Source organism: Watersipora subatra, chromosome 6, assembly GCF_963576615.1.
Source record: "Watersipora subatra chromosome 6, tzWatSuba1.1, whole genome shotgun sequence".
Lineage (NCBI taxonomy): Eukaryota > Metazoa > Bryozoa > Gymnolaemata > Cheilostomatida > Watersiporidae > Watersipora > Watersipora subatra.
Genome location: NC_088713.1, coordinates 42,483,817 through 42,555,905, shown reverse-complemented (window position 1 = coordinate 42,555,905; position 72,089 = coordinate 42,483,817). Strand labels below are relative to the sequence as shown.

Here is a 72,089-nt window from a genome sequence, read left to right as displayed (position 1 = left end):
GTTATCTGACCTTGCAAATAAAAACTCGCAAAATCGCCCACTCTCGGTCGAAACTCAGCGTAGTAAGAACAAACAAAAAATCTGCCCAATGGTGCTCCTAAAATCATTAATTGATCTGTCGCAAAAACTCAGTTTGCAATTCGACCGGTGTGAATGCAGCTTTACAATGATTTGTAGTTAGTGGAAATAGTTGTAATCAATTGTTGAGGCCGGACCTGAACAATTGATTATAATACACATCTAGCCATCACGCGTGCAAATGGAATAAATGAGGATAAACATGTATGTAAATATTGAAAATATAATATAAAATTGAATATGTATTGTATTGTTTATACCAGTCCATACCAATAGAATTCCTAAGTCCATTTTTAGTGAAAGTTGATTTTGTCGATTGGGTGAATTGAATTGAGCTGATTCATTGAAGTTAGGCTAACTAAAAAGTTTAATATAATTAATTTTTTCATTTAATTCTATCTAATTTAGTGAAAAAATTTAAAACATTTTTTAAAATAAAAAGTTTGCTTAAAAATTAAGTTGAATTTTTAAGCAGTCTATGATAAAAAAGAATTTAACATCGAGTTGTCAATTTCTTTATGAAAATACAATTTACTGAAAAAAAAACGTTTAAAATGAACTTGCGCAAAATTTAAAGAAATTCTATCGGAAAGTATCAGTCACTTTTTATCATTTGCAAGTGTTTTTGACGTTTGAGGTGATCTGACTGCCAGGATGTTTCAAGACTAAAATTGAAAAAACTTCATCGCGATTCAAATGCTCTGGTTCAAACGAAAATGCAGTTATGACGTTTTGCATAAAAAACTGACAGAATAGAGTCACCTAAAGCCTGGTTTCCATATGACAGCGCAATGATCGCGCGCGGCCCAGTGATCTTGCGCAATGCATTTCTGGGGCCGCGGAGGCAGTGTTTCCATATCGCGCGTAAGCTCCATGCTTGCATTGGACAGAGTGAATATTTTCCTTAGTCTTTCGTAGGAGAGACATATTTCTTCGGAAAACAGACCTCCGTTGCGAAATTACGCTGTCATATAAAAATCAGGCTTACTCTTTCGTACGGGAGACCGATTTCTTCGGAACAAAGCCTATCGCTGGAATTGTGGGATAAGTTGAAAAGGTCTAGCGGTGCATTGTGGGATACATAATCGCACGCACCCATCGCAAGGATCCATTCTGTTGGATACTTGCGATCAGCGTAAGCGTGACGCGCGACCGTCGTGCATTGAGGTTTCCATATCACAACTGGCCTACGCACGATGTCGTGCGCCTTGTTGCGCGCCTTGTGCTGTCATATGGAAGCCAGGCTTTACATTTCAACTTGGGCGGTCACGCTTTGGCTAGAACGCTCAGAGATCATGATGGTGTGAAGCTATATTTTTCCTAATGCCGGTTTAATGTATAATAACGGTTCTTATTATAGTAAAGATTTTGACTAGTTTGAGCTACTCAAATCCATTTGATAAAGCAACTTAGCCAGTCTCAACTAAACTCACCAGCTAATGCTAAATTTTTTTAATTGCTTTAGCGGCTCAAATTAATTTGGTAAAACCCTTCATCCAAACTTCTGGAAACTTGAGAAATTTTTCTTTGCAAAAAAATTTATTATTTGCTAACTGCCGGGCATTCGTCTAAATCATAGTATAATACAAATAGTTTAGAGGTTTTATGACTGTAAGTGATTAATAATACAATACGAATTAAATATTAAAGGTTGACTGGCAACAAAATTCACATTACAGTTATTTGGTATCAAAAGATTCCCCATGTCTTACTCTGTTGTGTTGTTGGTGCCAAATGTGTGGAAAAGTGATTACAAGCTCTTAAAAGCTCAAAAGCGAAAATCCGCCATAAATTGGAATCTTTTTATTTCTCTGACGTAGCCATGAAATTTATTTATTGTCTTGTCACGAATGTTCTCACGTGAATTGAAAGGCCAATAAAAAGCTCAATATAAAACTTATCGTAGCACTAGTTTATGACAAACACTTCGGGTTTTACCGAAGGCCCTGTATCAAATATAGACGCTCGCTACTTAACAGTTTTGTTTCAGTTTGGTCTAGTCGGCAAGTCGTAATCTGATCATGTGACCCAATACTTCGCAAATAATTTTTGCAGCATTTTTCGATTATCACAGGTGACCAACAGGCCTGTCATGATTATTAGACAATGATATGTACTCCTTCGAGGTAAGGCTAAAAGATTAAATGAATTTTTACGATAAGTTATAAGATATCACTGCTAAAAGTGTCAGCATTTACAATGACAATATAATAGACGCGTGAGAACAATAGACATGGTTTTATTGAATGCGTGAAGTATATTTGTGAAAATATTTCGACGAATAAGGTTGCATGAAAGTGTAAACAGAAACCATCTCTCACAGCTATGTCACATTTGAGCCGTTTTGGAAAGAGAATCCAAACTACGGCGGTCTCTTGTGGCTGCGATTAACTGTTTTTTTTTTCACTTTTAAGAGCTTGTAATCACATTCCCACATATTTGGCGCCTACAACACAACAGAGTATAAGACATGGTGAATCTTTTGATATCCAATAACTGTAATGTGAATTTTGTTGCAAGTCAACCTTTAAATATTAATTTGTAACCAATATTGTAACAAGTAGAGGGGAAATGCAAGCGTGTTGTTTTTTATTCTGGTGTCCGGGAAAAAAACTCTGATATTTCCATGTAAATAATTTAAAAAAGATTTAAAACTTCATAAAGTTCTTTGGCGCGTTCTTAGCGTGAGGTCCACTGCTATATGTGGCCTACTCAAATAAAGACTGGGGTCTACCAATTGACCAATGTTTGTCACTACATGAAATAAATGATTTATCACGTTCGAAATATATAATACACTATATAATAGTATATACTACATACTACATTACATGTATACTGTATAACTGTATACAATATAATTATATTACAACCTATATAAAATATATTATTGTAAACTGCGTATATATTATATACTATATAGTATATTATGTACAGTATAATCCCACGACCACACGAGCGGAGCGGAAGTGTGGGAGTTTTTATGATAAATGCATGTGCACACAACTTACGAAAATTATTCATCAACAAATCAAGAAATTTCATCAACAAATTTAAGCATCGGAATGTAAAGTCGTTAAAGTATAATAACGATACAAAACACATTTAAACCTATTTAAATATTCCCACGAGCAAACGAGCGGAGCGATGTGTGGGAGTTTTTATGATAAATGCATGTGCACACAACTTACAAAAATTATTCATCAACAATGAGACGAACCCTTGGCTAGAAATTTCATCAAGAAATTTAAGCATCGGAATGTAAAGTCGTTAAAGTATAATAACGATACAAAACACATTTAAACCTATTTAAATATGTTACCAAGTATTTGTAAACCGTCGGTATTATCTTAAAACTTACCCATCTGATCGGATTATACACAAATAGACAGATTAATTTGAACGAAAATTGCCACAAAAAGGTTGAAAAGCTCGGTTTAATAAAAGTTAAGACCGAAAATTGAAACGCCAATAAAGCCGTGCGACTGATTGTAGAACTATTTAGTAGTGCGTATTTCACGAGAAAACCGTGTTCATTTTACCAGTCTATGGTGCTGTTTACTTGTAATCGAATTTATTCGAAGGTTTTTGTAACAAGCGTAGACCGTTTGAGGCGTAGACCGATTTACAGGTACGAAATTGTGGTACACCGTTTATCAGCCTATGTTTTTTGTCCAATCACCAAAGGTTTCATTATTTAAAACGTTAGCCAAAATTCTTTACAACTTACGTACAAGCTAGGGCCAAACTACAACGCCCCTTCATGACGAGAACATTTTTTATTTTGCTACATTTTTATACGAGTGAATGCTCCTACCCGCTTTCTGTTAAAGATCGCCTATCAAAACCATTCTACGTTCAACGCAACCAACTTTCAAACTGTGTATAGTACACAGTAGCTTGCCATTTTACTTCTAATTATGCATTTCAGAGTTATAATAAACATATTTCTTTATTGTTGTTGAATTACATACATTACAGTAAATTAGGCCCTCAGCTTTATAACACTTTTATAACAGCTTTTATTTTGCTGCAGTTTGCAGAAATCTTCGAGACGCATTAACGCTCATAGGTTTTCTATTATTGCTGTATTACTATATTAACAATATTGGTTATTTTAATAATATCAGTGCATTTTACTTATAATATTGGCCAACATTGCATTTCTCCTATTGCAAGGGAGAGATATAAACGTAATATTTTCCTTTCATTGTTGTTGTTTGTCATGACCGAACACTTTTTAAATAAATTTTCTAAAAACCTATATAAATACCACAACTTCTCGATATTGCTACCTATGACGTTTTGAAATGTAAACAAAATTGTGTATTGGTTTTCTATTATTACTATATTAATAAAATTGATTATTCTAAGAATATCAGTGCATTTTACTTCTAATATTGGCCAATATTGCATTTCTCCTGTTGCAGGGGGAAAATATAAACATATTTTCCATTCATTATTGCTTATTGTTGTATATAATAACACCCAGTACATTACAGCTACCATTGCAGTTATTCTATTGCACTGCAGAGCCATTTGATTGCTAATATTGCATTTCTCAACCATTAGTACCCTTTATTTTTTTGCCAATATCTCTGGCCATCTCTTTGGTCGTGGGCTGTATGACAGTGGAATTTCTAGGTTACCAAGTCTTTGTAAACCTTCGATAATATCTTAAAACTTACCCATCTGATCGGATTATACACAAATAGACAGATTAATTTGAACGAAAATAGCCACAAAAAGCTTAAAAAGCTCGGTTTAATAAAAGTTAAGACCGAAAATTGAAACGCCAATAAAGCCGTGCGACCGATTGTAGAACTATTTAGTAGTGCGTATTTCACGAGAAAACCGTGCTCATTTCACCAGTCTATGGTGTTGTTTACTTGTAATCGAATTTATTCGAAGGTTTTTGTAATAAACGTAGACCGTTTGAGGCGTAGACCGATTTACAGGTACGAAATTGTGGTACACCGTTTATCAGCCTATGTTTTTTGTCCAATCACCGAAGGTTTCATTATTTAAAACGTTAGCCGAAATTCTTTACAACTTACGTACCAGCTAGGGCCGAACTACAACGCCCGTTTATGATGATAACATTTTTTTTATTTTGCTGCAGTTTGCAGAAAACTTTCAGAAGTGTGAACGCTCATACTTGCTTTCTGTTAAAGATCGCTATCAAAACCATTCTACATTCAATGCAACCAACTTTCAAACTGTGTATAGTACACAGTAGCTTGTCATTTTACTTTTAATTTTGCATTTCAGAGTTACATGTATAATAAACAAATTTTTTTATTGTTGTTGTTAAATTACATACAATACAGTAGATTAGGCCTACAGCTTTATAACACTTTTATAACAGCTTTCATTTTGTTGCAGTTTGCAGAAAACTTGCAGACGCGTCAAAGCTCATACTTGCTTTCTGTTAAAGATCGCTATCAGTACCATTCTACGTTCAACACAACCAACTTTCAAACTGTGTATAGTACACAGTAGCTTGCCATTTTACTTCTAATTTTGCATTTCAGAGTTACATGTATAATAAACATATTTCCTTATTGCTAATTGTTGTTAAGTTACATTATTAAACTAGAAATTCCATTAACATTATTAAATTAATTATTAAATTACGTTATTGTTAAGTTACTTATTGTTAAATTACAGTAGGTTAGGCCTACAGCTTTAATTAATATTTTTTAGTGTTGTGAAACAGGTTTGCGATAGTAGTAGATTAGGTTTGATTTATTGTTTATTTTTATCACTTTGGTCGTGGGCTGTATGACAGTGGAATTTCTAGTATACTATAAATATTTGTATAGTATATTATATATATAGCTAGTATATTATACTATATATAATATACTAATTTGTATATTATATATATAGTAACATATACTATATATAATATACAAATTATAAAATATACCGTGTTTAATACTGCATGAGATATTTAACATGTTTGATGCACGAAGTGTGTATTGCTGGAATGTATGAGTTTGATTCCTGTGAGGTGCAATCTTTTTTGTAATGCTGGCATCAAACAGACGAACATGGCTTCTATTTCAGCAAAGATTTTTACTAGCTTAAGTTACTCCAATTTATTGGGAAATTATTTGCTACTGTTTATAAGCTGTGTTAAATCTTAAGCAAATGTGTAGCATAAGAAGCAAGAAGTGTTTTTCAACAATCCGTTTTAGGTATGGCTTGAGCTTTCAAATATTTGAGTTATACATTGACCGGACACACACAGTAATAAACCAAGGCATTCATTTAAAAGTTACTGTAGTATATGTTGATAAAAAATAAATTTTCGGTGCAAAAACTTTTATATTACTCATCGACGCCGGGCACTATGCAAATATATTTGTATAATGGCTCTCCAATCACCTGATCAGCAACTACTTGGGGCACTTATCCATCAGAAATTTTATCTAAATTTTTAGCATTTTTTGAAGTGAATTTCACTATTAAATAATAACTACTAAAAAGGTTTCAAGATTTGACAAAACTTCATTGCGGCTAAAATGCTCAGCTCATCCAGAGAAGTTTTAGTCCGATTATAAGTACTCTCATCGTAGATTATGAGGCCTACAGTTGCAAAGGGACTGACAGAATAGAAATGCATAATGATACAACTTGAATACAATAACCGATATCAACTATTACAACGGTAGCTACTAGTGATGTCATTTTGCATGTATTTTTCTTCTGAGCGTTTTAATGTTGTTTAAGTTTTGTCGATTTTAATCTTGAAACATCCTGGCAGTCAGATCACCTCAAATATCACAACAATCACAAATAATAAAAAATATTGATACTTTCTGCAAAAATCTACTAAAAGTTTTGTGTAAGTTTATCTTGAACGACATTTGAATGCATTAGTACGTTTATCTGAACACAAAATCAGTGATATCTAAACAATAACATTTATTTTTCTTACACATAATTTAAATTCAAAATTACACATCAGGAAATCTAGACTAAATGAGGCGTTTGATTTGTTCAAAACTTGAGAAGTTAGGGAAGCCTTGGTAGTCTGCGTAAAAAAGAAAACACCTCAAAGCGAAAGAGAAAATTATGGCCTTCCAGTAGGCGTCCCAATTTCCTTGAAATTTGACTGCAGCTTTGTTCTTCGGTTCGCTTAGAAGGATCTTGGCGAACATGTAGTGTTCTCCGAATCCCCGGCTAAATGTAATCATTGCATTACCAGATGCATCATTCACCCGCTTTCCTTCTAGAATTTCAGTATAAAGGTACTCTCGTCGTAGTTTTAGTCCGTGAATTATTTTGCCGACTACAATATTTCCACAGAAAACTGGTGAGTCTCTTGAATTGGAACTTTCCAGATAAGAAAAAGTTACCTCTGGTGTGTTTGGTTTTTGAAAATAGATTCTAGGAAACCCATTTTCGGAGCAATTTACAGCTAAATAATTGACTGATTTGGTTCTACTATCTCTCAAGACAAAGAAATATTTGTTGCTAATGAAGCCGGTTCCCAGCACTTCAATGAGAGCATCATCCGTAAGATCCAAAATGTTCTGAGGAGTTTGTGGTGGACCGAAAGCCGTAGGTAACGGCTGTCCTGTAGGAAATGGTTGTCCTGTAGGAAATGGCGGTACTGTAGGATATGGCTGTGCTGTAGGAAATGGCTGTGCTTTAGGAAATGGTTGTCCTGTAGGAAATGGCTGTGTTGTAGGAAATGGCCGTGGTATACGTAAAGGTGGTGGTGCTGTAGGAAATTGTTGTGGTCTATATACTGGCTGTGCTGTAGGAAACGGCTGTGCTGCAGGTAGGGGTTGCGGATACAGAGGTCGCATTCCTTGCAGAGCGTTCATTCCAATTGAGAGCTGGCCAGTTGAAGGGGAATAGTGTAACAATGCAGGAACAGTCACAGTGTCTGGTGGCATCATTCCTTGCATAGGCTGTCCGGCAGCATTTGCTGCAAGAAATGGATTCCACGCATAAGACATGACCTTTTTGATGGATGGTGTGCAGTTGAGGTTTTTCTTCAGATTCGTGATGTCATAAACAAATGTTGTCTACTTTCTTTACATATTTTAGACAAATAGTTGAAATAGCAATGAAATAGCTTGACTATGCCAGGTACCAATTATATGCAATGTATATAAATGAATATGTACTGGCTAGTTACATGGACCTTAGCAAATGTACATAAGTAGTGCACAGTACATATTTCTTTTATTTAAATCTTAAAGGTTGATTTGCAACAGAATTCTCATTACAGTTATTTGGTATCAAAAGATTCACCGTGTCTTACTTACTCTGTTGTGTTGTAGGTGCCAAATATGTGGAAATGTGATTACAAGCTCTTAAAAGCTCAAAAACGAACAGTTAATCGCAGCCACACGAGACCGCCGTAGTTTGGATTCTCTTTCCAAAGCCAATCTTTTGATATGTGAATTTTGTTGCAAGTCAACCTTTAAAGTCATGTCGGTGTATATTCAGTTGCACTGATTAGATTCTAGCAATAAAAAATTTGCATAACTCAGATATTGAACTCAGAGCTAGAGGCCCCAGAAGTGTAGAAGACTGCAGGCAAACCCAATAAAGATATGGTTGCATCAAAAAGGTCGATTTGATGAAATTAAAACCCATTAGAGGCTAAAACATCAGCTACAATTTGATGCCATTTTTGTCTTTGTAGACCAACCCTGTCTAGAAAAATATGCGTTTGAATGACGCCCTCTTTTAAAAAGCTCACGTTTCAGCGGGTGCTTCTTTTGTGACGTCACTAGTGGTACATCTGAAAAGGAACCACGATCGATAAATATAAGGTCGCTTCATTAGCCAATCATCAGCGCAAAATTTTTATATAGGTCGTAATAAATGTTATCACTCGTAAACCGCGTTGTCTGTGATCTCAAATTTAGGGATTTTACTCTATTATTAAATCGCATGGACATCGATATTTACTAAATTAATTAACATCGTTACTTTAATGAATTACTCGATCGACACATTTTATTGGCGAACAACATAATTGTAAAAATTGCTGTGAAGTTACTGCGAAGGTGACTCCGAGTTTTCTGGGCAGTGGTTAAAGGGCTATGGAGGAAGATCGGAAAATGGAGGTAAATTTATCTTTTACCTTGAGTCCCCTATAGATATACTGTTGAGTTTACATTCAGATTATATTTCTCTGTTCGAGGCTAAAATGTAATTTGCTGCGCGTGCGAGATACGTATGTACAGTGAGTTCTTGACAGCTTTTTTTTAATCTATAGCATCTAGCAATACAATGGCTTAGATTGATGAATATACTAAAGGTAATATTTTAGTACTCATTAATACATGTACTAATTAATAAAATTATAACTTTTTGCTAACACTAATCATCGTTTTATAATTTTTTGTGGCAGTTTTATCTAGTAAATTAGATTTATGATTTGACTTTAGATGTTCACTTCTCACTAGTAGAAAATGAAGAAAATTGATTGATCAATGCAAATCTTTAACTTTCAGAATCAAAGCTTCGAATCGTTAGCTTGGCGTACTTATGCATTCTATCAAACTCCCAATTTGAAAACTTTCAGTAGATACACGTTAGAATGACATATCTATGAATGACATATATTTATTGCATTTGTTTTACTGATTACAGGATGTTTATGTGGTCCAACCGCCGAAGCAGCTTTGTCAATGTGGAAACTGCCATAAATGGGAAAGAGAGACTTGAATGTGTGCTGCATAGACCATGATGTTTTGTTTGAGTTTGCTGCAGTAGATGAATTTGTCTTATTGTATCAGCTAAAACTATGTGAGTGGCCATGACTTGATGAATATTTTTAATAAAAGCTTTATGCCAAGATGAAAATTTTTTTGCTTGCAAAAATTATATAATAAAATAATATTGTTGAAGATAATGCAAAACATGATTTGCAGAATATTGTAGTAAATTGGATACAGTACATGGATGTCTGCAGAACTGGAAAATGGGAGTTCAAATCCAGTTTGCAGCAGATTTCTCATTCTTAAAACTCTATCCCTATGTATATTCTTTTCAAAGACACAGCTTGTTTATTTTACTTACGACAGTAAGAAACTAGTTTTCAGTTTGGGCAATGATATACAGCCCCAGGATAGGCGACGGGCATTATGTGGGCGAGGCTTTTGAGAGGCTATATACCGTTAGTGTGGGTAGCGACAGAACTGGGCCGATACAAAGACCTTATTCTACATAGTTTGCTTGACAGAATTACCGTAGATCGGTAGAATTGGTAGTCGATACTCAAATGTTTACACAGCATTTTGAGAAAGTGAGTAAGACAAATTTTTAATTTTCGTTATTTGTGGCCTTTAAAACATTCATAATAATGTATTTGTTGCTGGATTGAAAATTTTATTCTAGCCAACATGAGCAAATACAAAATAAAATATATGACAATAGAGCCGCGTAGGACTAGACTTTTATCGCAAATAGCCAATGTGAATACGAGATATATTGACAGATATATAAAGCGTGACATCATTTTGGGCAAGTGTGCGCATGTTTTTTTGGCCTGAGCATTTTTACCGCGATCAGATTTTTTTGATTTTAATCTTCAAATATCTTGGCAATGAGATTGCCTAACAACAAACAACATCTCAACTGATGGATAAAAAAAAACTTTTTTTCAAGATCAACTCAAATTTGACGCAACCACATCTTTAAGCCAAACAAGCTGCTAGCAATAGAATAGATTAATTGGGCAGATATTCATTGGCTTGGTTAAACTAGTTGTTCACACGGCTTTAATTATAATTTAATAGTTATACTAACTTACTCAAATTACCCAATCACAATCAAACATGGATAACTCGAATTTCACAGGACCGAGCGAAAGTGTTCGAATTATCCGAGCGTTCAAGTTATCAGAGCACTGTCACAAGTCCATGTACTTACTTATTTATTAGTAGATACATGTACATATACAAACTATAATATAAATCAAAAGCATAAATGGCTTGTTTCAAATTAAATGCTTCTAATGTAAAGTTTAAAACGTTTTTATCAAAAGTATAGAGATTTTTCTATCACTTGAGATTGGTTTGTTGTTTGAGGTGATGTTATTGCCAGGACGTTTTTTAGATTGACATTGGCAAAACTTGATCGTTGTTGAAATGCTCAAAAAAAAGACATTTTTTTCTTTTGGAGTTTTACCCACGATCAATTTTGCCATTTTTTCTTGAAGTTTATGCAAAGATTACCTCACTTTACCTTGCTTCCGAAGGGCAATCGCTAAGCGAATGTTTAGAATAAATCAAATTTCACCAAACCATTAGAAAAGTCGTTGACAAAAATATTTTGCCGATGATGGTAATAACGACGCTTATGAATTACGAAAAGTTGAGGTTTACCTCTATGGCTTGGAATAAAGTAATTTTCTAAAGCGATAACAACCATTTCGGCAGCCGTTGGGCATAAAACAGTTCGAGTTAACAGTGTTGAGTTCGAGTTATCTATAGCAATTTATCATTACGTGGGAACGGACCAAAGAAACCGTTCGAACTAACCGTGTGTTTGAGCTATCTGTGGGCGAGTTATCCATGTTTCACTGCATGTACAAAAATAAAATATTTCTTAACATTTTATCATTCCTTTTTGAAGTATGCACTTACAAGACTTGCTTGATTTGCTTTATTGTTTATTATTTTGTCATTTGAGGAATTGAATTTCACAGAGTATTAGAATCGACAGAAAATGCATAAAAATTCTAACTGTACCCGTTTGTTTGCAAGTACCTTTTGCTCTAATCTGTAAAAAAGATTTGTGGTTTGTTTAAAACTGCATCATACATGATCTTAAAGGGATATATATATAAATTTATATATAAATTTATTATATAAATTTCAGTGTCTGTCATTCATTTACTTATAATGGTAAAATTGTAAAAAGGCAAAATCTGCTTTGCACTGGATTTAACCCAGAACCTCCAGTTTTGCAAACAGGCACGCTATCCATTACACTACACGTCTCACTGACCCTGCAATACACTAACTGCAGAAACTGTGCAACTGTACAAAGTATGACCTTCCAAGATTCTTTGATAATCTGTCCATCTCATCGGATGACCATTTAGGGGAAAAATTGTCCATAATCTGTTCATAGCATCTATCAATGATTTAGCTATCTGTTGGCAGGTGGGTCAGCTATAGTAATCTGTGTTTACCCAGGATAATGGGATAGTCAATAACATAGTAAATACTAGTTATCCATTCGAGCAGTTTTTCGATGCGCCTAGTTAAATGAACTATACCTTGACATACAAGTTTCCCAACATGTGAGAAATTTGAAATATGGACAAAATTTCGGACACAAGTGTTTGCCTTGAGATACAAGACAAATGTGAGATATGAGTGTTTGCTTTGAGATACAAAACAAATGTGAAATATGAGTGTTTGCCTTGAGATACAAAACAAATGTGAGATATGAGTGTTTGACTTGAGATACAAAACAAATGTGAGATATGAGTGTTTGCCTTGAGATACAAAACAAATGTGAGATATGAGTGTTTGACTTGAGATACAAAACAAATGTGAGATATGAGTGTTTGCCTTGAGATACAAAACAAATGTGAGATATGAGTGTTTGCCTTGAGATACAAAACAAATGTGAGATATGAGTGTTTGCCTTGAGATACAAAACAAATGTGAGATATGAGTGTTTGCCTTGAGGTACAAGACAAATGTGAGATATGAGTGTTTGCCTTGAGATACAAAACAAATGTGAGATATGAGTGTTTGCCTTGAGATACAAGACAAATGTGAGATATGAGCGGGTGAGACGTTACGAGCATCACTCGGACTTTCTTGTCAATCGGTTAGAAAATGTGTAAGAAAGACTAGGTAAAAGTGAAGGTAAAAGCCCGTCAAAATGTGAGGCCAAAAGAGCCAATCGAGAAGGAAAATAAAAATAATTAAAATCAAAAAATTTTTCTTTAAAGTTAAAACTTATTTTTAAGTGTGTGTATAACTTGCTAAGTTTTTAAAACCAAATTTAAAGTTCATGTTACATAGTGTCACAAAAAATGTAATATACCAAATGTGTTGCTGTCCCGTCTCTCTCACACCGCCGTTAGGCGCTACGCCTGTCTCAAAAATAACAACTCCATACAGTACTATACATAATAATGTTACATTTTATATCACATCATAACCATTAGATAGGGATTTGTGTGACCTTGGTAGTGAATCAGAAGAACTAAAACATGTTTTCACTGTCATATCTTATTTTAGGTGGTTTTTGCAGACAATGAGAACAGATTAATTTTTAGCTAGTTGTTCTATATAAAAATAACTGGTTTGAGATACAAGAGAATTGACATACATGCTCGGTCCCGGAACACACTGAGCTCGTGCGCCGAGGTACTGTATTTACATTACCACTTTACTTCATCTAGAAGAGTAATAGAGGTATGTAAGTTGAGCAAACACATGACCAAGAACCTTGCTATGGTATATAAGCTTTTGATATTAGGACTATTGAATACATCTATTGAAAAGCAATAAAGCTGATAATTACCTTCAGGCAAAATGTTTTAATGCACCCCAGCATTATCTACCTAGTTTCTGCCATATATTCCATAGAGCTGCATGCAAATGTATGGAATTGGACTTCTCATAATGGAGAGCAACAAATCCAAAATGGCTACCAAGTCACATGACTTCAAGTAGCCAATCAAAACTCCATCATTTGCATGTGTTGGTGACATAATAGAGGGAGTATAGTGACAAAAGGCTTTGCCTCAATGCACACATCCATTGCTTGAAAGCTTCCAGAATGTTCTGTGACATATACTTCACTATGGGCTCTGCAAAGTGAAGTGATTTTTGGTTTTCGCTGGACCAGAGTCACTCTTCTGACAGAAAGGAGATAGTATCCAGCAGGTTATAACAGCCAGTAGGAACAGTTCGAGTCCTAAAAATTTCATCCTTTTGCAGTTGCTTCTGATGGATAGGTTTTTTATTCTTGCCCTCTAGATGCCGCCACAGTGCATCACTGGAATAGCATAATGCTTTTAGAGATATTTTTTTGGTTCTGTAAGGGTGCCCATTTCATCCCTCCCCGTTTGTATGGAAGTTGCCGGTTTAGTCGCCATCGGCACAGCCAATGTACATGTACACTAGGTAGATACCACATATACACATACAAGTGGTATCTACCTAGTATTGTAGTATTATTATTACATTCTTTAATTCATATATATTATTATATTATTAATATACGATTCTATATATATATGTTACTGTGATTTTTAGATATCATATATAGTATTATATAATATGTTATTATATATAGAATATATTATAATATATAATGTCAATGTAATATACAGTTACTATATATTACATATAGCATTATAAATGGCAATGTATTATATATTATAAATATTATAATATATATTATAATTATATATATAATTATAACTATATATATAATTGTATAAAATAGATATTATAATTTTATTATATATTTTATTTATATTATATATAATTATAACTATATATATAATTGTATAAAATAGATATTATAATATTATTATATATAATATTTATATTATATGTATTGTATATGTCATTTTGAAGAGATTGAGTTGAAAAAGAAAATTTTAAACTTTGCGAGTTGATTATATTAAAATCAGATTATTTTTGACTAAAATTTCAACAACTTTGTTTTGAAGCTCTTGAAGCTAGTCAGAGTTGCAGCCTGACGAGTGCAAAACAACTTAGTGGCTGCCACAAATAATTTTTAGTCAAAAGTTGTCTAATTTTCATTTATTTATTTATAGTATAATGTATGGAGAGTACTAAGCAGTTAGTTCATCCCTACAGGCTTGTTTTAAGCAGACCGTTGTCCAAATCCAGCAAGCTCAAAGTTGCAAGTTCAAATCTATTGCGGAGCAGAATTTGTTTTATCCCTATATAGTTGGATAAATGTACACCCGACAGACCCTGAAATTTTAAATTCTAAATTTCTTTTCTATTGAATGCAATGCTTTTACAAATAAAATATGATACTTTCTTGTCTATTTTATACATTTCAGAACAGTCTCAACAAGGATGGCTAAATCAATTCCAAAATGAATTATACTCACAGTTTTCAATGTTTTGTTTCGAGTCACAACAATTATATTGATTAGTACTTGAACATTACAAAGATAAATACTATATATGAATATCAATAATTCTTATATTGACATACAATTTTTTATATATTTAGAATAGATAGATTATAGTCTCGTCAAAGTAAAACCTCATAAATATTGTTAATGGAAAGTGAAGTATTAATTATTATATACATCTTTGCTAAATAATCTAAAAGGCCCTCTGAATGTACTTCACCGATTATGAACAAGAGACTGAGTTGAACTTGTATCCGCCTGTTCTTTCTTAGATGTTTCTAGATCATATCTCCATGAAGTTTTCATCAAAGCAGCATAGTTGCTTGTATGTTGCTCCACTTGCTTCACTCCTAGGATATAGTCAGTAAAGGCTCTACTTCAAGCTATCTTTTTAGTGTCTTTGAAAGTCTTATAGCGCCCTTTTTAACATGTTTTTTTGCCCTTTAGAAATTTGGATTTTTAAATTAACAAAGTTCTTTTAGTTCCCTGTAGAATTTTTATTTTAAAGGTTTTTTAGTTTCTTCTTAACATTCGTTAACTTTATTCCAATATATAGCAGTTTTGTGATGGCTGCGATTAACTGTTTGTTTTTGAGCTTTTAAGAGCTTGTTATCACATTTCCACATATTTTGCACCTACAACACAGCAGAGTAAGACATGGCAAATCTTTTGATACCAGATAACTGTAATGTAAATTTTGTTGCAAGTCAACCTCTAAAAATGAACTCACACAAAATATTATTAAATTTTATCAAAAAGTATCAATATATTTTATCAGTCGCAATTGTTTTTAATGTTTGAGGTGATGTGACTGCCAGGATGTTTATAGATTAAAATTGACAAAACTAGATAGCGATCAAAATACTCAGAAAAAATATGAGCTAAATGATGTCACTAGTTGCTATAGTTGACATCAGTTAGTGCGTTCATGTTGCATCACAATGCGTCTCTGATCGGTTGGTTTCTTTGCAATTATAGACGTCATAATCACACTTTCGCTTGTATGGAGCATTTAACTGCAATCAAGTTTTGTCCATTTATTATTGAAACATCCTGGCAGTCAGATTGCTTCAAACAGCATAACAATCGCAAATGATGGGAAAATAATATACTTTTTGATAGAATCTACAACAATTTTGAGTAAGTTCATGTATAATGAGCTGCAACTCCGTGATATGCTGACATCCTGACAAATAATGATAGCCTGTACCAGGGCTGGAATCCCTTACATGCTACTTGGTAGTCCGGAGTGTTCACCAATACACCACAGGACTATTAAGAAACTAATGGTTTTCAGTATAGATTCTCATTTGAATTTTTCATACCCACATCATAAATCGGTGTCAAAAATGACCAATGTGTCAAACTTCTAATCTTTACTATAATAAGAGCCATGTTTTTCCGTTTGTCTGAAGACACGCTAAGATCCAGTGATGTAGTGCTAACCTTTTTTTAACCATGACTGTATTTTGAGATAAGTGGATGTAGGCGACCAAGAGTCGCAACGCGACTCCACTGCCACGTAGTGGCGGTTGGAACAGCTGGGGGCCTGGGGGCGCTGTAAGCCCCCAGTGGGATCCGGCAAATCCCTGGCACCAATGCCTACAGGGCTTTAAAATCATGTATATGATATGAGAAATGAGCCCATCTGTAGTAAAAAATAAGTTGAGAAAACAATAAAAATCAATGCCTTTGTCCTTTAGTACAAATGCTGACTGCCATTTGCCTGCTGTAATCTGATCTTAGCCTTTGTTGTAGACAACCAATTAGGATCACAGTCTTGTCATGTTACATGAACATTACATCACTGTATTGTACTGTATGCAGCTTTTATATTGAATGGCCATTGAATGTTGATTATAATGACATTAGTGTACTTGAATCAATGAAATAATGAAATAGAGCTATAATATACCTTGAGAATTGGCAAAGTCTAAAAATTTTTAACCTTAACTATAGTTATACTGAAAAAACACACAAATTTTCTAACCATAACTTAGTTAGGGACTGTTAGGGTAGCACTACATCACTGCTAAGAGCGTTACGAAAAAAACTGCATCATACCGAAATTAAACTTGGGTGTTCACATTTCACAGCCAAGGGAACTATCAACCGCATCACCGGACCAATTTTTTACATCAAAGAATAATTGTGTACATACTTATTACACGAAGTAAATACTACTAGTACTAGTAACTAGTATAAGGAAAATTATTGATTGCATCAGCAATATTGATTAGGCTGATTCACACTATCAATACATTCCCATGACGCGCACGTCCGCTTCTACTCCCAAGTCATCCTCAACACGGAAATGACAAAAATTTGTCATTTCAAAGAAAAATTCAGTCCGAAAGAGACCCACATCTTGGAAACTGCAAAAATTCACAAGTGAAGCGAGTTTTGTTACTAGCAAATCTTTTTCGAATGTTTCACGCTTGCGAATGATGGAAACTGCACTGGCGAGTCATGCGAAAAAAGATGCCGCGCATGCTATTCTATTCTAAATATTTTTACAGTTCCGTCGTTTTTATTTCGATTTGAGCAGTTCCAAATGCGTTAATGTTCCGAATGCTTCCAAGCGTGGCAAAACTGCATTGCGAATTATCGACCAATGAGTCAATGAATGGCGATACAGTTTTTTGCTTTCTTACGGTTTTTACAAAGCGCCAGCATTAATCAGCATCATGCAAATGTCCGTTGAAACACTTAAGGGTTGTGACCCAATTCTATGCAAATAATTTCTGCAGCACTTTTCGATTATCACAGGTGACCAGCAGGCTCATCATGATTATCAGACAATGATATGTACTCCTTCGAGCTAAGGTTAAAAAATTAAAAAAATTTTTACGGTAAGTTATTAAATATCTGCTGAAAGTGACAGCATTATATTACTGCTGAAAGTGACAGCATTGCAATGACGATAAAACAGATGCATAAGAACAATAGACATGGTTTTATTGAATGCGTGAAGTATATTTGTGAAAATATTTCGACGAATCAGGTTGTGTGAAAGTGTAAACAGAAACCATATTGTACAACTACGTACCATTTGAGCCGTTTTGGAAAGAGATTCTAATCTACGGCAGTCTCGTGATGGCGGCGATTAACTGTTTGTTTTTGAGCTTTTAAGAGCTTGTAATCACATTTCCACATATTTTGCACCTACAACACAGCAGAGTAAGACATGGTGAATCTTTTGATACCAAATATCTGTAATGTGAATTTTGTTGCAAGTCGACCTTTAGCGGATGGCAACTCAACGTGTGCACAACTCCAAATACGCATCATGTGCTTCTCGGAATCATAGTGAATATCGCCGTAGCCCTCTCAGAAATTCCTCGTCAATTATGTGCACAGTACACCAATGGCATCGTTGAGGCAAAACGGATATGTCAGTAAAGACTACAGATGTCAACCTTTCCCTCTAGTTAGATGAGCATCCATGACAGCCAGTGTAATGTGTCCTATTTCGACAATGGTGATTGGCCTATTTCGACAATGGTGATTGGCCTATTTCGACGATGGTGATTGGCCGATGTGGAAAGCTTCATCTATATGTTCTTCCATGACAGTTGCTGTGGGAGTAGTATTTCAGCATTTCTGCGACTGTATATTGTATAATGTAAATGCTATGCCATGAACAATTTGATGATGTAAACGCTGTTGAGGTTGCGATAGCTTGAACATTGTTATCATATAGAATCAGCAAAGTATTGTATGATTAACACGTGCATACTTTGATATAGTGTGGACTAGCCTTTACTTAGAACTAACTTCAAAACCTCCTGGTATATGTTTATTAGAAAATCCGTTTGTGTCGTTTTTAAAACTATCACGAACTGCAAAAAATGAGATTAAAACCCATGATGCGGAATTTGGCTAGTAGCCAAATAATCACTACTCTCCTTAAAGATAAGCTGTCTCTGTGAAGTATTGGTTAAACATGCATGTCATAAAGATATCATATTTAGTTGTAATAACTATAGATATTTTTTCAAAAAAATGGTCGAGGGTTGCAGGTGTCAGCATGTCGGTCTGCCAAGCTGGAGGTCACAAGTTCGAATCCTGTACAATGCAATCTTTTTTCCAAACAATCAACCATGTTTTCGAACAGATGAATGGGAACGACTTGTATTATACTAAAGACTACTTGAATGCCTGGCGTTGCACAGGTAATAATGAATTTGAGTAACTTACCCGGTAAAGCTAGTAACTTACTATAATAAGAGCCGTGTCTTTTGTCTAAAGCCAGCTTGTTTTACGTTACGATAACAATCTCTAATTTTTCTAAATCTCAGTTTTTTCAAATGAAGTATAAGTATATGCCCTATTATTCCATAGTATGGCAAGGACAGCCTAATGTAGTGGATTAGCTTGCCAGTCTGCAGACCTGGAGGTTTGAAGCTCAAATCCAGTGTGAATTGGATTTATCTACACTACTTTAAATCTATAACTGGATGACAAACAAACATGCATTTACATAGATTACTACCCTGGAAGTCTGATGCACTGTGAGAGATCATTAGCTGTAATAACTAATATATAACTGTATGTAATAACTACATGTATAATGTAATAACTAATATAACTGCATAGTTATTACAAATAGCAGAAAGGGGCAGTGTGGTACAGGTGATAGAGTGCCTGGCTGCTAAGCTGTATGTTGGAGTTCGAATCCTATGCGATGGAATCTTTTTTCGCATCTAACCTTGGCTTTGGACAGACAGATGGGCATGGCTCTTACTGAAGTAAAAACTAAAGATCAATTGTTCAAGAAAGCAATGTACCATGACCTTACACCGACCTTCTAAAGAAAAAGACATTCAAACTGACTAAAAACAGTCGAAACTGAGAAAATCTTTAAGTTCTTTGTAGATTTTCTGCAAGTAGGAGTGCTAATAGTAGCTATAACTATTTATATTAGCAAATATTATTCTTGTCACTGTGTCTGTCTGTTATAGTTCATAAATGCTATGTGCTTCCACATTTTTAGGTGATTCCATGAACTTCACATATGTATGCTTCATGCCTTGCGCCAGGCTGCTAAGATATTTATATAATCCCACGAACAAACGATAAAAGTAGTATGCGAAGCGAAGTATGAGAATTTTTATGATAAATGCATGTGCACACAGCTTACGAAAATTAATCATCAACAACGAGACGAACCCTTGTCTAGAAATTTCATCAACAAATTTCACCATTGTTTTGTAGAGTCGTTAAAGTATAATAACGATACAAAACACATTTAAGCCTATTTAAATATGTTACCAAGTCTTTGTAAACCGTCGGCATTATCTTAAAACTTACCCATCTGATCGGATTATACACAAATAGACAGATTAATTTGGATGAAAATCGCCACAAAACGCTTGAACAGCTTGGTTTAATAAAAGTTAAGACCGGAAATTGAAACGCCGAGCGACAGAGAATAGAACGATAAAGTCATGCGCATTTCACAAAAAAATAACGTGCACATTTCACCAGTCTATAGCATTGTCGAAGGTTTCTGTAATTAATGTAGGAGTACTGAAATCGTTTCATTTTTGCCGATTTCAAAGTAACTGACATTTTAGACTCTTGAGTACATCGGTATTCTAACTGATGTACAATGCAGTGTTAGTAAAGGAAATGACGATGATATTTTTTTGAAACGATTCTTATGAGATTTTAAGATTATGAAATTGTACTTATGAGATTATAAAAATTATGACATTTTTAAATGTAAACAAAATTGTTTATTGGTTTTATATTATTACTATATTAACAATATTGGTTATTCTAATAATATCAGTGCATTTTACTTCTAATATTGGCCAATATTGTATTTCTCCTATTGCAGGGGGAGAGATATAAACATATAATCTTTTCCTTTCATTATTGCTATTTGTTGTATATAATAACACCCACACCCAGTACATTACAGCTACCATTGCAGTTATCCTATTTGAATGCTAATATTGCATTTCTCAACCATCAGTACCCTTTCTTTTTTTCCAATATCTCTTTGGTCGTGGGCTGTATGACAGTGGAATTTCTAGTATAGATATAAAATAGATATATAATAGATATAAAATATTTGGTTTCAAAACTCTGTCTAATTGGTGAGAAGCAGCATCTTAAACACCCACATGTAGACTATCTGCTTAAAAATGAAAGGAATCTCAGGCTTACTGCAAGTTATTACTAACAAGTACACTGTAAGTTCCATGTGATGGGAGAGATCATCATGTGTAATACGCATGTCCTTGAATTATTCCAATTTTTTCAAGGGGCCTTAGTTGTGCAGTGGTTAGTGTATAGGTACACTAAGTGGGACCTCTGAGTTCGATTCCCATTAAATGCAGTCATTTTTCTAATGCTTTTAGTGTGGCTTCAGACCAACAGGGCTCTTATTATAGCAAATACTAGATGAATGCCCGGTGTTGCATGGGTAACAAAAAAGTTTTGCATAGATAATATTTTTTATTAACATGTACAACATTTACCATTTTAACTTGTAAATGAAGGTGTTTGTTTGTTTCTGTGTGTGTATGGCTAATGCCAATAATTCAAATATTTGAGTAATAACTAAAACGGATTGTTGAAAAAGATTTCTCACTTCTTATGCTGCACATTCGCTCAAGATGTAAAACAGCTTATAACCAGTGGCGGGTAGTGTAGTTGCTGGTGGCTAAGTTTCTTTACTTAATGAATTTGAGTAACTTAAGCTAGTAACTTAAGCTACTCAAATTCTTAAGTATATTTTAACTATTTTAATCTTCACTATAATAAGAGCTGCTTCTGTCCGAAGTCAGCTAAGAGCGTTAGGAAAAAAAATTGCACCTCACAGAAATTAAACCAGTACATTCAGTTGCACGAATGTAAAACTAAGCACACTCCCACTAGGCCAGACAGGGATCTAACCATGCTACGGCATAACTGTACATGTAATCATTGCACGTTATGATCTTTCACAGCCCACGCAAGCATTCAAGAGTGTGCGAATTTTAAAGGTTGACTTGGAACAAAATTCACATTACAGTTATTTGGTATCAAAAGATTTACTATGTCTTACTTTGTTGTGTTGGAGGTGCAAAATATGTGGAATTGTGATTACAAGCTCTTAAAAGCTCAAAAACAAACAGTTAATCGCAGCCATCACGAAAACGTCGTAGGCTGGAATCCCTTTCAAAAACGGCTCAAATGGGATGTAGTTGAACACGATTGCTTCTGTTTACACTTTCATGCAACCTCAATCGTTGAAATTTTTTCGCAAATATACTTCATGCATTCAATAAAACCATATCTATTGTACTTACGGGTCTATTCCATCATCATTGTAATGATGTAATTTTGAGCACTGATATCTCAAAACCTATCGTAAAAAATTCCTCAGTTTTTAAACTTAGCTCAAAGGAGGGCATATTATCCTCTGATAAAAATGACGAGCCTTTTGATCACCTGTGATAGTCAAAAATGCTTCCGAAATTGTTCGCCCTATTTGGCAGGAAGTATGGGTCAAATGATCAGATTACGACTAGATAATTAGACCAAACTGAAGCGAAACTGTAAAATAGCGAGCATCTATATTTGATAAGGGCTTTTTAGTAAAACCCGATGCGTTTGTCATAAACTAGTGCTACGAAACCTTTCATATTGAGCCTTTTATTGGCCTTTCATTTCATGTGATGACATCACGTGTCACAAGAATAACCACGTGGAGTTGAGTACGCCATCGAAATAAAGGAATTCAAAACTATGGCGTTTTCGTGATGGCTGCTATTAATTGTTCCATTTTTAGCTTTTAAGAGCTCGTAATCACATTTCCACATATTTTGAACCTACAACACAGCAGAGTAATACATGGTAACCCTTTTGATAACAAATAACTGTAATGTGAATTTTGTTTCAAGTCAATCTTTAACCAAGCGGTAGTAACTGGACGAACGCTTGATCTTATCTGCATAGATTATTATGACTAATGATGATAGTTTAGTGTTAACTAGTGTTATCCCTTTGAAGCTTTTACTCAAGCTAATTCGGGGAGTTGTTTTCCCACATGATCCTACACCTGCGTAAATTTGATAGAGTAATTTCGCTTCTTTTCCATTTTTCTAGTGGGCCTCTAGTTTATGTAGAATTATATGTACTAATTTTTTGTCAGTTTGTTTGTAATAAGTTTTCAGTAGAATGTAAAAGTTTAAAGTTGATTTAAAAATGCAAGACAAATGGACAACAGACAACAACATGAACTAAAAATTGATAAGTTTCAATTCAACTGGATTAGAAATCAATGAAATATCGTTAAATATCCAAAGCACATCTAACAGACTGAAAAATCAAAGGCTGCAGAACATTAGTTTCCTATAGTAGCTAATTCTAATTGTTTGAACGCAGTCAGAGTTAGACAATTACTAGTTTTCATTTGAATGCAGTCAGGGTCAGATAATTACTAGCTTTCAATTTAATGCTGTCAGGGTTAGACAATAAGTAACATTCATTTGAACGCTGTCAGGGTTAGACAATTACTAATTTACACAAGAATAGGCATCAAAGTGTTAAAACTTGGGGTTTACTGGATACCCATTCTAAAGTAACCTCGTGCAGTTTTTTATCAATTTGTTGTAAATAATGTTGTTGAGGTAACAATTGCTATCTTTATTTAACTGCGATCTGGATCAAACAATTACTTTCATTTGATTGCTGTCAGGGTTGGACAATTACTGACTTTCAATTTAATGCTGTCAGAGTTAGATAATTGCTAGCTTTCATTTTAATGCTGTCAGCGTTAGACAATTACTAACTTTCATTTTAACGCTGTCAGGGTCAGATAATTACCAGCTTTCATTTTAACGCTGTCAGGGTTAGACAATTACTAACTTTCTTTTTAATGCTGTAGGAGTCAGACAATTACTAACTTTCATTTCAATGCTGTAGGAGCCAGACAACTTTGAGCTGTATTAATTATAGGAAAATGTAGCTCTGCCATAAATAATTAATTTAATTTCGGTCATTGTTCACATTTCCTCAATAATAAAGGAGTGTTTGACAGTCAATTACTCATATTTGCCTCAAAGAGTACGTTGACATTCAATCGCTGGTAGTATCCTGTTAGAATTGAACCAGGCTTCAACATGTTTTCATGTTTAATCTTGCACTGTAATCTTTGCCTGATATGCCCACTTTCCTTTCCTCTATCATGTATTTTCTAATTTTTATTTATGAAGTTACTCAAACAAGACTAATATCTTTACTGCCTACTATTTGTTGTAAGCTACAACTCAAATGCTACAATTTTGGGATGACTACGCTCGCCAAATCACACATGGACAAAATGTTGTTTTGATAGCTTTTATATTAGATTAGATTGATTGTTGCCCTTTTGTTATTCTTGTGTGACATGATTCAGAAAACCTTTCCGTTTGAAATGAAATTATCGACAATGAAGTAATAAAAAAAGGAGTATTTTTTATGCGAAATGTGAAAGAAAATTATTACAACAAATCACAGGATAAAAATACAGTGTAATATTACTAGCACTAATATTAAATTCAAATACCACACTTCAAAGACTGATATTTGAATACTTGTATATTTCATGAAATTTTTTATTGCAATTAGGCTGATCCAATATGCTATGTCAAACTGTTCATTTGATTTGATTAACTGTTGCCCTTTTTATGATTCTTGTATGGCATAATTTGGAGAATATTTACGCAAAAAATAAAATTATTGCAATAAAGCAATAAAATATACATATAGACAACAGTTAACAGAAATGTTTTGGTGAGGTTTTTTATCAAATTTTGGGTATGATGTCGAGTATGATGCCCGCTTAGCAGAGGCAGTGCATATTTTTAAAGAACGGGTATTGCACAAACAATGCCTTTGTGATCTTGTAGTTATGTGGTAAGCAAACTTCAATGACTGGAGACATGTCCAGTTGCAGCTCAGCAATTAAAATAAATTCTTGCATCAGTGGCCTTTTTTAGGGATCGAACCCCAACCTCCTGCTTGTAGGTCATGCATCTAGACCACCAGACCATGGTTATACTCTTAAGTTTTCCTCTGGTTTTTCTACAACATGCGCTTTCAGACAACCATTTTTTGGGATAACCACTAACAATTTTTCTGTGTTGCTGAATTGACAGAGAGTGCACAGTAAAGTTGGATTTCATTCCTGTCTCCCTCAGCAACCTTATTGAGAATCAAATCCCAACCTGCTGAAGATTAAAATGGCTTCTCACTAACTATTTGATGCTGTTGATACTAATATCTAAATAGGTGTGTTGAGAGAAGTAGAGATAAGGCTGAGTTTGTACAGAATACATTTATTCCAACATCTGGTGTTAACAATATTGTCACAATATTTAGCTTAATAGACGGTGTGTAGCCAATAGAAATAGTTTATGAGCTTTTGTCGGCCAATCTGGGATCTCAATGCATCAGCTATGCAGATACATCTCTATGCGGTTAATCAATTCGATTGGTCAAAAATTTCAGTTTGGTCAACAACTTCGCCAATCGATCATTGTATAAATGGAATAAATACTAATTTGATTTCATCATTCAAGATTATCAATATCACAAGTTGAAAACTCAAGCTTTGTTTCAATATTGACAAATAAATACTTCGAAAGTTTAGATTTGTCAATAATCATTTTATTCAACCAATCGGCTCCTTTGCCTACCGATGATGTCACTACCGACCAAGCAATTCTACCTTACAATTTCAAAGGAGAAATATCTCAAGCCTTGAGGCACTTGACATCTGGTTTACAAAGCAGCTGACTGCTTGAGTATATTAAAGCACGAGCTTAGGGATACCAGCAAATATTCTGCCTTGACATAGCCCTCTAGCAAAGAGATCTTGAACCAGAAAAGCCTTGACCTTCTAGATTGTATACAGCAAAGATTATGTCTATGCATTCGTACAGCTATTCATGTAGTGTAACATTGCAGGAACTCAACCTATATGTACATAGGCGCAGTCATAGTCCCGGCGTTTCTTAAGGTACACAGGCTAGGCTTGGGTCATACAATGTCTATGACCTTTTTGTCGCCAAACCTAGTCTGGGCACCTCAAGATAGCACACATTGAAGGGATCCTAGCTTCGAATGCGTACACATACCCCCTTCCGCACAGTATAAAATATACATAAACTAAACAAATATTAAAAACAAATATACTAAATCCTAAGTTCCTGTGTAAGAAAGAGCATATAAGAAATTCACTTTTAGCACCAACAAATGTAAATAAGTTCACCACCCTTTGCCGAACCTGCTAAAAAAATAAAAACCGCTTCCATAACCAAACGTCTAACTCAAGCCAATATCACATCAATTGTAAAACGAGAGGATAGATATCGGGAAAGAGAAAATTAATCATATCATTAGCACCATCTGTAAGAATTCATCTGCACATTTGCAGAATTTTTTTTGTTTTTGATTTTTGCCAGTTAAAAAGGAAACCGTACGTCGTTCGAAAAAAAGAGCATCCTTTCTATCTTCGCGACGCAACTGGCCCAAGCCCTGTATCATATTATACATGTGAGTAACATTTAGGATAAATACATAAAAAATGTTAGTAGCCAAAACATATAGGTCCCATTTCAAAGCCGAACTTCTGGTTTGGTCGGCCAAAGTCTTTGACAAGGATGTCGACTATAGGGAGCTGCTGGAGCTTGTTGGTTTGAATCTGGAATATGGTGAAACCGCTTGTCGGTCGGTTCTATAAATAACACAAAGCATAATTAGTTTTTTGACAGTTGGGAGAAATTTAGATAGTCAGCTTTCACGGTTAGTAAGAGAGTCCAGCCATCATTTGTACATGTTAATTGGTAGTATGAGACAGTTTGCTACAAGAAGTCGCAGCACTCCCCTGAGCTAAGAAAGCACCAACTTTTCAGGGTCTTTTGGAATACTCCGAATTTTTTGTTTAGTTTATGATATGAATATATATAAATATATGCAAATATATATATAATATATATAGATATCTGTATATATAATATATATTATATTTATATATAAACATATATATATTCACATATATATAGATTGATACATATATATGATATATATATCATATATATATCATATATATATAGACTTATATAAACAAATATTTATTAAATATATATTTAATATATACAGATATATATATACATATAAATATACAAATATTTATTAAATATATATTTAATATATACAGATATATATATATATATAATATATATATATATAGTCATGTAATATATACATTATATATCTAGTACCATTCTGGTGAGCAGGTGAGTATGATGACATGTGATCTACAAATCTCTACACTGATATTTTGAATTATTCAGAACTTGTTAGATTTTTGATTTTGACTAAATATATTACCTTTTAGCTCAGGAATAAAAAAACCAATGACTTTAGGTTGGAGTAAATATAACTAGACTGAGAAGAGATAACTTAAAACTTTTCAGGACAAAAATATTTTATGCAACCATGAAGTAGACGAAACCTACCCATGAAGGTTGTTGCCTATTTTACGCCACACTAGCAATTGTTTCATTTCACCAGCCGAGTGCCACTTCTAACACAGGAAAAAAAAGAATGTTTGCTTTAATTCTGATGAAGCTTCTTGAAAAGAAGCCATTTGAACAAATCTTCATTTATATCTTTTTTCATAAATATGTCATAAATGAATCATTATATTTTCTGCAGCGTGTCGAACATGAATTCACTAGTTTATATTATTTTGAGCTGAAGCTAATTACTCTACCACTTCCTCAGATGTTTATGGAACTAATGCTAGATAAAGGTCTAACCAATCACATTCGAAGGTTTGGAGTTGTCACTACATTGTTCATCGCACTACTGCTCGATCGAGTCTAAAGTTTGGAGTTATCATGCTGCCGCTAGGTAAAATCCCAAAATTTGGAGTTGTCATTACATTGTTTATTATCCTAATGCTATGTAAAATCCCAAAGTTGGTCACTAAATTGCTTATCATACTACTGCTAGGTCACACCCTAAAGTTTAAAGTTGTCACTAGATTGCTTATCATACTACTTGCTGACCAATCAAATCCTACAAATTTGTGTCTCAGTATTTATGATCAGATACCCTGATTGACAGTGCCGATAGCCCTTCACCAAGTCCTTCTATTGACTCCAAATCTCCACCTCTAAGCCACAACTGTTTCTCATCCTGCTAATAGCTTGCTAAACTAAACACCCGATAAGCTTACCGCACATCCATCTAGTAACACATGTTTCTTCCTTAGCGATCTATTTCCAAACTCAAAGTCATTGTGGCCGAGGAGCGTTAATGCCTTGTCATTGTTATCAGCGGCAGCATCTTTGTACGCCACCGAGTTGGAACAGAAATAGGTCATCTTCTGTGACGCCGCTGTGTATATAAGTCGAAGAAAGGATACTTGTGACTCGTCAGCGTATTGAACCTACAAAGGTCATTGAAAGGTCAAACCAAAAAAATTGCATTATATAATTCGTATATTACAAAATTTCTATGTTTCTGTTCATTTATTTTTGCTTTAACTTTTATTTATTTTGTTCATTTATTTTTATTTTTATAACTAAAACAGAATTGAGAGGACTTAGGAAACTTCGGAATAAATTTTTTTGTAACTTCGAAAAAAAAACTGGACCAATCCATGAAGTTTGTGACCCATTTTGCACCCACAGTTTTTTATTTTATCAGCTGGGCATTACCTACTTTTTATAGAGGAAGGGCAACAATGTTTGCTCAGCCTAGATCAGAAATGCCTGTAACCATAACAGTGATGAAGCCAAATTTGACCAAAGTCACCCTAGCAAATCTTCATCAAATAGTGTTCATATTTTCTAACCTGGAATCCACCTTTAAGTTCAGAAAACCAGGCGCTGGAGCTGTCAGACCTCCAGTTTCTTGGCAGAACCATATCATGACCCTTTTTAGGATAGACACATGTTTCTCCTTCAGCTGACATGTTGCACCAGACCTGTATGGCGTCCTTAGTTACCCCAAGATTAGGATCTATCCAGTACCATCCTAGTGACCATAATAAGATGTGATATCAAAATCAAGATGGTAATATTCTGAATTTATCATGTTTAGTCCATGATTTGGATCTACCCAATACTATCCTGACGAACATGATGAGGTGTGAACTCTAAATCTATACGGTAATATTCTAGAACATTCTAATCTTCTTAAGGTGTTTACTTGATAAATAATTGAATTCCAGCTAGCTTAGCTTGCAATATTCCAGAACGTTCTTTTGGCTTTTGTAAGGTCTCAGCATTGTTAATGGCTAAAGCTTTGCTCTACACAATGACGAAAGGTAAAGATTAGCACATTTTAAATATAGAATACAAATATCAACTGTTTCAGGAAAATATGTAAAGTAAGTAAGTTTTTGAAATTCAGCTATTTCTAGAAAACTTAGAATTTGAATGACAGCTAATAATAAATTTTTATAAACAAACAATTCAAAATATATTTTTTGTTTTATTGGCAGAAGCTACCAAATAAGTGACTTGTAGCCAAAACCAATCAGCAGGTAAAAAGCTATTATCTTACCATCCTTAAACTCTGGGTGTGCAAGGTAAAGATCTTTGCATGATCTGGCTGGAGTCTCACGAGCTCCGTTGGGGTACCTGACACTGTCTATCTCTTCCTTGATGTCATCTATTTCTTGGAATATCTTTTCAATAACATGTCCTGAAAAGTTGGAGTTAAGCTAATGAGACTGGTTATGGTTGAACCTTACATCAGTGATGAGCGAGTCATATATGTATAACTTTTGTGAGTCAACGGCCCAAGTGCAAAAGTGTGAATCGCAACCGACTGGATAAGAGCTGCTAAAGATATGTTTGAAATGAGTAACCTTGACCCCAGTTGATGGCCTATGGGAAATTCAGCTGTCCGTCAATAAGCAGAATTAACAGACTAACAGGTGAGATGGGTGGTCCAGTTTAGCCGATTGATATAATGTAGTTTAATCAAAATACCAATATATAGGTCTATATATAAACCTATATATAGACCTACATGTATATGCAGGTCAATATATAGGTCTATGTATAGAGAAAAAATCACATTAATAAAGCCTATACACATCGCACTGTACAATGTACATTATACTATATACACTTGAAAGAATTTAACCAGTAAGAATGAACAAATGTAACCTATGAAAATTTTTCAAGTAGCAACAGATGTTAGACAACTCCTTTAACAGCAAAGTATTTGCAGAAATTTCGATTTACGGTATCAAAGTATTACCACCATTTTTTTCCTGAATATTACAGTAAATAAATAGGCTACTTGTATGAACACATGTTGTGGTTTTTTTGGAGTTGTGCTTTCTAGGGCCAGAGTTGTCTTACCTAAGGTTGGAGTTGGTGGCATATCAAATACAGATTGGGCGGGCTCGTCCGCAACCATTTCCTGTCTGAAGGAGCGTTTTCTTCTCTTCAGAGTTCCATCAACAAATGAGCTAGGAATGGCGCTGTTGAATCCAGCAGGCTCTCCTGGTGAACCCTGCAGCAGGACAACTAACCTTATTTTTTGAATTACATGTTTTTGCTAGAACATTTTAATATTATTGTATATTCAGAAATTAATTGGAAATATTTATAAAGAGTGAGCCTATAGCTTACCGCTGGACCAGGTGCTCCTGGAGGTCCGTCTCTACCTGCATCTCCCTTTGGTCCTGGTGCACCAATTGGTCCGGCAACACCAGCTGGTCCATCGGGCCCTGGAGCGCCTGGTGCTCCGATAGGACCTAGCAACAAAGGATTGTTTACAAGTAACTATCCTTAAAAACTTCAAATATTATTTCTCATTCCTATATAACATATTCACCATTATCAAATAATGATTTATACTTTAGTTTATGAAGCCACCTGCTGAACTTGTCAATGATTATCTTGTCACTAGTAGTTATCCTGTAACTTATCCTACCTGGTGAGCCTTTCACTCCTTCTCTGCCAGGCAGACCAGCAGGTCCACGCTGTCCTTTGCCTCCAAGGTCTCCGGGTGGACCAGGTGGTCCAAGCGAACCGGTATCACCCTTGTCTCCCTTCTCTCCAGTTTGTCCCTTTACTCCTCGTGTACCAGGGTCACCGATGGGACCAGTGTCTCCTGGTTTGCCTGTGAAGTAAAGAAACGGATACAATAGAGCTCTTATTGATGTTTGACAACAATAAGCCACCAAATTTAGATATTAACATTTTCACTATGGAATGCTTTTATAATGGCTTGCCGTACTACCTATACAAAAACATAGATCACAGATCATAGAATAAACAGATCATAGAGTGAACAGATCATAAAGTGAACAGATCATAGAGTAAACAGATCATTGAGTGAAAATATTATAGAGTAAACAGATCATAGAGTGAAAATATCATAGAGTAAACAGAGTATAGAGTAAACATATCACAGAGTGAACCGACCATAAAGTGAACGGATCATAGAGTAAACGAATCATAGAGTACATAGATCATAGAGTAAATGAACCATAATGTAAATGGATCATAGAGTAAACAGATCATAGAGTAAACAGATCATAGAGTAAACAGATCATAGAGTAAACAGATCATAGAGTGAACAGATCAATCCAAAATTTTGCCACAATGAGTTTAAGATCTTGGTTATTACTTTGTCAAAAATTGCCAGTTAATTGTCTGTTCAATCGGAATTCACAGCATAATTTTACGGTTTCCAAATCTCTTCATTTTCGGTTTAGGATAGACAAAAAAAATGTAAACAACGACCTGAACATATTTCTGCTGGTAAAATTTTTTAAAATCAGGCTCAGATTACTCCGATTGCTGTATTTTTATATCAGAGAATGGGAGTCTGCGTTTTGGTCAAACTGCAAAAACGATAGTGTTTCTCTTTACATCTGGTTTCACTAAGCTCAAAAAAATATTAAACAAATATTAGCTCTTGCTTTTCAAATGCGTTGATTCTTGTGCAAAATATTCTGCAAATTCCAATTTTTTTTTTAGATTCAAGCTCTATGACAGAAACTCTGGCATCTACAGCAAAATTGCAGAGTGTGAATCAGCACAAATCTTTCAGCATTAGTTAATTTCGTCAGAACGAGCAAAACATTTCCTTGTGAAAGCGTTGAAAATTGCAAGATGAAATACTTTAACCAAGTCTCAAGTATCTTCATTCCGCTATGAAAGTTGAAATATTTTATTCCCAATCAACAAAGTTTTCAACTAGGTTTTGGAGTGATTTATGTTTTTCAAATGGCACTATAATATTATAGTTTCTTACCAGCCATTCCTTGAGGTCCAGGATCACCTGCAGATCCTGGCTGTCCGGCTGGTCCTTGGACTCCCTTGAGACCGGCATTTCCTGGTCCACCGGGAGGTCCCTGCATACCTTGCAAACCTGAAGCACACAGACTCGTTTTTTCCAGCCAACAGATGAATTGACAACAAAATTCAGTTTTGATTTACTGACACTATTAATATCTGTGTTACAACCGCTATGTAACTGGTATGTATTCATATAGCGAATTCTTATGTAACGCAATGATGTTTATGGGGATGGTGAGACCCTACCAGAGGTCAAGGTCAATAGTGATATCGCCATGATGTAGAAGCTGTCAGATTAACGACTTTATGGTGATGGCATGGCTTTCGGTACTGTTGGTATATAAGTTACGGAGAACCTCGCAGATAGCTTTGTGTTGTATCGGGTAGATAACTTCACGTTGTTCAACAATAACAATTTAAAAATGAAAATTATCAAGTACCAAAGGAAAAATCATGCCAAGAATTTTTAAGTCAAGGTAGCACAAAACAGAACATTCTCATTACCCTTGCATGTTTAAGGTAACACACATTCATACTAATGCATTTTAATATAATTAATAATTTAATATAATTTTGTATCACTATTTTTGATAACAAATGCCTAAGTTTTATGATAAATTTGTTACAACATAAATGTACAGTAACTATAAATTAAATAAAAGTAATCCCACAATATTACAAAATCACAGAAAAAATTTATTATTAAACTCATAGTATTTATTTTGTTTATTTTTAGAAAATTTAGCAACAATATTTTTTCAATATCTGAAATTTAATTTGAGCTAGTTGATTACTGTTTAAAACAAATTGATTCGTTCTATTTATAAATCTATCTTCATAAAAATAATTGTGCACGGAGTTAAGTTAAAAGACCTTACATAAACATTCAGTTTAAGTAATAATGAGATGCTTTCTGCATGATTTCCTTTCCTGTCTTTTAATGCTTCATGTATTAAAAATAAAATTGATTAACTCTTTGGTAACACAATTAATTTTGTTACAGGAACATAATTTAGTATTTGGAAAAATCTAATATTTGACAAAAGGGTATATAAGTTTTCATACATGCTGAACTAAAAAGTTGATTGAAAATATTCTGGTACCAAATTAATAAACATTAAACTGTACACCAGCTGGTGCCATAAAACAACTCTACAGTCTTACAGAATGAGCTTGCACCGAGTTAGAAGAATTATCACTATTACTATGGGTTACGACGTTATTATTATTGTTGTTGAAAATAAAACCATCACCGTTGTTAGTACTATTACTTAATAGATAATCATCAAAAGTCTATCGAACAACAATTAGGGAAACTTCCGTAGCTATAATGCCTCTGCCACTGCTGGTCATTGCTAAGAAGAAATTGCGATAAAACATTAACATTTTAACAAAATGAAACGTAGCTCAGGTTGGGCTGTAAACATGTATTCCATTGGCTCAACATGGCTATCAGATTATTTCCTATCGTTTAAATGCAGACACGATAGACTAATTAATCAACTACTCACTAATCAGAACGTTTTCTAGTAAACCCACAAAATCCACACCCCGCGGCTCTTAGCCAGACGTAAACGCTGTTCTGAGCCAGGCTACGCAGCTCGTTGCACGCATTTTAAGTTAAATAGCTAAAACGAACCTTGAGGTCCTTGTTCTCCAGGTTCTCCAGAGGGTCCAGGTGGTCCAACAATACCGGGGTTACCGTCATTTCCAGGTGTGCCTCTTGGTCCTGGTGCACCAGGCTCACCAATACTTCCTTCTGGTCCCTGAACAAAAGCATCAGTACTTCATTTAACTTATAAAGTTAATTAATCTTTTACATTGGAATATATTCAAATTTTAAACCAAACTAAAATAATTTATTTGGCCATAATTGCATATATTTTCCATGGTATAGCAACTCCAAGTTCAACGGTTTTTCCCTTCCGTGCTTCTTGAGAACTAATGAGAAAAATGTATTTTTTGTAAATTTTCAACAACTGAAGCTGATGTTTAATAATTGATTTTATATTACTGTTTTTAGACGTTTTCATAGCATTCAAGATGAAGTATCATAAAAAATCATAAAACGACAATTTTAAATTAATTTTAAAATATAACAATGATTTTTAAGAACTGAAATAATTCTCTATCAGTTGTCAATCATTGCTGACATCATGTTGTTTGGAGTGAAAATGTATATGCAGTTTATTTTAGTGCTTTTTTCTTTATTTTCGCAAATTTCAACTAATTGAATTTGTTGAAAGGTGCCGCACTTGCTGTCTCTTTTAAGACTGTGGACTTTTTGGAAGTCTGGTTAATAAGGCAATAATAATGCTTTTGAAATTTCAACCTTGGTTTTTTTTAGCTTTTCAGAGCACCAAGAAGTAATTAGTCAATAATTACAGACTGCTGCAACTGCCAATTATTTAATAAAAATTTTACTCTACTCTAAACTTTCTTTTTGCAGTTTAAGAATTTATTGTAAAATTAAAAATTGAAAAAGCTTCGATCTCAGGCTATATGTTAAACGTCAATGTCATTATATCATATTAGGCTAGCCTTGAGGTTTGTTTGTAAAAACTGACCTGAGGTCCTTGTGGTCCGTCTTTTCCATTCTTTCCATCCTTCCCACGTTCTCCCTTGGCTCCCATTAAGCCAGCGGGTCCAGCTTGACCAGGTGCTCCTGTCAGACCAATTGGGCCCTGAAATAGAATTTGAAACTAGCATTCCTTCAATCATTAGGATAACACACATTTATCAGAGTATCACAACACTATTTGGATAACATTAGGGTTAGACTATCAGGATACCACAACATTATTTGGATAACATCAGAAAATCAGTATATCATAACATTATTTGGATAACGCACATTTATCAGAATACCACAACACTATTTGGATAACATTAGACTATCAGAATACCACAACATTATTTGGATAACATCAGACTATCAGGATACTACAACATTATTTGGATAAAATCAGATCATCAGTATATCATAACATTATTTGGATAACATCAGACTATCAGGATATCATAACATTATTTGGATAACATAAGACTTATCAGCATGAAGCCAGGTTATCCTAAAAATACAAGCACTTGGGCCAAAGACTAAGGATAGCTTTAAGCTTCGTCATAAAATACCTTATCTTCATTTTCCAAAAATACTCAGGAAAAAAAGGGAAATTTTTTCGCAATTTCGAAAACTGAGCTGAACTGAAAGTCACCTGGACCAAAAACCAGGAAACAAGACATATTTCATGCCATCAGAATCGGAGCAAAAGTGAAATTGGCACAAGTCAAACTAGTCTTACTCCAATGAATAATACTCTATTATACTGTTGTCATCTGGTACTCTCTAAACCAAAGTTACACATTGTGTTTATTCCAATAAATGAAAAATAGCGAATTGCAAGACTGGTATATGTCTACTGCACAAAATTTTAAATTGGGTGACATTAAATGCAAATGATGAAATATGCACCTTTGGTCCTGGCTCTCCAGGTGCACCCTTGTCTCCAGCAGGTCCGGTAGTGCCAGATGGACCTTGCGGTCCAGGTGGTCCAACTTGAGATCCAGGAGCTCCAGGTTTTCCGGGCTCACCAGCCTCTCCTATAAGCAGATATAGTTTGAGTAATTAGAATGTTTCCAGTTTTTTTGCTCATCACACGATACTATATCATGATAATGACAGCAAAAACGCACATTCCTAGCAATCGGAAATAGACACTTTTTGGTCTTTCAACTTTTTGGTGAAAAATTTTATGTCATAATAATCTATATACAGGCAAACTCGGATAACTCAAACTTCACCGGATCGAGCAAAAGTGTTCGAGTTATCAGAGCATTCAAGTTATCAAAGCACTGTCACAAGTCCATGTATTTATTAGTAGATACACGTACATATACAAACCATAATATAAATCAAAAGCATAGATGGCTTGTTGCAAATTAAAAGGCTTCTAATGTAAAGTTTAAATTTTTTTAATGTAATGGGCCATTCAATCTTTTCTGAGCATATGACCGACGCTTCGACGAGTTGGACGAGGAGTTGTCTCATCAATGTAATGGGCCACTCAATCTTTTCTGAGCATATGACCAACGCTTCGACGGGTTGGTTGGCACATATACTGGAGCCTTCAGTGACAGGTGAAAAAAGGAGATTTGAATGAGTGTACTTACCAGGCTGACCGGCCTCCCCCCTTCTTCCAGCGTATCCTCTTAAACCAGGAGGGCCATCAGGTCCAGGCAAGCCTGGCTCTCCTCGTGGTCCAGTTTGTCCAATAGCACCAGCAGATCCCACTGGTCCTGGAGCTCCAGTTTTACCTGCATTTAAAAAAGGTCTTGCAACAGCTTTATAACTACAATAGGCCAAAGGGTTGTGCTATTTTCATTTCCGGATCAAAAATCTTACATTGTACCAGCAAAGGCTTTATATGACATTTATAAGTAATTTGATAACATTAAAAAAACCTTTCTACATGTTTGCTTTTAAATATACTCTAAGGAAATGGAAATTTGAGTTTTTGGCTACCAGAAAGCATATAAAAACAATTTCAATGTTATGTACATTGTAAAAAGGCAATCATCTTTTTAAAACGCTTGTGAGTTCATCAATAGAATTTACACACCCTTATCACCAGCTTCTCCTTTGGGTCCTGGAGCTCCAGGCATACCCTGTTTGCCCATAATTCCTGGCAGACCAGGTGCGCCAGGTGGTCCTTCGCTTCCCTTAGCTCCATTCATACCTAAAATACACGGCAATAAATTTATGAAACGAAAACAATTTAAAAAAAACAAATTAAATCTTTTGTAGAAATAATATAGCTACCCAACAACAAATAAAAATGTAGCAAAATCTTGTTGTTACCTTGGTCTCCACGCTCGCCTCTCTCTCCAGCGGGTCCCTGAGAACCAGGAGCACCACGTGGTCCCAATGGTCCTCTCAGACCAGGTGGTCCTTGAGAGCCTTCAGCACCTTTGTCACCCTTGGGACCAGCCAATCCTTGAGGTCCAGGAGCACCTTCCTGAAAACAGCATAAGGATTTCTCAGGATAATGTACTTTTATACATAGTTTATTTTGTTTGTAATAGCTATTATAGTTTATTTTGAGGTTTATTTTATTATGTGTTTTGAATGTAGTTAGGATCTTGTTAATATATAAGTCCTACAGCTTTATATAGCCTAATATATCAATAAAACTGTTAAATTTTTTGTATGGTCATTTAAATATTTTCATTTGGAAATAAGTTTTAGCAAGAGAATGTGTTTATTCAAGTTATCTTCTCTTGACAAAAAGATGAAAGCTTCAAGGAAATCAGGGAAACTAAATTTTCAGTGAAACTCAATAAAATTCAATAACTCAGTAAAATTCAGTGAAACTCAGGAACTAAATTTTGGAAGCCTTTATGTGTTCAAATGAACTTCTAAAATTTTCTAAAAATATAAACAAGCCAAAATAATTTAAAATCAATTAAATTGATGAAAATTATCCTTCACGCAGCTATCTCGTAGCATGCTGAAAAATAACAAGTTTTTAAGTAAAAATTCATGAACTTGCTACTCCATAAAAACTTTTCAGCCATATTATAGCGTGAGTTACAAAAGGCAAGAACATTGGAAGTTCTAATTTATGCTTTTTAACGTAAGTAGGTAATCATGACGATGCTAAAACTGTTATAGCAATGCTGCAAACCAATATTAATTACACAGACATTAATTGATTAAACATTTGTAATTGAAATTGTCATGCATAAATTTACTATAAATCATATAATAAAAAGTTTGAACGATTTTGCTATGTTGTTATGTTGAAGTTATGTGGTTTGTTAGCTTACTTCTCCGGGAGGTCCAGATATTCCCTGAGGTCCAGGCATACCATGAGGTCCTTGTGCTCCAGCGGGACCATCTTTACCAGAAGGTCCATCAGAACCACGGGCACCTGAAAAGTTTAAACGATTCAATAATTGCTCTAATAATAGCAGCTGAGAATCAAGAATGTACTATAGAAACTTAAAGTACTTTCTTCTGAAGATCAACCCAACTATTACAGACGTATACCCACAGACACTGTCATATACAGACACTGCTATAAATGAATTCAATACAACGGATTGCCTTAGTTACCGTAAATTTTGACCCAGAAGTCGAGGTCTAAAGTTTGGTTTAAAAATCCTGGTTTTGACATGTACCTGCCGTATAAGTCGACCCCTTCTCTGACTCAAATCGTTTAATCGCTATTAGTTCATCGGCATCAGAGGCGGGTGATGCTTAGCTGAGGAAAAGGCATTCAAAACGTCATCATCAAAAACGCCCATGTTGTTGTCGTCGTCGGCAACGAAATAATTAACAAAAGGACGAGAGAATTACGTTTTAGTGAAGACCACGACGGCACGAAAACAGCATATCACCATCGTATCTCTGATAATATTGCACATATTTAACAGAAATACAATGCCGCCAGTCATATTTTTGTTAAGAATCATGATTCATGTACAGGAAGAAGGTTGGACAATAGTGGATGCGTCAAATGGATTACCAAAGTGTGGGCTTGTAAGCACATACTACAAAAAAACATTAAATTCGAAAAAACATGTTATTACAGAAGAGAATCCTAGCGATTACAATTTGTAGGGTGAAGAATGAGACTTTGTGTTTGATTTATCTCATGTTGAGTAGGATTACTAGTATTGTAGTATTTTATAAATAAATCCCTGTATGACATATCATGTAATTTTGATATGCAATGGTTCTTTGAAGTTGAATTTTAATAGAATTCATGTTATGAAAAATGTTACCGCCGTAGAAGACAAAGAACTGTTTTTAGGTTTGAAATTTGGTATCAAACTTTCGACTTTTTTGCCGGAATATACGGTAGCTGTGTTCATAGAAATTTTCTAATCAAAGAGGAGGCAAATCCTACCATTTAGGTTAAATTCAATTATTTCTCAATATGTGTAAACTTAATATTATTTTGCTGTTTCCATGGCTGTGTATGCTTTACAAACCTTTGGGTCCCATAGCTCCGAGGTTTCCTCGAGGTCCAGGTTGTCCCGGAACACCAACATCTCCGGTTGGACCCATCGGTCCTTGTATTCCACGGAACCCCTAAAACAATATAAAATATAGCAATACATTCATGGTCTAGTCTCAAAAAACAATCTAAATAATTTTTAGTGGCTTGAAGGAAAATTAATGTTTTCGCAAAAAATTATTTCATAAAACTAGCCAAAGTTTTTGCTACAATTAGATAATTGTAATTAAATTAAAGAATTTCACTTAATAGTTAAATTAGAGAAAGTAGAGAGAGCACTATAAACCATAGATTTGTGAATGGCACATCTAGTCTAGTTTCTCTCACTGAACCAGTGATCTAACTATCTAAGGATATTCTTTACAGACTTCTTACTGCATCTGAGCCAAAAGGATTTATCTTTCATGTTAGGTGAAGTTTTGACAAACCAAAATTTTGTTGGCGGTTGTCCTGTCCTCACAATGACCATTACAAACTAGGTTTTCATTGATACTTGCTAAAATTAATTCAAGCTTTGTTTATTCATTATTTTTAGATTATTTTTTACCGTTAAAATCCTACATGTAGTTGCTAAAAATACAGATTTCATTTGTTAGACAAACAGAAGATGCGCGGAGATCTTATTTAGTTGAATCTGCTCAGAGTGACAAAATGGCGCAAAGTCTCACTGTACAACACTTACTCTTTCTCCTGCAGCTCCACGTCGACCAGCAGGTCCAGGTAATCCATCTTTTCCAGGAGGACCGGCATCTCCCTTACTACCAACAGGTCCAGGAGCACCAGGTACACCCAGTCCTTGCCCTTGAGGTCCCATTGGGCCAGGAGGTCCCTATGGGGCAGCAAAATGATAAAAATGATGTCATACACAGTGTGTACAGATAAAATGCATGAAAAGAAAAAATATCCTGAAGAAAAAATTGAAGAACAATAAAAGAGCCTTGCTTGTATTTTTTTAACTTCCACAATATGATAAATATTGAGAAATGAATGCATAAAGACTAACACTACAGTAGTGCTAAGATGTGTTTTAGCCCAGCATGTTATTGCTGTATATTCTGATTTTAAAAGTGGTTGACAAGGGAGATAAATCTTCAAATGCATTAAGCAAGTTATTTTGGCTCTTTGGCCTTTCCACAAGGCAATAAATATAGCAGATCATCTCTCTAGTAATTTTTCAAATGAATTCAGGTGAAAGCAGTTGCACAGCAGCTGGTTGCATTTGTATTGCTTATTCAATCTCCTCAACTTACAGGGAATCCAGCTCTGCCATCACCGCCGGGGAAACCAGCAGGACCTGGTGGTCCGGGTACTCCAGGATCACCTCTCTCACCAGCTGGTCCGATAGGTCCTGTGGGACCTGCTTGACCGACTACACCAACTGGGCCAGGTTGTCCGGGCTCACCTGGTAATCCCTAACAATTCATAGATAAGCATTCTGTAGGTAGTCCTTAAAATATACAGGGCAACAAAAAGTGTTTGATTCATCGATCAATATATTCAAATCCTTTTTCATCAGTTTGAGTTTGTCAGAAATTTGAAAAAATTTTCAAGTTCAAAATTTTCGAGTTTCGAAAGGTGAAAAAGTAGTGCAAGTCATTTGTTTCGAGTTATGTTAAATTATACAAGTTGTTCGAAATGGTAGAACTGATGTCAAAAAATAGAGCTTTGGCCATGTTATACTCAATTTTGTCAATATGTTGTCTCTATAAGGACCTGTTAAAACTGTATGGCCAAAGCTAGGCAGTACCAAAAAAAATTCATCAGCCAATAGAAGCACTCAATGATAGCTTAAAGAGCTGTGGTGTACTATAAATGATAGGAATCAGTAAATAAAGAAGTCTAATTATTTGCTCTATGAAAATAAACCAATATTTTATAGAAGTTACAATATGCCTTGAATAACAGTCAGGTATACATACAGGGGCACCTCTCTCTCCCATAGCTCCTGGCATGCCATCATTTCCTGAGGATCCCTGTAAATATGCAACAGAAATACTTATGCATATCTTTATAAGGATACAATAAATCTATAAACCTTTAAACAAAAAAACCATTTGTTGAACTTGATCATTATGATACATACAGGTGGACCCATTGGTCCTTGGAATCCGGGCTGTCCTTCGGGTCCAGGGGCTCCTTGGGGTCCTGGTTCACCGCTAGGTCCGGGAGCTCCTTGGTTACCTTGCATTCCGATTGGACCTTGTGGACCAGGGTTGCCTCTCTCGCCACGCTGTCCAAGAGGACCTGTAAGTCAGTTGAACACTGATTATGGTTGGAATATAATAAAATAAACAATAAATATAAAAAGCATTAAAAGACTTTTCCAGACTATCAGTCTTGGAATGAATAAGATTTTTTCTGAAATAACTGGAGATCTATAAAAAATTTTTTATAACAAACTAAAGAAGTCGTGGATCTGTTAAACTGTTTGTTATGCCGCTGATGTTTCTTCAATAGCGTGTTTATATTATTTGTAATGGTGCTATAAAAACTTTGTCGATTTTAATCTTGAAAAATTTTGGCACTCAGACCCCCTCAAACATCAAAAACAATCGCAATTGATAGGAAAATACTAATGCTTTCTGATAAAACCTAATATTTTGTGTAAGTTTATCTTTAAAAGTGTTCCAACCTAAAGGTTAATAAATGGTTAAATTATGACTCACCAGGAGAGCCTCTATCACCCATCTGTCCTCTGGGTCCAGCTGAACCCTTCTCTCCTGGCTTTCCTTTGCGACCAGCCTGTCCTCTGGAGCCCTTCTGACCTGGTGGGCCAGGATATCCTGAAAATCCAGGCATGCCCATTGGACCCTTCAAAAAAGAAAGCAATAAGTGCTTTTGTTAGGTAGGAAGAACTTGTACAATATTAGCAAATTTTATGGTCGAAGGTAATAGAAATTATTTGAATTTTTGAACCGGATGTGGATTTAGATACCGAAATATGAACTGCGACTAACACTGGGGAATGAATTTCATAGTCTGTGTAATCTCTCGAAGATCAAATGTGACTGAATAATCATAATACAAGCAGAGGCTGTGTATGTTTTTTAAGACATTGTTGTACAAACAATGATTCAGTTATCTTGGTTGGACATGTTTAGACAAGTTGCAAGGAAACCTTGACAACTGGTGACATACCCAGTTCCAGAAGGCAATTTAAGTTTGATTGTCATTTCTGCTTTTTTAGGATTTGAACCCCCACCTGTTATTAGTTAGTCAAGCATTATAGCCCACTAGGCCACGGCTGCTGATATGAAATGAAGGTAACAAACTGTGATGATTAATAGAAAATACTAAAAATGATTCGGAAAACAATTCATCGAATATAGCCAAAGATCCATTGAAAATTTTACAGCTCATTCACATCTATCTCCGCACCTTCTCTCCAACTGGACCAGATGGACCAGGCTCTCCAACATCTCCTCTGTCTCCTTTAGGTCCGCTGTCTCCAGAGATACCGTAAGGTCCGCTGTCACCCTTTTGTCCTCTGTCTCCATTCATACCAGGGTCTCCGACTGGACCATCCATGCCCACAATACCGAGCTCTCCTTTCTGTCCGGGAGGACCGCGCTCACCCGATGTGCCTAAATAAAGTGTGTTAGTACAGGGTGAGAACAACTTCTCGATTTTATCACTTTTTAGGTATTACTGATCAACATTAAATTTCACTACCAGTTTATTTATCTGTTTAGCTATTATATAATTATGTATATACTGATCGTGTCATAGTTAAATTGGAACATCATTTTTAACACATTAAAAGTAAAACTTCTTTAAGAAAGTTTGAACCAAATGAGCTGATTGGTTCATTTGAACCAATCAGCTCAGTAGGTTCAAACTTTCTTAAAGAAATTTTTTTCAACTTTTCTTAAGATGTTTCAAAATTTTTAAAGAAAGTTTGAAAACTTTTTCAAACTTTCTTAAAAAAAGTTTGAGAAAAAAACTAAAAACATCATTAACATGCATACTACCTGCTAGTATTTTAATGATGTTCTTCTTTTGTCATAGAAGTTAGGGTGAAATATTATATAACGTTAAAAAAAAATCACACATTTTTTTTAAACTTTATTTAATTCAGTTTTTGTTCATTTGATAAATGTATAGCACTTCATAATATTAGGGCATAGTCTATACATACCTTTGTTTCCTTGAAGACCAGCGGGTCCAGGCATACCTCGCGGTCCCTCAGGCCCTCGCTCTCCCTTTTGCCCATTAGATCCCTTTTGTCCGGGGAAACCAGCAACACCATCTACTCCAGGCAACCCAGACATGCCAGGCTTACCGTCACTTCCAGGGGGACCTGCGAGGTTTTAGGAATTATTGATACGGACAAACATTAAAAAGAGCACTGAATATGCCCCTTAAATTGGTTTTCTCGTTAAAACACATAAATTCCGACATCGTCTTTAATGTAGATTGGATTACCAATATAGAGAAGGATCATATAACATGAAGAAGAAACCAGGGTTGGCCGATTAAAATCAATGATTTAAATAAATCATCCTGAAAAAATCATGTTTGATGATTTTTTCAATGTCACAAAATGGGACTTATAGAGGGTCTACTGTGAATATAAACTGCACAACTTGGTCAAAATTAAAATAAAAACAACTTTTAATAAATTAAAGTGATGCAAAGTTGCTTTGTTACGTTGCTAATGTTTTCATGTGGCACACTTCAATAAAATAATATTATGTTAGCAGTTATGAAAAAAAGCTAGTAATTGATGTTTAAAAAACCCGATTTAAATAGAAAAATCTGATTTAATTCAAAAAGTTCTAATTTTTTTTATTTAAAAAAGAAAATCACTGTTTTTTCCAACCCCGGAAGAAACTGTGATAGCGAAGGACTATTCTCAAATATTGCTGCAAGCTATAAAAGCAAGATGACTTAATTGTATATAGCAAGTATCTTACCAGGTGGGCCAAGGCTTCCCTGAGGTCCAGGTGCTCCATCGGGTCCAGAAGCACCAGCGGCGCCAGGAGGACCATTGGGGCCAAAAGGTCCCTGATCTCCTTTTGGGCCAGGTGAACCCTCCACACCAGGTGCTCCTATAATTCAATAAAAATACCCACAGTGAGTTACTAGTATCTTGCCATAAAATAAATATGTCCTTGAAAGGTGACAATCTATGTTACCTGGTGAACCAGCAGGTCCAGGTGATCCTCTTGGTCCAATAAATCCTCTGGGTCCAGGGTCTCCAATGGAACCATCTGGTCCTGGTGGACCTTGATCTCCAGTTACACCTCTCAAACCTGATAAGCAAATATGGTTAAAACATTTACTAAACAATTTTATGCCACATTGTAAGATCGAAAATACGAAAAAAAACTTGTTTTGATTGTCCACTCAAAATTTTTAATAACCAAAAATAATCTTGGTTGTATTATCATGTCAATGCATGTTCGAAGAAGACAACTCCTAAAGTATTCATTACATAGTGGTTAAAATTTTTGATTCAGGTTATAAAATTGTCAAATACTTCAATGGAAATCAGTAACATCATGCAAAATGTCACTGCAAATCTCTTTGCAATGACATTTTGCAGCAAAACGCACTCAGTTTTACTATAGATTGTCTGTGAGTTTCAAGAGCGCGCAGCGATTTCAAGAGAGAACTGCTGTAGGAAATAAAAAACTAACCTTCCTGTCCCACGGGTCCTTGTTCACCAGGGAATCCCTGGTCTCCCTTCGCACCGGGCATACCATACTGTCCTGGGTAGCCAGAGTCTCCTTTGGGACCAGGCACACCACGTTCTCCACGTTCTCCTTGTGATCCGGCTTTTCCTCTTCGTCCTGGAGGTCCAGGCTGTCCTACATTTCCTCGCATGCCAGGCATACCCTACGATCCAAATTGAGCTTGTATCAACAGAGACAATCCGCATGGAAATGCACATACTTAGCCTTGGAAACGGCAAGTCAATGGATATTACTTTGGTATCGCAGTAGCTTTGAAGGTATGACTGTAATAGTTGACTACTAGCGCAAGGTCACCCTAGTATCCACTTTGCTTGGTAGCCAATCATGTATGAGCATTGTAGCTATCACGTTGCGTCGTGACGTAAGGGAAATTTTGTCGGTTATTGTTGAGCGTCAATACAGTACTGTATAGGGCTTTACTTTTGTGCCTAATTAAATGCCTACACTCTACATTTCGCCTAGAATGTACTAACTGGCCACGAGGATATATGTATACAATGCCAAGTGGAACAAGAAACCTTCAAGAAGACAATCTCAAACCAATACAAAGGATCTCTTATAAAGGTGAAGAGTAAATGAGGTAAAACAAAAGATCGTCAAATATTGATTATTGATTTAAACAAATGGGTTCAAACAGCCGAGTTCACTCAGGCACAGGATTAGATGGAAAGACAATTCCCCAAATTATCTCGAGTCCAGGCTTGTAAGTCTTAATACATCCTACACGACTATTAATTTTTTTTACCTGTTCTCCAGGACTGCCTGATTCGCCCTTAGCTCCAATTGAACCAGGTGGTCCAACAGGTCCGGGTTGTCCAGTGAGACCTTGAGGACCAGGTGGGCCTCTCATGGAGTTCATCTGTTGCATGAGGGCATTCCTAGCTATCTGTGCTGCTCCGCTAGGACCTTTAGAGTCACTTGCAGCTTGTGACATCTGTTATGATATGATGCAGCGAGTTAGTTACTTTCTCAATAGAGATCTTTAAATTCTCTCAATCCATCTGTTACCCAATTGGTCAATGTGATTTTGTAGCATTCAGCAAAATGTAACATCACTTTTACATAAATTGTTTTTTATGGATACAGTAATTCCTCACTAATTTGTGGTTCTTCTTTACTTGGCAAATAGTACTTTGCAATATAAAAATTATCTATTAACTCTTTCGCTACCGTAAGCCAATGTATCGGCTTTTTGCTAGGGTTTCACTTTTCTTTTTATTACGAAGCCTACACATTAGCTAGACCAATCAAATTTGGTCTCCAACGAAAAAACCTTGTTGCCAATCACGTTCAACCAATCAAAAATATTTTTGCTAAGCAATTCCATTTCTAATTATTTTTCACAACGGGAAAACCAGATCGCCATTGTCATGGCAATAAGAAATTCACGGCGGTCGTTCAATGCAAATGAAGCATCAGAAATTTTGCGAGAGGGGGATTCGCTAACCAACTTTATACTTATCTTGTAGAGAATTTTGTTCTAAATAAGATGCATTTTACAGTAAAACAATATCTGCATTGATTCTCGAGATATTGCATAAATACTAGCAGTATATCGATTGTTCGAAAATTTGTTTGAATTAATTTGGTCAGAATAGCGAATTTAACGCAGTAGTGAAAGAGTTAAAAACGTAACGAACTTCAATAAAAAATAGAAGGAATAAAATACATAAATCTCATACTCGGTCCCTATGAGATCTCTCCGCGAGCACCATTGTACAGCTGCAGCATTTTTTGACTATTACAGGTGGCCAACAGACTCCTCATGTTTATCAGAGGATGATATGGGCCCCCTCAGGCTAAGGTTAAAAAATTAAACTGATTTTTTTAGGCTAGGTTTTGAGATATCAGTGCTCAAAGTGACAGCATTACAATAATAATGAAATAGACGCCTAAGGACAATTATAGACATGGTTTTATTGAATGCGTGAAGTTCATTTGTGAAAACATTTCGACGAATGAGGTTGCATGAAAGCGTAAACAGAAGCACATCGTGTTCAACTACATTACATTTGAGCCGTTTTGAGAGGGGTTCCAACCTACAGCATTTTCATGATGGCTGCTATTAACTGTTCATTTGTTAGCTTTCAAGAGATTGTAATCACATTTCCACATATTCTGAACTTACAACACTGCAGAGTAAGACATGATGAACCTTTTGATACCAAATAACTGTAATGTGAATTTTGTTGCAAGTAAACCTTTAATGGTGAAGAATGGCACTTTGTGTTTGATCCATCTCATGTTGAGTCGAATTACTAGTAATGTAATATTTTAAAAATAGATCCCTATTATAGGCCTATGCCATATCATGTAATTTTGATATGCGATGATTTTTTGAAGTTGAATTTTACTAGAATTCATGTCATGAAAAATGTGACTGCCGTATAAGTTGAGTATGGAAGTTATAAGCTTGAAATTTTGTGTCAGAGTTTCAACTTATGCGCCGGAATTTACGGTAGTTCAATATGATATACATATAGTTCTCAAAAAGGCATACAGTTCCAAACTCAGGGATGCTCTTTGAATTTGAAATTAACTATGCATATTTTTCTGTAAGACGTCTAAAGAAATAACTATGCAATCTAAAAGTTTTTAATATACTCACTGGAATGACAATCACATGGCCAGCGGGTCCAGGCAAACCATCCATACCAGGCATGCCATCTCGACCAGCAGGTCCACTGTTACCCTTGGGACCCATTGGTCCTGGAGCTCCACGGCTACCTGGTGGTCCAGGCTCTCCCTGTGTGACAAATGTTTATTTTATGTTTAGCAAATTATTATTATTATTCATTTAGCAATACTCAGAGAAAGTTCAAGTATTTAGTATTATACCAAATTCAACATAACGACTCTTTTGCTAATTACTACCTTGAATAGCACTTTACAGAAAATCTTTCAGAGAATAAACACTGTAGAACACGATGTCTTACAATGTTTTTGATGTTTGAGGTGGTCTAATTGCGGAAACAACTATTAGGAGGTTTCCAGAATAAAATTGACAAAAATTAAAATTTTAAACATCCTGGCAATATCGACAGCAATTGCAAATGAAAGAAAAATGTCGATACTTTCTGATAAAATTTACTTAAAATTTTATGTAAGTTTATCTTTAAACAGTTTCAGAAGTATGTATTGAGAACAATTTAGTCTCCCTGTGAATAAAACTCTTTTAATAGGGAACAAGGTACTAGTTGGCAGAACATAGCCACTTGTGAAAGTTGAGAAAAAACCTTCCCAGATGTTTTTATTAATAATGTCAAGAAAGAAAAATCTTGTAACTGGAATTTAGCTTTTTGTGGTTATATGTTATTTTTCACCAAGCTCTGAAGGTATGGAAGAAAATGTTTTAGAATATGTTATAAGTTTACTTACAGGTATATATTCCATTCTCGTTGCTCCACCAGAGTTATCCTACAACACAGGCAATCACCATGAGACAGGAGGGGGTCAGAGAACTGATTTCTGTTATGGAAACACTTGATACCAAATTGAAATAGTTATAAGTCATTTCTACGAAAATTGCTACTATTTTATTTTGTTTTAGGCAACCAGATGAATGCCCAGCGTTGCACGAGAAATAAAAACAACTTATAAACAGCAGCAGGTAATGTAGTTGCCATTAGTTAATTTGAATAAGCTAGTACATTGCTAAAGCTATTAATATGACCAGTGAGAGCAAGATTTAGTGACTACACACAGCCACAGCGTCGCTATGCTATTTTAACTGATTTGATGACAATCTGTCCATTGAATCAACTGTATCCCTTGTCGCTTAGTAATTTAGATTGTCGTCTTGCGAAGGGGAGGTTCCGAGATCAAATCCTTTGAGATACAGATTTTTCATTCATAGATTTCAATTGCTATAGCTGGACATACACATACCAGACGTTGAGATTTATATATATTCATGTAGATTGAACCTTTCACACCATTAAGTGTGTTTGAAATTATACTTTAAAAATTATATAGTTTTGAAAAATTTTGAAAAAGAAATATTATTCAAGATTGATAACTGAGATCCCACATTCTAATGGCACATTTTTACACATTTGCTAAAAACTATTTTTTGATTAATAACTATGAAATTCTCATTAAAGTTCCAAATTTTTTATTAGTCATCACGGGAATGTGGTGGATTAATATTAATAAAAACAGTTTTTAACTTATTAGCACTTTCTTCTTATAGGGTTTTTTCCAATATACAAACTATTACCTTTGAAAATTGAATATTTTAATTTAAAATTTGAATTGAAAAATTAATATATTGAGCATATTGGATAGAATCATGGAATCTGATATCCTTTAAATTGGCAGATTTCATTTTAACACATAGGTTATATATGCATTTTAAAGAATTTTTGAATTCAACTTAATTGTACAGGCTGACAAGAGGACAGCATGTGATTCCGTAAGTATCAACCAGCAAGACAACTAAAACACTTGTAACCGAAAAGGAATATGATAATTAGTATCATGAAATTATAGCTTTTAGTTATAGCATTTTAGCTTTTTAACTTTTTAGTAAAAGTTAATTAGATGATGACTTCATCAACTCTGGACTTGGATTAGTAACCTATTAGTATAGGCCTACAGCAACATTGTATGCACAGTTCCTGTTGGAAACCATCTACTATTTCAGAGACCTTCTGGGCTTGCAATGTATATTAGTCATACCACTGGGCCTGTAGGGAATTGGTTGGCTGCAGGTGCTCCTTGACAGTCTGGTCTGTAGTAGAGGCACATGTCATAGGCTGTCGATGGGTCACCAACGATCATGACATCTTGGATTTCTCCCTGCAAGAACGATAATTTTACTAGTTGATGACACCTTTTAAACAAACACTTTTCAGTTGATCCCTACATTTGGAATAGCCGTATTGAAACAGAGTAACCTGCATCGTAGGTTTGGTTGGTGGAAAGAATAGTACTTAGAAACATGGGTCCTTTGTTATTACTCCGTAAGCAAGATAAGACGCATTGACCCAACCCCATCTAACCCATATAATAAAATTAATCGTTAGCGGGGCTTGCTTAAAATCTAAAAGTAGCTTGTCTGATCTAAAGTTTTCCTTAGTATGACCTGGAGTGTTCTGGGAAGATTTGGTTGATAATGTACAACAAGGTTAACATTTCAGAAAAACTTTTCAAAATACTTTTTGAAATCCATATATTTAAATATATTATTTTAAAAATTGATATGTTATAGCAGTATGTAAAGTTTTCAGTAGTTAAATATCTATCAATACATTACTTGCATGATACCTTATTGACCTTCCAGTCTCTTGTATCTCACTGGCTGAATCTCACAACTCCCCTTTGTAATTATCGGAAAAATTAGCTTTCAATTTATAATTTGAAGTTTGTATATGAAAAATAATGAACAGTTTAATTGTTACAATTTGTTTTGCCAAAAAAATATTTTGTTTATATTATATATTAATTATATTATATATATAATTAATATTATATTAATAGTTTTGACAATCTCATTAATCTTTACACGGATTATTTTACTTTGTAAGATTAAAAAGTCTGGCAAAAAAATAATTTGATTGTGTTATGCTAAACAATGGCAAAAGGCAGGTATTTCTATTTATTGTTTAATTATCGAAAAAATTAGTTTTTAATTTATAATTCAATCTATATATAAAGAGCAATAAACAGTTCAATTATTGCAGTTTGTTTTGAAAAGAAAATTTGTTTCTGATACAGAAAAGCTATTTGACAATCCCATCAATCTTCACTTGAGCTATTTTACTGTAAGATTCAGAGATGTGGCATCAAAAAGTAATTTGATTGCGTTATGCCAAACAATGGCAAAGCACAGATATTTCTATTTATTGTTTTTATTTGCTGTTTTTGTAATGTTATTTTATTTGAAAGTAAGATTTCTTGGGTATTAATCATCAAACATCAGCACCAGTACTGGCGCTAGAGACTGTACGGACGCAGGTAAATTATCAATATCTGTTTTTTTTAATTTCTTTGCGAAAATAACCACATGTCAAAACATTCGACTGCCACTCAAAAAGATTTTTGTTTTTAGCCACAACGATCTCAAATTATTTTCAAAGTAGCCTACCCTAAAAGCTGCATCGTTGTTTATCTCCTTGCCGATGAAGATGACACCCTCGATGTCTAGAGGACCATCGGACCTGTCTAGAGTTTTGCTCTCCACCTCTTTGCACTCGTCGAGTAATGTGACTGAGTTTCCTTTGATGCTCAGAGAGATTCGTCTCCACCTGGTTGTATGCAAACATCATTTAACTAACAAATAGCACATTGCATAAGCAAGGAAAAGTTGTGGAGGTACGAAAATCTAAATCATGATAAAATGTATATTTAGTTTTATATACAGTCAAACCTCGAGATGTGAGTTTAATTCGACCTCATATCCAACTTTTATATCAGCAGTAATCATTATCCAATCATTGATCAGGATTAATTCCTTTGGATGGTCCTCAATAGCAAAGTAAGTGATTGGGAACTGCATAATATTCACTAATTTGTGTGGCTTAATGCTTTTGTATCTATTTAATAACAAATTCTCTATGACTGTAAACTCGATAATAATAGTTCTTGTCTACAATGATCTAAAAGTTAAAAAAACTTACTTGTTGCCTGAGAAGTTGATGTTGTTCCAGACGATGGCATTTTTAGGCCCAGGACGATTGTTGACATCGGAATAAATAAACCGAACACTATTCGGAGAAACCTGGAAGAAATTGCAAAAATTAAGATATGATCATGTAAGCTTTTTGGGATAATATCACAGGAAAGAGACACTAAACATATCAGCTACAAAAATGTTTAGGTTAGTTTTCCCTTAAAAAAAGCATGCAGAATAGTACAAAAAGTATAATACTAATAGCGAAACAAGTTAACAAGTGCTAAAAATAACATAGCAAATGTAGCTAAACCACGTCAAGAGAAATTTAACATTTTATTGAAGGTGTTGAAGCATCTAACATTCCATAAAGCATTTACTAGTTCCTGTAAAACCAAATAACTTGCAGAATTTGTGATAGGATAACTCCCTATAGAACCAGTCAATGAGCTTTGTCTTTCAAGATAGGGCAACTCCTGTAATACTAATTATTTCTGTACAAACCTTTACAGCAAGAGCCGTTTCTGCAGTGCTGCCGCTAGCAACATTGAAGATAGGCACTTCTGTAGTGATGTCACCTCTGAATGTGAGGAGAATAGAGAAGTCCCTGCTGAAACCGTCTGCAATAAAATGTTAACAACATTTTAATGTCTCATTGAGAAAATTATAACAGTTTGAAAGAATTTTGATACCAATGCTGGAAAACTGAAGTACCAAGTGTATGATTATGAATATTCTGTGATTCAGTTGAAAGTGGAAAGTTGCGATGTGTGTGGCCACAGCTGGTAGAAAGATAAATTGTTTCTGCTCAAATAGATTTTGGTAGGATTTGGACCTCATTGACCACACTAGATGGATATGAGCGCAATGAAGGCAAAACCTTGCATTAATTTTTTAATTTAAATGAGGCCATTTTATTTTTTCAGCATATCCTTTTGGTATGGTAGCCCCAAAACTTGCACAAGAATTTTCAGTGGGGCCACAGCAGACTAATCTCACAAAGAGCAATTTGACACCCTAATTGTCCCTGCCAGTGGCTTTATCGAGAATCAACCTACACTGTGGGGCTCATAAAAGGTCAAAAAAATAAAGTCTCAGAAGTTGGCAACGATTTTTTAATAATATCATTCTAAGATGTTGCTACTTAATTTTATGGGAGCTTATGGAATTAAATGCATTTAATGATGCTACTACTGCTAGTGGTATTAATTTGAAAAAAATAGTGGTGTGTGAAACAAACTAGACCACTTTGTTAGAAATATTAAACTTTATTTACAATAAAAATTGTGAAAATAGTCAATAGCTAGCTATAGATCATATATTAAATTATTCCTCTTTTTGTCCTGATTTCAAACATGTAAACCAAACAGCCATAAAATTATGTTTTTGATTGATTATAAAGGCTAAATTGTAAACATTTTATTTTTTAATTGTTTTTTTTTCCATAACTGTACAGATGACAATCTGTACAGATATGATCACACCGCATACATTTTTATTTGCTTACTTCTTGTCATATAGGCCTACTGTATATGGCTTACTACTGTAGTCTAGCGAATGTCATTCTTTATGCCGATATAAATAAAAGGTATTTTAAAAGTACCAAATGCAAATAGCGATCCTTACCAGGGAATGCATCCTTTGTTGGTAGATTTATTTTAGAGTCTTCTGTTAGCCTCATGGCCATATCATCGTATGAGTCGCTCACTCGACCGCATGAACCTGGTACACTCTCGATTGCTTGAGAGTTTTCTGCAATCCATCTGAGGTCTGCTGTGCCTAAAAAAGGAAAAGGCATTCAAAGAGAGGAGCTAAAGCTTGCTAAATTATGACCAAGAACAGTACACTTTTTGTGTAGTGGTTAGAAGCCGTGTATGATAAGTAAATAACACTGCAAGTGGCATATGACTTCATGTCGATACTGTGGACCAGCTATAAAAAATGGGTGGGAGCGGGTATATTAGTATAGTATGGAAAATGTAAGTAGATATTTTGACTGCGATCTTGTGTTGAGATGGTAGAGTTGCAGAAACCCTGCAAATAAGAAGACGGACATAATTCCAATGGAATGAAATATAGGTACTTTAGAACTCCATGGTAACTGCTTCCTAACGTTAAACGGAATATTGGCCTATCCAGCCATTGACTAAGCATCAAGGGGCATTAGGGATAAGCCCGCGCACCAGGAACCCGAGTTGCGCTAATTTAGCAGGTGGATTAGTCTAGGCAGTAGGAAGTTTAACTCATCCTCTCAGCCAGAATTCATTTCCTTAGGAGCCACATAGTGAGGCGGTTATAATGGCTGCGCATTTAGTTATTAGTGCCCGTAACATAAGTTACATAGTTACATAGTTAGTGCCCGTAACATAACCGTGACATAAGTTCACCTAAATATCATGTTTCATAATTTGATAAGGGCTGGCTAATTGGAAAATATTTCCCGTGTTAGACTAGGCCTTCATAATGAAACTTGTGAACTCTGCCCCTATAATTATAGCCTGTAGGAATAAAATGAAAATCGCCGCTCCTACAGTAAATTCCCAACGTAAAGCGAACTCCACTGCAGTGACTTAAGTAATATTCTTTCAAACAAATTTAATGACAGAAAATAAATTATACAAAAATTCAATGCACTAATATTTTATTGCTATTAAAGTTTAAATGGAAAGCTGATTCAAAGTTTTTTTGATTTGTTGGGAATTTACGGTAGTTAGTACCGATGTATTTAGTAAGAAGCTCAATAACCAGAGATCTGCTTACCACCATAGTCGTAGTCTGAAACATCAACAATGGCTGAAGCATGAGATAAAATTGTCTGAAGTTGTCATAATATGCATTTTTGTTGATTAACTGCATCAATATACATATGCATACCTTTATAGCTACAAATATTAATCATTCAGAGATAAAATTTGAAGAATATTTTGTAGAATATCGTTACATAAGTTTCTATTTGCGGCATAGGCAATTTTTGGATGCCAAAGTGAATCCGAAAGTGCCCTAGATGGCTTAAGAATCTTGTCAGTTAATGCTAGTTTACACCAGACCGTGCAACCTCCCCACCATGCCGTCATAGTTCAAATTTGTAAAGCTTGGTGAGAAAGTTTGACCAGACTAATTATTTGTATTGTATGTCTTGCGCTTACATTCGCATGCGTGTTTTTTAATTTTTGCCAGAAGATTAACTAGCGATAAATGCGCATCCACCCCATGAGCTTATCTTCAAATGAAAAACTTCCCAATATTCCCTAGCAAATTTGACCTTGTCAACATTTTACGTAACGGTGTTGGTTATAATTTCTCATGACTGAGGAGTTTATATAACAATCAAAGGAAATAAGCTTCTGCAATTTGTCACTAGCAAGCATCTGCTACTGCTAGTTATTATTAGAAAGTACCTGCCAAATCTAGTCGACTATAGCGCTAGACACATGTGGCATTGTCTTGCTGATTGATACCATGGGCTGCAGGTGAAGTGGCCTATAAACCCTGTATTCAATTACGCCTTAGCTGGAGAAATGCACGGAGGAAGGAAATGAGAGCAGGGCTTCAAGTGTATCGAATTTTCTTGGTTGGGCAAATTTCATCAGCGGTGCGCAACTAACTCGATTACTTTTTAGAGCTACCTGTGATTATCGGATTTTTAAAAAATTACTAAACAAATACCAAGTTTTTCTATTCACAACCATACCCACAGTATCTACAAACACTCTCCATGAGCTCCAAATTGAAGAATCTTTATTTGTGCACAAAAAAATAAATTTAAAAAAAACACAAAAAATAAGAATCCTTTGTATTTATTTTAAATTTTCATAGATAAAACCATTACTTCTAGCAAGATTTACATTTTAACAAAGAAACGTAAAGTTTTGGCAAAAAGAAATTTCTGGAAAGAAATGGTTTTTCTTTCCAAAACAATCTGATCATCATAGTTTTCAGCCCATTCAGTTACAGATCTTTAAACATAGTTTTTTTCTCTGTCATACAGAGCTTTTTTCTTAAACTGACATTCCTAATATTTGTTTTGGCAATAATTTATAATCACTTTTTCAGAAAAAAAAACTTGTCAGATTAGAAACTGATAGTATTAATATAATTTTATATTCTAATTATTTAGGTATTCATGAGAATTTCTGAATAGCAAAACTGAAATAATACTGATGTCATCTTTTGAATTTTAAATTTCTTTTTTAATTTCAAATTTATGAATAACTTTTCCAGCAACAAACTGGTTAAGATTATTTTTTCATTTTTTCGCGGTGATTCCCGGTGCGGTAAATTGGTAGAACATGTAGGCTTTATTGTTATTTTACTCCAAATTCTGCTTACAAATAAAACTTTTTCTTTATTTGTTCAATAGTTTTTGTCTCCTCAAATGGGTAATACCACGTTTCTGTAAGCTAAAACTAGAAAAAGCCAACGATTAGAAATTAGATACCGAAAGAAAAATAAAAGCAGATATAATTATCGCGCAACATAGAAAAAAACAAGACTTCTCCAACAAGACTTACAGACAAAGTCATATTTGTATAAACAGTTTTAGTGATACAAATAAGGTCACTTGTACAAACAATAAGTTAATGTGACACTTGAAAGAGAATATGACACAGCTAGCAAGTGGAACATACCATAGTTGTAGTCGTATTCAGAGAATGGTGAGTCTTGAGCAGTAACAGTAAGCAGCAGCAGAGCTGTCAAAGACAAAAAGAGAAGAGACGGCGAGGCCGTTGCGTCGGGCCTGCGCATCCCGTCCCTCACTTAGTCCCTAAGTAACAATACTCCGTCTTGTAGGCTACTATGATAGTCCGTAACACTTAGTTACCGCAACCTAGAGAGCTGGTCTGTTCGTGATCCTCCCGAATCGATTGCTAACAATCGCTCAGAGAGCACCTTCATACAGCGCAAACAACAAGCACCTGCTCTAGGTGGTCAGCTCCTACAAGTCACTCTGATAGCACCTGCTGACGCTGTTCACACTAGGCTCTCATGGCTAGACTGATGGGTCTAACCTGTTGTCAATAATCGTAACAGCAGAGCTTGAAAAGAGAGGAAATCACTCTTTTAGACTTGAGAGTTTAGGCGGTCAGCTATCATTTGATACGTCGCATTAACCCGAGAAGGCGGGCTAAGGTCCTTAGACTATTTCAAATACCCAAGAAGCAATGAACATGTGTTTGCGTTTAACTTTAATTAGAAACAACTGTATCAACCTTAGTACAAAAATGCACCTCGGATTTTCATTGTGCTTTGTCTAGACTGTTGACCCCTGTTTGAGGAGCAGCCTCAGCTTACCGCCCTCAATGAAGCCTTATTATATTATATGTGGTCTAACGCTATAGACGGCACGGGAAGTCATACAAATGTAAAATGACTCCAGTTTCCAAAGAAATAACTTTTCTCATGTTATATCACCGCTCTTAGCTGAGGTGTGTGGAAGTCAAGTTGGTAAAATATTACTTTCATTGAACAATAAACATACCAAAGAACTTGTGCTAAAAGCAAGGTCAATTAACTCTTTTTAAATAATTTTAAACATTTTTATTGGAGAATTTTGCTTGACAAAATAAACAAAAAATTTCCAAGAGATTGATAATGAAAAGTGCTGGAAACATTAAATCTCTTTAAAGAACTAAAAATATGTATGCTACCAACAATACAGAAAAATTGTTGTTGTTTGACACAAAATTGTCCAAAAATACCCAAGTTTGGGCTAGTGAACCTAAAAAAATTTGATTAAAGTTTGTGGTGTTTTAACCATATTATATAAAAACAGTTTGGAGTTAGTTTCAAACTTGAAAGAAAAATATAGTTCATATAGTAGAGTGGAGCTTTTGTAACCAGTAAAAGGCTGATGGCTCTCTAAAGGGACACCTACATACACATAGGTCTAGGGCAATGAGGCATTTAATAAAAAAAGCATACATGCTAAGGCTTTCCCATAATATACACAAAATGGTTGTATATAAGTTCATAAATTTATCCATTCAAGCCTCGGACAATATTATACAAGACAAAGGGTTTAGTGTGTCTTTTTCAAAGTAAAAATTGGGCAAAGATGTACTTGTTGCTTGCATAATCATGCTAGAAGCCATAACAAAGGCTGAACCTATAGTAATTAGATCTGAAACACAGATTGGTTTCTCTACAAGTTTGAGCTTTTTAGTTCATCCCCGGGGTGACGAAAGAGTAATTTTTTTTAGAAATCTGTAGGCAAGAGGATCCATGCAAAATTTTTAATAGTTTGTGAAGAAGAAGACTTGTTATTTCATAGATTAATATAGTAAACTCTCAAATTACGATGACTCTGTTATACAATTTTTTCGTCCTGCAATGTAGCACACGATGAGTTTTTGCCCTCTCCATACACAATATTTCCCGCCATACGATATCAACACAAGTTTCTCCCGAAATTCAAATTCGACAGTCGGTGTGCTAAACATGTCGGAATAACAAATATGCTGATATGCTATTTGCCGAAATCCCTCTAGCAATGAATGAAAGAGATATGATGCTAGATGGAGCTCAGTTCGGTCTTATTCATTATTAGTTATTGTCGAAACAAAACCGCAAATAAAATTTCAGCGATGAAAAGGTTAAAGTTCAGTAGAATAGTTATAAATACCTACAAAAAATTAGCTTCAAGTATGTGTTTCGTAAGCTAAATTCATTAAAGTTAAATTCACTGTTTATGTTATACGTCTGCCTCGAGGGTAAGAACTCCCCACGGTATATACTGCACCTGGTACATTGTAACATTACATTTTATTGCAGATCACAACCACTAAATACCCTAAAATTACTGTAGGTAACTGTAGTTACTAAGGTTAACATAGTATTTTATTACTAATTTTTAATATGTACAGTGCATATATAAAATTTCGATGATTTTACCATAGGATGCTTACATTAGATAATTACTATGGGTTTCTATACCACTCTATACGAGATTTTTGTCTTACGATGTCAACACTGGAACGAATCAAAATCGTATGGGTGCCCACTGTACTGGGGCTTATGGGGGCCCACTGTACTGTAGTTCTTATAAGAACTAATGATTGAAGCTTGATGAACTTTCGGTATTTCTGAATCTCTGCAGTCTAAAGTCACTTTAACATACTCTATACCCAACCACCAACTTTTTAGCTACACCCCACTGTATTAGTATATAATAGGCGTTTCTATTATGGGTTTATCTTTGTTTCATTTGTTACCAAGAATATAGCAACATTTTATAATCTTTTAGCTTTTGGGTGTTAGCCATAGCAAGCTTTGCGTTAATTACAGTAGGGCAGTTGAATGTGAGACATACAAAAGCAAGTTGTGCTGCCCAGTGTTATATTTTACTTTTAACCAGCATGAGTGTTTTATAAACCTCAACTCTTTTAATATACTGGTGAGAGAGCAATTGGGAACTTTATTGTAAGTAAACGCATAGTGTAAAACAGCTTATTTTTTTTCCTGATTGTGGTGTAATCATGACAGTTTAGTTTCATTTAATAATCAAGATGATAAGTTATTGCCAGTTTTAGCATGAATGTTTGTATGTTTTCATTTATAGATTGTTATAACTAACTTTTATTACTTTTCTTGCTTTATTGATTACAGAGTACAGTGTCATAAATAAAAAGACTGTTGCTAACCATATCAACTCTAATCCAGTAAATCTAAACCCATTAAGCGCACCAGACATAAACAGCTTGCTTGTCCTATGTTTAGAACCTCCTTATATCACATGAATTTCTCTGTTAAATATCGTTGAATTCCTTTTTCTCCTGATTTGGAAAGTTTTTAGACTTCTTAGACAGTTTTTAGATTTGGACTATTTAGAGTGATTTCTTCTGCACAGCCTGATTTGCATTTGTTGGCAATGGCCAGTGAAATAACGTTAAGATCAAAAACGAAGTTATTAATAATTAATACTGGGAGTGAATCATTTTACAATGATTGATCAATGATTTACAACAAATTAATCACCTTTGGTTTAAATTAGTTTTTTTTTTTAAATTATTTTATTTTTTAATTATTTTATTTTTTAGTGAGATGGGCAGTAACAATCTATTAATTTACATGGCGCTGGTTCGAGTCCCGTACAAAACAGTTTTTTATCCTAAACCATAGACCTATTAACTATACTATATGTATACTATATGCACATTCTTACAAATTGGTAAAAACATTAATAGCCACCCTGGATATACTTTCTGTGGACAAAATCTAAATAAAGTGTCTTCTTTTCCTTATCTCGGATTACAACTACAAGCAGATCTAAAATGGAATGAACACATAGACAAAATAACAACTAAGTCTACACAGAAGTTGGCAATGATCAGAAGGGTGCTAAAATCTGCAGATACCCCTACAAAAAAGATTACCTATTTTTCTTTAGTAAGGCCAACACTAGAATATGCCTCACAAATCTGGGATCCCTATCAAAATAAACATGTCAAACAGCTTGAAAAGTTGCAAAATAAAGCACTACGATTTATTTTTAACATTAAGGGCCAGATGTGTTGAGTCCTTACAGGAGAGAAGAAGAGAGGGTAGGCATAAACTGTTTGTAAGATGTGCTGCCAAGGGCATAGAACCACCATTCAAATGCGAAAACATAGGATACAATACCCGCCAAAAATCAAACACCTATACTCCATATATAAGAACTAATGTATTCTATTAGTCCTTTTGGCCCCGTACACTAAGAGAGTTAAGATCCTGATAAAATGATATAAATAAATAGAAAAACACAATATAAATAAAAAAAATCTTATTTTGAAACCATTTATTAGTGTAAACACACCGTGTTCCCACGCCCCTTACGCACCTGCTGTGCGGTCTGAGTGGGAAAATATAATAATAATAATAATAATACTAGACTGGGCAATCTAAAGCATCACAGCTCAGCATTGTGTCCCACTTAAATAGTCACATTCTTCACAATGCAATGTCATTGCTTTGTTCCCTTTACCTAGTCAAGGCCAACATTTTAAGTAGGAAGGAATAGAGATTGGAGCAAATACCAGCACTGGAAAGGATTCAAAGGTAAATTTTGCTCCAATTGTTTTCCAAGTGTGGTTGTGAGAGGTATCTAGATATATAGAGCAAGGAATCCTGTGGACCTTTTCGAGATATGCATACAAATAATGGTTTTTCCAAAATGTTATTCTAAAGTTCATTGCTGGCAGTACAATTTGAAAAGTTGTTTTGCACAAAGAGGTGCCATGCTCGTAGTAGACGAAGTGTTGCCCATTTCATGAAGTTTTCATCACCATGGCGGGTGGACATAAGCTAGTAAATGAGTATGGTAATGGCTGTGCTATATTTAAGAATGTAGCTAAACCCTATCAGAAAGAGTTTTACTTTATGATGGTCTCATAAGAATGCAATCATTTACTGATTATTTTGCAGGGCAAAAGGAGTAAAAATTTTTGCTGTGCATTTGGGTATTCTAATACTCCAGCAAAAGGCAGTAAACTTAGTTTCCACACCTTTCCATCAGAAGAAATACACCTAGACAGACGTAACAAGTGGATAGACGCCAGGAAACGTAAGGACTGGATGCCTTCAAAATACTGTGTTCTGCAGTGATCTTTTCACAATATACTTCTATCATAAAACTGGTATGACGATGGCTGCCATACTAAAGCCTACTGCTGTACCAAGGATATTTGATTCTCTGCCAAAATACTTACAACCAACTCAACCAAACCATAGACGACTGCTATGCCGATCAACACCACCTACATCATCTACACCAGACCGAGATGAGCCAGCCATGTAACCTTCACTTTGCTCTGAAGTGCCAACAGCCATCAAGCAATCTGAAGAGGTCATTCCCAACCCTCTACATAAGCGCGCATGAGGTAGACAAAAGATCGCACCAAAGATATGTATACTGAATCTTTTAAAGAAAGTCGACAGGCTTAACCACAAGCTTCAAAGGCTTCAAAACACCAAACTTATTCAGAAGAATTTGCTTGCATTACTGCAAAAAGAAAATAAACTCCAAAGCGCTAAGCTTGACTCAACTGATGGCTGCCTGCAAGAGATAGTAGAAAATGAAGCCTAAAACTAAAACACAACAACCAAAATGGTTTACAGCCCAAAAATCAAAGAATTTGCTGTCACTATGTACTACTATTCCGCAAAAGCATACACCTATCTCAGAATGTTGTTCAAACTTTCTAATGCACAAACTCTGAAACTCTGGCTCGAGTCTGTAAAATGTGATCCTTAAAACTTAACTGCAATGACTGCACCTGCTTCATAGCCTCTTGTCCAGATTTATGCACCAGGGATGATGTGCACCAGGGATGATGTAAGTTGACACACTGCTGTATGATCTGTTCTGAGCCTAGACATATCTTTGTGATGATAGGATGAGGTGAAAACAGACCATCTCTATCTTTTACACTGATTAGTGTCGCACTAGGGATGATGCGACACTAATCAGAGTAAAAGATAATGGTGGTTTGTTTACAACTCATCCTGTCATCACAAAGAAATGTCTAGGCTCAGAACAGATCATACAGCAGTGTGTCAACTTACAAGGAATCACTGCAGACATACGTAAGCTGGTGGTCACTAAGACTCATTTTTTGGTTGTTGGTTTTACATAGCAATTTGCATCAGTAATTTTCATGCTCAATCCACAGCACAGCGCTAGTTAAAACTATCACCTCCAGATATGTCAGGAATTGTTAGAATTCACCAAGAGGCTACAAAGGTAGCAGTTAATAGAGTAATCTCAGATCAAGGCTCAGCTGACTGGTCGTCTTTAGTCATGTGTAGCCTGTCACAATATGTCTAGAAAAGTGTACCACATGTCGCTTGTTTTCTGTGATTTTTCTGATGCTGTTTGCATAACACCCAAGATCTAATATTTATATTTATGGGAGACTGCGATCAGTGTACCATTTACCAGCGTGTATGCATTTGAAATCAGTTGTACGACTAGATACCTGACATGTTAGCCCATAGCATAGGGCAACATTGATAATTTTGCAATATTTTTGGAATGAATATACATTTTTACTCACACTTTACATACAAAATATTCAACTTTATGTTTAAAAATTTGCAGGGTAGGAAATACATAGTGTATAAGCTTTGTATCTGAAATTTGAAACAAACATCTTGTGTACTTTAGTAGTTATGTCAAATTACATGTAGCAACAAAAATAACTCTTCATTATTTCAATGTAAACAATGATGCCTGTCTGACGAGGATTGCCTGACCAGCTGCAAGTGAACAAGGCAATGACGTTGCGTCACAAAGAATGTGGCTATTTATGTAGGACACCATGGCTTTGCATTGCCCAGTCTACTAGAGTTAAAAGTTGACTTGCAACAAAATTCACATTACAGTTATTTGTTATAAAAAGATTCACCATGTCTTACTCTGCTGTGTTTTAGGTGCAAAACATGTGGAAATGTGATTACAAGCTCTTAAAAGCTCAAAAACAAACAGTTAATCGCAGCCATCACGAAAACGCCGCAGATTGGAATCAGTTTATTTCTCTGACGTAGTCAATCCATTTGGTTATTGTTTTGACACATGATGTTCTCACGGGAAATGGAAGGCCAATAAAAGGCTCAATATAAAATGTCTTGTAGCACTAGTTTATGACAAACACTTTGGGTTCTATAGAAAAGCCTGTATCAAATATAGATGCTCACTACTTTACAGTTTTGCTTTGGCTTGGTCAAATCGTGTAGTCGTAATCTGATCATGTGATCCATACTTTCTGCCATACAGCACAAATAACTTCTGCAGCATTTTTTGACCATCACAGGTGACCAACAGGCTCATCATGTTTATCAGAGAATGATATGCACTCCTTCGAGCTAAGGTTAAAAAATTAAACGAATTTTCACGGTAGGTTTTGAGATATCAGTGCTCAAAGTGACAGCATTACAATGATGATGAAATAAACCCGCAAGAGCAATAGACATGTTTTTATTGAATGCGTAAAGTATATTTGTGAAAATAACTTGTATTTGAAAAAATCTTGTACAGCTACGTCCCATTTGAGCCGTTTTGAAAAGAGACTCTAATCTACGGCAGTCTCGTGATGGCGGCGATTAACTGTTCGTTTTTGAGCTTTTAAGAGCTTGCAATCACATTTCTACATATTTTGCACCTACAACACAGCAGGGTAAGACATGGTGCATCTTTTGATACCAAATAACTGTAATGTGACTTTTGTTGCAAGTCAACGTTTAATAGGTCTATGTTCTAAAGACCTAAACTTTAACCCCGGATTTGGACAGATGGACAGACAAAAGGTACGGCCACACGTAACGAAGTATTCGTTAATCTGACCGAATTCACAAAACTCACAGAATTCACAGATTTATTCGGCTGAATATCACAGAATTTTCTGAGCTGTGCACACTGAATTCGTCGAAGAAACGCTTTTAATTGGCTAAATAATTTTTTATCTTAGCGAGCACGATTCTAGAAGCTTTTGAAATTGGTATAGTCCAAGACCTGTACCATGACACACAATAAAAGTATCAGCGCAATTCAACATAGTACATACGATGCAGCTGCCTTAATTGCGTTATTGTTGGTTCTTTATTGTTCGGACAGCATGGTTACAAATAGTTTATTTTTTAATAATAATAATTATTTCTTTTTAGCAGCTAAAGTCCCGTAGTAGAAAGAGTTGCCATCTTTAGCGCAATCAAGTTAGATGCATTGTATTCACTATGGCGAATTGCGGCAATATTTTTTTACGTGACGCTTTATTTGCCTCAGACTATATAAATTGCAAAAGCTGCTAGAATCGTGCTCGTTAAAATTTTTTTTAGCCAATTAGAAGCGTTTTTGTCGATGAATTTGGTGTGCATGCACAGCTCAAATAATTTTGTTCATTTCGTGAGTTCTGTCAGATTGAACGAGTAATTCATTACATGTGGCCATACCTTAACACAGCTAATTATAGTAAAGTCTAACTGAATTCCTGGCATTGCCCGGGTAATAAAGAAGACTTTGCACAGAAAACTTGTTTTTATTAACATTTTTAACATATACAGCATTTCCATTCTAACTTTAAAACTTTGTATCACAAGAAAAGTGTTTTTCTGCAGTTCAAATAAATAAAGAGTACATAGAAGTGTTTGTATAAAAAAGATTACTGTAGTAGCAGAAGCTCGTTCTATTGAGAGTTTTGATGAACAATAGTAGTACCTCTCGATACTGATACAAATGTAAAAATGAGATATCGGACTTTCTATGTCTGACACTTTGTCTGACCGAATCGAGAAAGAATGTAGAGGCAACTCCTACTCCAGATAAAATAATTGTCCTCGTGAAAAGTATTTAGTTTTTACAGATATATGGAAACCGAAAATAGGAGTGTAACAGCACATTTGAAATTAAAACGGCACATTTAAAAATTACAAATTAAAAAAATAGGTCATGGTAAAAAATTACTTTAAAAAAACAAACACAAAAGGTAATATTAATTAATAATAAATAAAAAGTGCACATTTGGCCTGTGTAATCACAAAAAAGATATACAGTATATGTTGTAAGAGCCATGGAAATGATGAGAATGACTTAGCCTTGTGGTTATGCACACGTTAGCTAACTTGCGGTTTTAATCTTCATGAGTTCAAATCCAGTAAGATGTGGATTTTTTGTTCTTAAAACTTGATCGCTATAAATGGACAGACGAATGACAGACTTTAAGATTTATATATATATATAAGATTTATATATATATATATAAATCTTATATATATAAGATTTATATATATAAATCTTATATATATAAGATTTATATATATATATAAATCTTATATATATAAGATTTATATATATATAAGATTTATATATATATAAATTTATATAAGATTTATATATATATATATATATCTTATATATATATAAGATTTATATATATATAAATCTTATATATATATATAAATCTTATATATATATATATATATAGTCAAACATGGATAAGCCCTCGGATAGCTCGAATACATGGTTAACTCGAACGATTTTTTTGGTCTGCTCCCACGTAATGATAAATTGCTTTAGATAACTCAACCTCAACTCTGTTAACTCGAACAGTTTTTTGCCCAACAGCTACCGAAACGGTTGTTATCGCTTTAGAAAATCACTTTATTCCTAGCCATAGAGGTAAACCTCAACGTTTTGTAGTTCATAGGCTTCGTTATTACCATCATTGGCAAAATATTTTTGTCAACGACTTTTCTAAAGGTTTGGTGAAATTTGATTTTTACCAAACATCCGCTTAGCGATGGCCCTTCGGAAGCAAGGAAAAGTGAGGTAACCTTCGCATAAACTTCAAACAAAATTGGCAAAATTGATCTTGGTTAAAACGCTCAGAGAAAAAAATGTCTTTTCTTCTGAGCATTTCAACAGCGATCAAGTTTTGCCGATTTTAATATAAAAAACGTTCCGGCAATAACATCACCTCAAACAACAAACCAATCTCAAGTGATAGAAAAATCTTTATACTTTTTGCTAAGTATTTTTTAAACTTTACATTAGATGCATTTAATTTGAAACGATCCATTTATGCTTTGATTTATATTATAGTTTATATATGTACATATATTTACTAATAAATAAATACATTATCCATGTTTGACTGTATATATAAGATTATATATATATATATAATGGATTTTGCAGATATACAATTACAGCTTACGCTAAAACTGTAGCTATCGATCGAGGTCACTACCAGTTTGAAGCAAGATATTTGAAAAAGTTGAAAACTCTTTACAGTATTAAAAACTTCCACATTTGAATTCAAATTTAGTTTGTTTTAAAAATTGTATGCATTAGTCTTCATTGACTAAGGTCAACTAGGGCCTAATAAAAACCATCGCAAAGCTTTCATCTGAGAAACAATGGATGCTTTCAAAGAATAACTTAAACTAATCACTTCATGGGGATGGGGAACACTTGTTGACCTGAATAGTATTTGCCACATTCAGCTGGGGCAGTAAATGCAAAGGGATCAATGGTAAAATTATCAGCAATGCTTAGCTCACATGAGCACAGACGGTTCTTCAGTAAAACTCATTTGGACCCAAATGATGGATTCTGTAAGGTTTTATGACGATCAAGGAGAGTAAGGCTTCATAGATTTGCTAGGAAAGAAGATTGATATTACTGGGAGTTATATACTTTTGTTGTCTCCCTATTTAATTCGTTGTCTCCCTATTTAATGAAGTTTGATTTGTGCTTTTGGCCAATTATTTAGGGAAAGTAAGCCATTTTTTGTAATTTCTAGTCTAGATATGGGTAATCAAAATTAACAATAAATTAATCTTCGTTATAATAAAAGTCATGTGGGTTTGTCTGTACAAAACCATGTTGAAAGTGCTAGTAAAATTGCATTGTACTGGAGTTGAACTCGGATAATCAGCTTGATGGATCAACGTACTTACCACGAGACTACACCACCACTTTGCCACATTGTGCAATATCTCTGCACATACTAATTACACATGAGGCTCTTTCACAGCACAAGAGACTACCAACATATTAGTATTGAGAACAAAAAGATTTTGTTAACAGTTTTTCACAGATTCTATTGTATTAATATTATTATTATATTATCCTATTGCAAACTTTTTAACATCCATATTAAATGAAGCTTAGTCTATGCTATTGGTCAATTGTTTATGATGAAGCAAAGCTGTGGCCACATGGCAACTGGTGGGAGGCTTACAAAGTCAGCATGTGGTCGAAGCATTGCCAACAACCAACTACATTGTAGATTGAATGTCATAGATACTCAATCTTATTTTCGGAGCTTTGTCTTTTAGGAGATCACTCAGAAGTGGACACGGACATTCTCAGTGCCATTTATCTTGATGGAAATCAGCGAATATGTTTACACAGTCGTTTCTCACTTGTTCGGAGTAAAACTGACTGGGCATTGAATAAGTTCGAACAACAAAAATTGGGTGCTGTACGGTACATTAAACAGCTTATATTGTCTCGCACACTAACACTATGTTTTTATGATGCACATGACTTGCATCATGCGGATTTGGAGTTGTGTTACCACGCGAATCAAGTGTTTCTATAGACATTCGCATGATGCCGATTGACTCCGGCGCCTTGTTGAAAAAAGGTAAGGAATTATACGCTATAAGTTGGTAATTGGCAACGCAGTGTTTCACATTTTAGAAACTAGATTGAGAAGGGATGACGGAAGTATTCAAAATGTTTAAAATTGAACAGCTGGTATTTTAATGCGCATCATTCTCAAATGCTGTTTCCATTATTCACAAGCATGATGGATTCGATAAAGTTTTGTGAAAATCGCAAAACTTAGTTTGCGGATTAATGCCGTTTCCCTGATGCGGTTAACTTGCAGATTGGCTCAAATTTGCGAATCATGTGCATCATGGAAACATAGTGATACTCCTAGGCTACAATATAAATATACAGTATACAATACATGAGAGAGTGAAATATGGTTTTACCTGTAATAGGGTACAGTATAATATCAATAGCAGAAAGAATAACAAATGAAAATTACATTACAACACTCACTCAGGCGCATGCATTGCTCGGGTCGTCGGTATATTGAACGATGTGTCGAAACCCTAAATAATTTGTGAGCTAGATTGTCTCCTCTGATTCGAGTAATTCAATCAGGTTACTTAATATTTTACTGAGACAGTAAATGTATACAATTATAGTTATATTTCAATGACAGCTCAACGGTGTTCATCTTATCGACCTGGTGATATATATTATAGACTTCAACATTTGGCAACATACTAGTAACCATTGCATAGACTTCATTGGGGAGGCATATGTAAGCATTTCACTTGCCAATAATATGACTAAACAATGATTTGCTCTCCGCAGCAGTTCTGTTGCTCCGATTGGTCAATCTTAAATATTTATACTGATGTGAGAGGTTTTCTATCCTTTGTGAGTGTACACTAGGTAGACCCTTTTACTAATTGGAAAAATGGATAAAAGTTTTTCCTATGAAAGCTCAACTTAACAAATAAGCTGACTTACTCTAGTGCTTCTCCTTGCACTCTATCTTTAGCAAAAAAACAGTCAAGTTGTATTTTGTCTGGGAAATATTATTTTAATACCGCAATATTCAGCAAAACTCAAATATTAACATTATGAAATCTTGAAATTTGATTTTTTATTGGAAATATTTTTAAAGATTTTTTATTGAAAATTTTAACATGAAGATACAGCAGGGATCGCTAAATATATTATGGAAATGTTTACTTTTCCATATCCATTTCCATAAACATAAATACTTCCATAATTTTATGGAAATGGATATGAAAATTTTATTTTAGAAATATGGAAATGGTATGTATGGAAATGGAAATAATATGGAAATGAATTATGGAAATGGAAATAATATGGAAATGAATTATGGAAATGTTAAGGAAATGGAAATAATATGGAAATGAAATAGGGAAATTTTATTGAAATGGAAATAATATGGAAATGAATTATGGAAATGTTATGGAAATGGAAATAATATGGAAATGAATTATGGAAATGGTATGGAAATGGAAATAAGGTGGAAATGAATTATGAAAATGTTATGGAAATGGAAATAATATGGAAATGAAATAGAGAAATGTTATGGAAATGAAAATAATATGGAAATGAAATAGGGAAATGTTATGGAAATGGAAATAATATGAAAATGAATTTTGGAAATGTTATGGAAATGGAAATTATGGCATACACGTAATCCCTGAGATACAGTGAGAAAATTTTTTTTATTGATTATTAATTTAATTATTTAGTTAATTATCTATAGCTTAAACTTTTAATTTATCATTCACAATTTAGCTCAGTAACCAAAAATCAACCTGCTGTGGTAAACTACGGCGGTCTCGTGTAGCTGCGATTAACTATTTGTATTTGAGCTTTTACGAGCTTGTAATCAAATTTCCACATATTTGGCATCTATAACACAACAGAGTAAGACATGGTGAATCTTTTGATACAAAATAACTGTAATGTGATTTTTGTTGCAAGTCAACCTTTAACATAATAATTTATGTGTAAACACTGACGAAAACAACATCCATGCATATCAATTTTATGTGCCAATATCAATCTGGGATGTGCCACCCTTTAGCACAATTCATCAAACTGTACTGTTTTTGATAAAACTGCTTGTGCTGCCTTCCATGTTGCGGATGATGTCAATTTGGAATTGTGTGCACCTCGAGTTACCGATCGATAAGTGTCTCAATGGACATTCGCATGGTGGGGATTAACACGGGCACTTTGTTTAAATAAATAAAGAATTCTATGCCATAGGTCATAGCGGCGCACGTGTGTCTTGTCAACTCAAAATTAAAACAACTGAAATGTGAAAAACTTTCAAATGGAAAAGCTTGGGCAGCATTTTCTCACGCATTATTTGCAAGAGCCGTTTCCATCTTTCACAAGCATGGAAAATTCTGTAAAAATTTGCAAATAAAAAAACTCATTTGATTTGTGGATTTTTACTGTTTTTATGTTGCGGCTGACACAAACTGGCAGCGTGTATGAGTCTATCTACTGGTGCTGCCTTGCATATAACTCTTAGCTTCAAGTAACCCAATCGGCTTTCTTTGTTTGGTCTGCTTTTAGCGTATCTTAAACAATTATGCTAAGATTTCAGTGTTAACAACAGAGTCATAAAAATCGACAGTCGGAAACATAAGTAGCCTCAGGAAATACTCTGGTAGGTATGCTCATTGTCACAGGTTGAACTCCTGCGGCATCTTTAACGCCCTAAGAACGAGCTTACACAAAATTTTAGTAGATTTTATCAGAAAGTATCAATATTTTTCTATCGTTTGTGATTGTTTTTGATGTTTGAGATTATTTAACTGCCAGGATGTTTATAGATTAAAATTGAAAAACGGTTTAAATGCTCTGGAACTGAATGTGTCAACTGTGATCAAGTTTTGTCAATTTTACTAGCTCAAGTTACTAAAATGAATTTGAGTAACTTGAGCTAGTAACTTAAGCTAGCCTAAATCTTTACTATACTAAGAGCCGCCGTGAACCCAGCCTGACTTTATGACGCGTCACGGCGTTATGCGTACGCTATGCTAGTACTGTCGCAAGTGCTGCATTAGTATGTGCATCAGTATTTTATAGTATAACAAAGATAACACAGCATAGCGGATAGAATGGCTGCCTACCAACTTGGTGGTTCCGAGTTCAAATACAGCGCAAATCGTTTTTGTTTGTACCTATAACTTTATCGCCATAACTGGACACACGAATGACAAATGACAAACACTTAGATTTATATTTACATGTGCAACCGGAATACCCAGTGTTTCACGGGTATTAAAATCAGCTTATAAACAGTGAGAGGTAATGTACTTGCCTGCCACTTGCCATTAGCCTGGCACATTGCCAATGGCAAATTTGAGTAAGCTTATGAATAAGAGCCGTGAGAGCAAGCATAAAATTATGGAGCTTTTTTTCACCAACAGTGACATATATCGCCCTAAGATTCCCTCAATCTCGCGTAGCTTAATTGGTAAGGTGTTTGCCTGACAAACGGGAGGCTCTGAGATCAAATCTTCTGTAATACGGATTTTTCATTCCATTATTTTAATAGCTATAGCCAGACAAACTGGAGGACACATAAGCTTTGGGATTTATGTATATAGATAGAATATTTGAACATGCCAAACAAGGATTGGCAGGCACAGTCGTTAGAGGGTCAGTTTACCATGATAAAAGTTTGTGATGGAATCCTGTATGATGTAATCTTTTTTTCCTAACCTCCAACAGTGAGTTCCGACAGATGGGCGGACATGGCACTATCGTAAAGATTGGTAAAGTCCTGCTTACACTTAGCAATTTTCACAGAGCGTTCAATAAAAAGCACAGGGGCTTCACACAAGTCAGAAAATAAAAGGGTGGAGTATTATTTTGTAGAAATATAATAAGTGTTTTTTTTTCAATGTTTTTCAAATTTTAGTGCTAAACATACTGAACTAAAATGATATCTAATGTTTTTGCAAATTGATTTTTTTATAGCGTATTATATTGAATTATATTTAAAAGTGTGAAAGAGAAACTTAGCCTTGTTTAAAGTGCAAGCACCAAGTTTTTTCAAAGAATAAATCTTAGACAGCCAAAATTAATGATAATACTTTTGGCTTTTATATTTTATAATGATATTAACAGCATCATATATTATACTGATAATAATAAGATTTATTTTTCTT

General features: G+C 34.8%; 1 protein-coding gene across 1 annotated transcript; it reads right to left on the bottom strand.

Annotated features, from left to right (window-relative positions):
* Positions 1-26,659: 26,659 nt before the first annotated feature.
* LOC137398964 (collagen alpha-1(V) chain-like) lies at positions 26,660-56,869 on the bottom strand. The gene is made up of 35 exons (XM_068085129.1): positions 56,486-56,869; positions 53,484-53,636; positions 52,362-52,477; positions 51,865-51,965; positions 51,333-51,492; positions 49,925-50,044; positions 48,623-48,661; positions 47,853-47,990; positions 45,990-46,178; positions 45,188-45,386; positions 44,684-44,800; positions 44,462-44,596; positions 43,684-43,845; positions 42,924-43,129; positions 42,212-42,356; positions 41,629-41,789; positions 41,465-41,518; positions 40,796-40,957; positions 40,228-40,374; positions 39,520-39,619; positions 38,350-38,453; positions 37,382-37,538; positions 37,143-37,259; positions 36,694-36,837; positions 35,996-36,123; positions 35,091-35,207; positions 34,163-34,289; positions 32,480-32,596; positions 31,151-31,339; positions 30,847-30,971; positions 30,574-30,727; positions 29,765-29,905; positions 29,052-29,233; positions 28,431-28,643; positions 26,660-26,921 (listed from the first exon to the last, which is right to left on the bottom strand). Exons 1-35 carry the CDS (start codon positions 56,601-56,603, stop codon positions 26,775-26,777), a joined length of 4,884 nt encoding a protein of 1,627 aa, XP_067941230.1. The 5' UTR covers positions 56,604-56,869; the 3' UTR covers positions 26,660-26,774.
* Positions 56,870-72,089: the final 15,220 nt, after the last annotated feature.

Bases quoted from the DNA above. Each gene is read 5' to 3' on its own strand.
- LOC137398964 (XM_068085129.1), bottom strand. From the start codon at position 56,603: ATGCGCAGGCCCGACGCAACGGCCTCGCCGTCTCTTCTCTTTTTGTCT. The intron at 37,260-37,381 runs GTAACAACAAGA...CGTGTATTTTAG, and splicing joins AGGCGAGCGTGGAGACCAAG to GTATGAATGGAGCTAAGGGA. The intron at 32,597-34,162 runs GTTCGTTTTAGC...TGTGTGCTTCAG, and splicing joins TGGAGAACAAGGACCTCAAG to GTTTGCAAGGTATGCAGGGA.